At 37.7% G+C, this 60948-nt stretch overlaps 3 protein-coding genes and 1 pseudogene across 3 annotated transcripts; 3 read left to right on the forward strand and 1 right to left on the reverse strand.

Annotated features, from left to right (window-relative positions):
- Window positions 1–2614: 2614 nt before the first annotated feature.
- LOC136277207 (leucine-rich repeat neuronal protein 2-like) lies at window positions 2615–6584 on the forward strand. Its single transcript, XM_066158903.1, has 5 exons — window positions 2615–2875; window positions 4370–4441; window positions 5339–5410; window positions 6118–6189; window positions 6506–6584. Exons 1-5 carry the CDS (start codon window positions 2670–2672, stop codon window positions 6582–6584), a joined length of 501 nt encoding a protein of 166 aa, XP_066015000.1. The 5' UTR covers window positions 2615–2669.
- Window positions 6585–7058: 474 nt separating this feature from the next.
- Window positions 7059–11415, forward strand: LOC131788085 (G-protein coupled receptor GRL101-like; annotated as a pseudogene).
- A 2896-nt stretch (window positions 11416–14311) lies between these two features.
- On the reverse strand, window positions 14312–36638 carry LOC131788084 (non-lysosomal glucosylceramidase). The gene is made up of 35 exons (XM_059105156.2): window positions 36372–36638; window positions 35466–35559; window positions 34243–34383; window positions 33742–33848; window positions 33435–33511; window positions 32398–32503; window positions 31728–31825; window positions 31508–31594; window positions 30894–31036; window positions 30458–30524; window positions 29867–29915; window positions 29652–29728; window positions 28972–29090; window positions 28417–28479; window positions 28051–28088; window positions 25937–26036; window positions 24998–25128; window positions 24459–24508; window positions 23758–23775; window positions 23177–23231; window positions 22819–22896; window positions 22266–22395; window positions 21753–21849; window positions 21538–21628; window positions 20884–20920; window positions 20053–20142; window positions 19273–19312; window positions 19027–19161; window positions 18102–18205; window positions 17596–17671; window positions 17332–17456; window positions 16630–16785; window positions 16290–16409; window positions 16112–16193; window positions 14312–15811 (listed from the first exon to the last, which is right to left on the reverse strand). The coding sequence occupies exons 1-35, from the start codon at window positions 36470–36472 to the stop codon at window positions 15807–15809; spliced, it is 3087 nt and encodes a 1028-aa protein (XP_058961139.2). The 5' UTR covers window positions 36473–36638; the 3' UTR covers window positions 14312–15806.
- Window positions 36639–38496: 1858 nt separating this feature from the next.
- Window positions 38497–59283, forward strand: LOC131788032 (non-lysosomal glucosylceramidase-like). The gene is made up of 35 exons (XM_066159275.1): window positions 38497–38644; window positions 39726–39819; window positions 40885–41025; window positions 41420–41526; window positions 42531–42607; window positions 43235–43340; window positions 43750–43847; window positions 43986–44072; window positions 44554–44696; window positions 45483–45549; window positions 46329–46377; window positions 46598–46674; window positions 46832–46950; window positions 47526–47588; window positions 47900–47937; window positions 48253–48352; window positions 49172–49302; window positions 50076–50125; window positions 50808–50825; window positions 51313–51367; window positions 51641–51718; window positions 52109–52238; window positions 52639–52735; window positions 52860–52950; window positions 53784–53820; window positions 54549–54638; window positions 55324–55363; window positions 55475–55609; window positions 56073–56176; window positions 56517–56592; window positions 56734–56858; window positions 57471–57626; window positions 57835–57954; window positions 58049–58130; window positions 58426–59283. Exons 1-35 carry the CDS (start codon window positions 38544–38546, stop codon window positions 58428–58430), a joined length of 3087 nt encoding a protein of 1028 aa, XP_066015372.1. The 5' UTR covers window positions 38497–38543; the 3' UTR covers window positions 58431–59283.
- The last annotated feature ends 1665 nt before the right edge of the window (window positions 59284–60948 follow it).

Raw genomic sequence — 60948 nt, forward strand, 5'->3', positions numbered from 1 at the left:
GCGTCATAGCCCACTTGGAATGTTGAGAGAATACTGAAAATTTGTAAGACTTTAACCGCTTATTTTCACTGGATGGCAGAAGTTTTTAGGCCTGCCCCGAGTGTGCTCGGCAACTTTTGAGCAACTTTTAGCGTTTTGAACAACGGTTTGTTAGCCTATTTCATTCCTTATTTGATATTGCAATTAAAAATTGGCTAAAATGACATCAAATGAACCATGTGTTTTGTTCGTTTGACGTAAGAAGATCCTTAAATGTCGCCCATATTTGCAAGAAACTCTTTAAAGTTAATTTACAAGCTATTTTTTCGACCGTTGTTAGCAATTATTGTAAAGAACAAAAGATAAAGAAAAAAGATAAAGTTTATTAACGTTTACATAAAAATATCGAGATATTTAGGTAGCGACTTTTTAAATTTTTTTGCAATTTTTTTGCAACTTTTTGACATTCAAGTGAGCAGCACTCCAGCATTTTACGAGCACAATCCGGACACACCCTAACTGTAACTTTTTTTGCTTCATTAAGTCAAGTTAGTTTATGAATGGGGACTGAAGGGTAATACTGAACGACCCACACTTAAGCCTTTCTCAAGTGTTTCTCTTATCTTATTTAGAATTATTACCTTAGCGCAAAAAAATTAGTCGAGCACTCCTCGAAGGACTGGGACGAGACACAGTTGACTATTCCACACCACCCCATTCGTGAATCGCTTTTTCACTGAGTCAAGACTTAGCTTAAGAAAGAGGATAGTCAACTTTTTAATATGGTAAAGCAAAATGTAGAGAACACATGAGAGAACAGAAAAAGATGAAAGACTGGGACGAGTGAGTAACTCAAGAAAATGTCCTGTATGTAATACTTTCAATGTCAGGGCAAATTAACGTTATAGGCTCGCGATCGTTTTCCGACCGGCCAGCTTTGATTTGGGGTCAGAGTGGACGGTAGGGCTTGGGGCTGTTGGAGGACGAGAAGCATTATTTTTGACCGTCGATCCGGTCCGCTTTGTACAAATTTCTTTCTCTCCCCAGCCTTCCGCTTCGATTAAAATCAAAGATGGCGGCAATAATTTTCGCTAAGAAAATACTGAGCACTTGCTAGCCAAAATTTCGCATGCCAGATTCTCAAGTTACATAACACCATAAATAAAGAATAAAGCAAATTCCAACAGATTAAGAAAAAGTAACTTACTGAGAAATGAAAGACAGTTCCAACCACCTCATACTGCTAAAATTATGACGAGATTAAATTTAATGACTTGACTCATGGCCCCTGCCCTTCCCAATGATCAGCTTTCGCGTGCAAGGAGAACGCAAGGATAGAGCGAGGAGAGTGCAAGGAAAGGTTGAGAAGCAAGAAACGCACGAGAGGAAGTGTCCCTCTATTTTGTTTATACTGAACGAACGACTGTTTGAAATACAACGTACACGAACGATGGTACTTCGCAGTAGAGGGCAACAAATGGCTTCCAATCTTTGAAATGTGTCGGTTAATGAGAAAAAATCACAGTATGTATGAAATAAAAACATTATACCATGTCTCATTGCAATGCATCAAGAAACTCACTCCTTCGCTGCGCTCACTCGTTATTTTTTATAATACATCGCGACTCGTGAATAAAAATAGTGTGTGCGTACTTTCCATAGAATAATCTCTATTTTTCTACGCATGTCTAACTCTTTACATTCGTCTCGGCTTGCCAGAAAATCGCAGAACGAGGAAGCATTTCCCGTAGGCTACATTGGCTGCAATTTTTTAAAACCTTGTTGTTTTTCACTATTTTAACTTTATTAATCGAGAAAAACGTGTTAAATTTTTAGCTTTAGGGAGGTTTCATAAAACTAGTTAATTTTCGCTAGCGATAGATAAAATTACTTGTCCGCCTCATACACGTTATCATCGCTAACCTTCGTTTCTGTCATTTAAATGCAAGAGCATTGCAATCGAAAAAAAACACACTGATTGAGAAAGATCCAGAAAAGTCATGTAATCGGAAGCTCATATTTTATTCATAATACTGCATTGATAATATTTTTGATCTTAAAAGCTTCATTTCAGTGGTTTGGAAAATTCATTCTTTCAGTTGAAAATATTTAAGTCAATATGTTGGGTTAAATTAGTAAGACAATAGACAAACTTCATTTATTTTCACTTCAGAGCAAAAAAGAAAAAGAAACACTACAAGACTTTAAATCAAGGTAAAAAACGAAGGAAATTATTGTACAAAGGGATGAGAGCCATCACTGGTCACAATATTTGTTCGTTTTCCTTACAGTCACGTCCTTTCAACATTTTTAATTAACTACAACACCTTTAACTGTTTTCTAAAATGTTAACGAAAAATTTAAGCTAAATAAGGTTAGCTTCTAATAAGACAGTATTTATTTTTCTTCCCATTTCCGCCGAAAAAAAAGCCGTTTACATATTGAAACTTTTAAACGTCATCTGCTTGTGTCGATATCTAATGCATTTCTAAATAAACTCTGCGTTGTTACAATAATGACGTGGGACGAATAAATGATCAATTTTATCGATAATTCAGCAAATGCAAATTTAATATACAAAACACCTTTATGATATAAACTTTGGGATTCCCAATGCGTGCGCCAGAAGCAAAAACCTGCAACTGCGTTTTGATCTCCTAACTGGCGAAACGTGCCTTGACCTAAACAATATGATTTCGTGTCTGAAGAAAATCGTACTTCTCACACTGACTTTTATCCGAGCAGTAAGAGGTCCTGATATTTCTACACCATGCAGCGATAACTGTAAATGTTCAGTTTGTCCTTTCAGAGGACTTAAAAACCTGACTGAGGTGACTTGCAACGCAACACGCCTTCGAGAAATTGTCATTCCTTCACGAGTCAACATCTGCGCCTTGTAAGTAGATATCTTTCAGATGAATTTTGCGGTAGGACTGGCCGAGTACAAACTAGACTTTGTAACTGTCTGTCATTTAATTTGCCATTCTCTTTGAGAGGACGCTTTTTATTGACTTAGTGAATTCACAGCGAATGGACCTGTCTGTAGTGTTAAAGTCAATCAACGACTTTAGCTGCAGGAAAGGTGGCCTTTACCCAGTCAACAAACGACTAGATACCCCTATCCGCGTGAAATATTATTATCCATTTTTAATCAGGGAACTAATTGATAAAAATTACAATCGAAACCATTTCTCCTTCCGCGAAAACGGCTTGGAACACTTTGTTGGGACCGGACATCGAGTCTGTTCCCAAAAGGGACAAGAAATCTCCTTGATATCAACTTATTTATGGACTTAAAACAAATTCCATTTTTTCTTAAAACATCACATTTACAATTCAACAAATGTCGTTGGAAATTTTATTCATTTATAATCCAGTTAATGGCAGTTTATTCAACCTCATTTTTTTTTCTGGAAATCTCAGAGAAATAAGATGATGAAGGTCGCTCTCAAACTCCTTTTTTTTTTCTTTTTTTTTTTCACACGTCGATGTAAGAAAGCAAACCTAATATAGCTAGTTGATTTATCTCTTCACAAGGCCTGTATTCTCTTCACGGTTTTCAGTTTTGTTCCTTGAATGAAAAATATCCTCAATAAACTCGACGGATATCTAAGCTCTAGGGATTGTCAGTTGAGGATCATCTTTGAAATCGTTTTGACAGTGTTAAATATGTTAATCCTCTTGATTACGAGCGGATTTTAAACCTTTGTTTCAGTTTTCTAATTTTTAATTTTTTCCCCTTTTATCATGTCTTCGTGTGAACGTAACATGCTTCAAGATAACAACAACAATATAACGTGCGAATAGCTTGTGAATGGAGATCAAATGTGTTTTACTTTTCAATCGCAGAAGCAAGTAGTGTACAATATTCCAAGTCACTCAGCGTATCTCATTTTTAAGAAAACTGGGAACGGGTCGGTTAGAAATGCGTGTTACCTTCGTTTACGTTTTCACGAGGAGAAGATAATAATAATAATTATGATAATGATCCAATCGGGCTGATAGTAAGATTGAAATACCCCAAAGCCCTTGCAAACGAGGCAAGTTCTGCAAAACTGAGGAATCCACGACGGCTATTCAGAGCGCGGGAAAACATCAAAAGGGCCAGCCAGTCAGAACTCAAATTAAAAACACGCGAAATGTTTAGAGCGCGGGAAAACGCGAGTGGACAAGACGTGACTTGTTCAAGTTTTGAATTTGATTGGTTGAGAAGGTGGCACGATTTTTTCTGGACCAATTGCACAGCGATGTGAAGCAAAACCGAAGAAGTTCTGAATTACTTGAGACACCCTGAAAAAAAAATTGCTCGTCATGACAAATTACTGATGCCATAAGAAGCGCAATTTTTTATTTCATCGCCTATCACCTTCCTTTTTACTTTCTTCCATAGGGTGCTGTCAAGGAATGGAATTTCTTCTCTCGACAAAAAGTTTTTACGGCCGTTGGATGGAATTATTTCCTTGTAAGTAAAATTAAGTTAGATCGCCAATCTTGTAGTTTCCAAGAAAAAAAAACAACAAATAGTATACAGTAAGTGTGATGGCGCACGAGTTGTGGTGGTGGTTATTCAAGCCTCAGCGTATCTCCAATGGAGAGTTAAGATAGCTCAGTCTACTTAGTTTATCTAATCTAGAAAGTGTATCATCTTTTGCATGCAGTGTTGAAATCTGTATTAATTGTAGGCAGTGTAAATCTTATGAGTCCGCAACAAATTTTGACCACTAAGATAACGAATATCTTTGTCGATAAGAGTACAGACCACGTTAAATTACTAATATGGTGTTATCAACTAAGTTGAAGACGTAAATTGGCCACCGTAGAGTTTAAGTGCTGACGTTTCGAGCGTTTTTAGTCACTCGCTCTGACGAATGGCTAACACTCGAAACGTCAGCCTCTGGACTCTATAAGGTGGCTGATTTACGTTTTCAACTCAGTTGATAACACTAAATTACCCTGTTATACTCTCCCATCAACGCAGCACCACAGTTTCTTTAGAAACTTACCACCTTTACACGTTAAACTATCGTCGATTTTTTTAACATAATATCGACGTCAAGAACTGAAAACGATTCTTTCAGTGCGTGACCATTGTGTGGCACGTTGACGTGAGCAGCTTTGTCTGTATTCTTGTCAACAACGGCAAATTAGCCATTCAGGTTGTGAAATTACTTTCAATTGGGGTAAAAAGACTAAATCTAATTTAGTTCTCATTAGTTCTGTGTTCAGCAGTTCACAGTTCTGATTTGCTAGTGAGACTATTTAAGTTTTATTTCTAACGATGCTCAATTGAAACGTGTCTGACCCTTAGCTTGGTTGTTGTTGCTGCCTGCATGTGAAGTCCTTTCTATCCTATTTTCAGGGATTTGTCATATAATACGATAACCAAACTGCCAAAGAGAGCGTTTAGTAGTGTGCCTTCCTTGAAGAAATTGTAAGTTGTCTTAAATTTGCTTGTGAAACTTATCTGGATTACTCATCCCTGGTGATATTTTCCTATTACGCATTTTTAAAACGTGGAGCCTTTCACTTCCTGGCGTGACCAAAGGAGGGGCTCTTCTTAATTAAAATTCATTACATTTTGAAGCAGAAAGGTCCATTGGGGGAAGGAAAAATATCAATTAGCTGAAATGATTTCGTATAATGCAAATTTCTCAAAGCTAAAATTAATGTAAATGTAGGGGGGAATTGCGATCTTAATACTGTAGGGGTTCCCAGTTACAGCGGTGGAATCCCTCCTAACGCAACGAATGAACTCCGCAAATATCAGATTACTGTTTTGTTGCTGACGGAATCCCTGGGGGGCCGCATTACAATTAGGAGCTCATGTGCAAGTGATAACTTGCTAAAACCTTGAAATCGAGAGTTTTCCGTCTCAAAATCAGATTATACGAAATAAAACAAAATAATTTGGTTTTCTCAACTGAGTTAATTTATAATGTAAATTGGCCACTGTAAATAGTTTCAAAGCTGGCGTTTCGAATGTTAGCCCTTCTTCAGAGAGAATGGAGGAATTGCACACACACACACACCAAACCCACAATCAGATCTATCCGGGCTCAGATTCCAGTTTTAGAACTTTAGTTTCTCTATTTAATTTTGGAAAGACGCCGTTTGTATTCTTTTCATTTTTTTGAATAGGTATTTGCAACACAACAACATCACAACTTTGGACGACAGCACGTTCCTTGGGCTCCGCAATTTAAGAGATCTGTTAGTAGTTCTTTATCGCTGATATTTTTAGGTACACACAGGAGCTCTTTACTTATGGGCTCCTAGTGCACATCATAATACAAATTTTCTTCTTTTGATATTACAATCTTTTAACCTATACAAGACTTTGTTTTAGATGTTTACAGCATAATAACATAGCATCCATATCACTTAAAACGTTGGTGATTGTGTTACTCTATGTATTGACTTCTCGGTTTTGCAGATTTGAAGTTTGAAAAAATTCTCTATTTATTCCGCATGACAAAACGCGCACTACGTTAATGTTCCTACAACATTTAGTTGTTTTTTTTTTCAGATTTATCAGTCATAATAGGATAACAAGATTGCCGAGAAATGCGACTTTTAAAGGACTTCGTTCATTGATTGAATTGTAAGCTCTTGACAAGACTTTTCAGATGGTGCTCACTTTTACATTTCTAGTATCACTTTCGAAAACCAAACCCAACACAGAAGATGACTCTAAGATGTGGTTGACAAATTAGTATTTTAAAACGAAGATTCGTCATTGGTTACACTAGATAGCCATCACTCTGAATAGTATGGTATCATATCATCATAGGATAAACTGTGAAGAACGGCACATGCCTAAAACGTAAATTTCTCAACTTAGGGCATAAGAAAGGCATACATACAAAGCTCCACCCTCTTCCCCGCCCTCCCTGCAACTCCCCCCCCCCCCCCCCAGGCTATTACATCACATTGATAACAACCGATGTGAGTACAATGTATCCTCCCTTATCAACTCCTCAAGTTCTGGTGGAAAATGGGCCAAGTTCGACCTTTTTTTCATCTTACTTTGTTAGATCGCGTTGCGCTTTTCAATACCATATATTCTATCTCTCCCTTCTCCTTATCTGCCTCTTTTTCCTTGCCTTTAGAGATCTAAGTCACAATAGACTGGAAAATTTAACCTCTTCTTGTTTTCGAGGGATGATGAAGTTAACAGTATTGTAAGTATTGTATTAAATCATTTATAAACTTATTTAAACCACTAATGTTAGTGTTTTCATTGTGTGACATTTAAATCATTGACAGAGAAGAAGCTTGTGGCATCCTTTCTTTCAACTTAACTTGGTAGCCCTCCCAAAAGCCGAAGTTTTCATTTTTCTACATAATATTTCCTTGTTTCAGATACTTGCAGCACAACAACATTGCAACTGTGGAGCCTGGTGCATTCTTTGGGCTTAGCAAACTCAAAAAACTGTAAGTTTCTTTTTCCACGCACTTTTAAGGACTGCACGAGTGTCTTGTTGGTTTAGTGAACGACTAACTTCTTACGAAGAACTTGTCTTCTGACTTATGTTATGATTTGGTTTTATCATCTGAGTTGACTGTGAATATATGAAAATACATGAGTTGATACGTCAATTGACCTCCGTTAAGAGTTTCTAAAGCTGAAGTTTCGAGCGTTAGTCCTTCGTTAGTCCTTCGTCAGAGCGAACTCTTAATGGTGGCTACTTTATATTAACGACTCAGTTGATAAAACCAAATCATTACGTTACACCTCTCATAAACCGACGCACCACCACAACGAATCGGGGAGACGTTTTCCGGGAGTCTGGCACTAATAATGAGGTGCTATAGCGCTCGCCTCATACTTTCCCGCGGGCGAAGAAACACTCGTCCCGAAACGCTAACAATGAAGGCCTGGTCGCAGTGACTAAGTGACAAGATGAAAAGTTGTTAGATCGAAAGACCGACAAGTGAGCAACAAGTTCCCCTCCATATTACACAGTGGCTGACGTTCTTAACAAGAGACCTTCTATAACTTGTAAAAGGCATTTGGTAGACTAGATACAATTTGATTCTACCTTTTCAGGGATATGAGTTTTAACAAACTAGAAACTCTAACAGATGACGCGTTTCGGGTTCTGACACTGAAAAATCTGTAAGTGACGAATAAATTTCTTTGTTTGAATGTTCTCTAGGCAGTTCATTTGATTGACTGGCTCTTAAAATTTGCTGAGATCAGCGGTTGTTCCATAGATTGTGTTACTGACCAGTTACGTTTTTTGACTGATCTTGACTGACAATGTGATTGACCGACAGATTAAGTGAAGAACAGGCTGACAGACAAATAGTCAGACAGACGGACGGACGTTCTGATAAACAGACAGACTCTTACTGACCAAAACTGACTGACTAGCGGACTTGCTCCTTGACTTGTTGATTGACGGATTCTTTGACTGACCAGCTGACCGCCTGATGACTATTTTGCCGAATCATTGACTGAATAACTATCTTTCTGAGTGAGTTACGGACTGACTGACCGTATGGCTGGTTGACTGAATGACGGCCGACCAGATGATTAGCAGGTTGACTTGAAGACATGCAGCTTGCTGACAGAGTGACTGACTGACTGACTAATCGACTGACAGACTGATAACTGACTGACTGACAGACTGAGTGACTGATGACTGACTGACTACCTGACGGTGTCATGACTGACTGACGGACTACCTAGATCGCTGGCTAGCTGACTGCCTCACTGCTTAAATAAATAACTAACCAACCAATTGGCTGATTTCCCCTTATTTTATTGATGACGTCATGATCTAATAAACGTTCACAGCTTGGTATTATGTTTAATACATATACATGTACATGAAAGTCCTTTTCTGTTCAGTTCCTTGCAGCATAATGCGATCACAATCATACAACCTAAAGCTTTCGCCGGACTTCGAAATCTGGAATTTCTGTATGTTTAAACTTGAATATACCAGATTTACTTTGTCTCTTTGTCTAAGTTGGGTGAAATATTTTGACCCTTAAAGTTATGCATGTTAGACTAGAACGTTTCTTTTATATTTTGCAGCGATCTCAGATATAATAAAGTTGTGATTGTGTCTCTGGATGTGTTCAAGGGTCTTAGTAATATTAAAACCATGTAAGTGTTTTGCTAGACATGTTTTAATAAATTTTAAACCAGTAAAATTTAATCATGAGCTATCACTAAGAAAAATCATGTTATCTAGTAAACAAAATCATCGAAACTGTTTCTCTGTAGCAGAGATTTAGGACTGAAAATACTTGAAAGAATAAAGCTCGAATAACTCGAGTAAAGCGATAGGAACGTTTAAGCCATGAATTTAATTCATGACGAGATGGGCATGCTCAGAACCCTACTAGATGTAAGGGTGCCAGACTATTAACACAGATAACATGATGAATAGCCTGAAGTAGTTTTCAATTGTGTGTTGGCCGGGGAAATCCAGGATTTGATTCACCCTGGTTTACTGCACCTCAGAATTGATCTTAAGATTCGTACCACCTTTTCAACCAATCGTATTCAAAGCTGAGACCAATCGCAGTTTGGTAATTGGCATTCTCGCGCGCTTGAAGTTTTTTAAAAAATGAGTTTCGAGTTTACATCGGCTCCTTGGTATACTGACCTTCATTGTCTTTTAGTTGTGGTAATTCCTTAAGGTTTGGCTTTACGATACACAATCTAACCAGTCTTATCAAAGGTGGAGCAAGTTAACTTTGTTTCAGTTTTGGTGATATGATCATTCTCGTTTGCAAGATCTCTCTCCCTCGCTTTCCTGGTGGAAGAAAATCGCTGGGACCGAGATTGTACAATTTTCCTTATGTATTCTGTTTTTTTTTTTGTTATGTAACAAAGAAACCTGGACGGGAATAATATAACAAACCCATCTGCTGTTAACGAAACAGATAAGGCAAACAAGACACAAGGGAATCAAAGGAGGTCCTTCAATAGTGGTGGATGCTCCCGGATTCAACAAAAACAAGTTGTATTTCAGGTCTCGAGAAACAGGAAGGTGTGTTTCCAAAGACGAAACTGCACCCTGTCTCTTACTGTGGTAAATAAGACTAAAACTGTGCCAGATAGATTTGATATTTGTTGGGATTTAATAAAAAAACTTCGCCCTCTCTTGTTCATCTTGGGAACCATCGCAACTTTTACCAATATGCTGGTTATTATAACAGTTGTATTGACTAAAAGCCTTCGAAGACGTCCGCCATTTTTATTGGTTTCAGCGACGGCAGTATGCGACTTTTTGATTGGTATTTACTCGTTTGGAATGGCTTTCGGGCATGGCTATGACCTTCAGGAATTCAAAGCTTGGCAGGACATCTACTGTACCTACTTAAGGTACCTGTTTATCTTAGCAGAAGTTGATGGAGGACTGACGTCACTGTTGATGACTATTGAACGATATGTTGCCATCGTTTTCTGTATGAACCCTGACATAAGGCTAGGCTACAAAGCTTTACGAATAGCACTCCCGCTGACTTGGATTACGGGCGCCACATCAGCAACTTTAGCGCAAATTTTTGACATGAGACATAACGCGAAACCCGGGAGAATGTGTCTTTTTCACAGAAACTCCGATAGAATACCCTCCATTTTTATTAGCGATATAGTGCTGCTGTTTCTAGTATTTACCTATCTCCTCGTCGTATTTCTTTATTTGCATATTTTCGTCGTTGTGCGAAAATCTGCGCGCAGGGCAGGCACACGTAGAGAATCGCAATTAGCCAAGCGAATTAGTTTGATTGTTCTTACAAGTTTCGTGTTTTTCGCTGTGCCTAATTTTGCTCTGGCGTGGTTTATCATAAATGGAGGACATGTTTTCGAAGATGTTAGAATGAATCGTACTCTGCTGTGGTGGCTTCCTCCTGTTTGTTTGGTGGTGAATGCCTGTCTTAACCCTTTCATATTCGCGTTTAAAAATGACAAGTTCACTAGATCTCTTAAAAGACTGGCAGGCCGTCCTCTCAGAGGGCTTTTAATGAGTAAGAAAAAGAACAGAGGTGGTCAACCATTTGTGTTACAGTCTCCTGCTGTCTCTCAAGGAAGCCATAATCAAGGAATGGACTCTATCTCTGAAACTCGTTGCTGAAGCAACAGATGCAGCTTTGCGTTAATATCATGAAAAAAGAGAAAGAAAAGAGAGGTAGAATCAAATGATGAGAGAAGGAAAAAATGAATGGAAGGGGGAATGAAAGAAAATGAAAGAAAGAAATAAAGAAGAATGAAAGGAAGGAAGAGAGAATGTAAGAAAGCAGGAACGATATGCATGATCAACAAGATATTGCCTGATTTCGTATCAGTAGGATCATACACATATTTAATTTAACCGCTCACTTAACTGAACTAAAGAGAATGTATATGTCGTTCCTTACTCCAGCTCGCTACAATATCAAAAAGGCGTCGGAATGAAGTGAAGATAAGTGAAAATTTGTGACAGACACAATGAATAGATCATGTCAGCCTTTGAAATCAATAAAGTTCACTTACTATTCAACTCGATTCGAAGCAACTCGTAATGATAAAAAATTCAGTCAAGCGACGTTCCTTGTCAGAACATGGAGTTAAATCATCATTGTCGCTACAATTTACGGGCTTTTTGGCATATATTTTTTGGTTTCCTCACAGTATTCTCACGAATTCATAACACTATTAAGTACTATGTTCTAGTTTACGGCTGGTCTAAATCGGATCTCGAATCCTGGGTTGATACACGCGCATACGAAAGACACCACTGAAAGCAACATAAGGTCGTTCCTTCTTTTCCTATTCGTTGGGGCGTTCTTATATCGAATTCGAAGTGGCCAACTGAAATCATCGCATCAAGAAATTACCTCAGTATCGTTACGATCATAGCTTAAAGAATGGTCACAATTTTGAGACGTCTTCGTGTCAATTGAAATACCTCCAAAAAAAGTCGAATTTCATCATATAACAATAATTTTCGCTTTAAATCACAGCCACGTAACAAAATATACACAAAATAAGTTGTTTCTTACCAGTGTCTGTGGGTTTTGATTAATTATCGAGGGTTTTTGTCCAACCGGTCTTCCTAAAACGGTCTTGATCTTACTCTAAACTGAAATGCACTAATCACGTAGGCGTCGATCCAACTAAATAAAAACAATTTACTGCTCTATTAAACGGAAGCGGTTACGACAAAGGGTTGACGCTCGAAACATTAGCATCAGAAACTCTTTACGGTGGCCGGTAGACATAGTTAAACCAGACAATTACAGTCCGACTTGTAATAACCTTTTATACCCTAAGAGTGATAAGCATCTAATTTCTCCTTACAATATCACCCCTGAATCACACATTAAGGTCACAAGAATAAAGGAAATGATCACCAACTATAAAGCTCTTGATTGTTAAACAAATTTTCCTTGTCAGCACCTTAAGAAGTGTGTGATGAAACGCATGGAGAATATGCAGGCGGTCACCCACGCGGAATGGCGGGGTGGTTCATACGTCAGCTGAGCATTTATCGAGATATGAAACACCTAGAAAGTTTTTGAAGCACTCAAGAAGCTGCAGTTCCTTTTGGCTGCGCCTTGAGCAAGTTTTACGCATCTTTCGTGCTATCAAAACTTTCCGCAGGCAAATAACTAGGTTCACATAAGCATAGAGGGGGTAAGTTTCTAAAGAAACAGTGGTGCTGCGTCGGTGGAAGAGTATAACAGGGTAATTTATTATTATCAACTGAGTTGACAAAGTAAATTGGCCACCGTAAAGAGTTTCAAAGCTGAATCTCTGCCGTGGATAAATGCAGGGATACGAAAGATCATAAACAAAAAATACAAGCAGCTGCGAAAGGCACAAAAGTCAGGTAATCCAGGCGACTGGAAAAGATATAAGGAAGTGAGAAACAGCGTAAAACAAAGCTTTGAAAAGAGCGGAAGCAGACTGCTGGAAGAAGACGTTAGGTGAAGCGAAAGGAGAACCAAAGGATTTTTGGAAGATTGCGAGACAGTTGACAGGACAAGTGAAAGATGACAACAACACATCAATTCATGACGATCTTGTCAAATCGACAACCATGAACTCGTTTTTTGCCACAGTTGGCGAAAAGTTAGCATCCCATTTTCCTCCAACTACCGCTGATAAGTCTTACATCGCAAGAGTAACTCCAACGATATCTGAAGTTGTGCTTGATAGCGACGGGTTTTATAGTAAGCTGAGGAAAGTGAGCATTGAGAAAACTTAGGGATGTGATGGTATAACACCGAAGGAAATGAAAATCGTTGCCAAGGAGATCTGCTACAATGTTGCTCACAGAAGAAAAATGAGCAACGATGAAGGAAAATATCCAACTCAATGGAAAATTGGTAAAGTCAAACTCTTGCACAAGGGAAGTGATAACGGCGAGTGTGGTAACTACAGACCACTGACTATGTTGACCATCCCTAGTAAAATCACAGAATCTATCATTTGTGATACAATCGACCCTCATTTAAATGAGATTTTGCAGAAACACTAGTGGGGATACGGAAAGGGTCAGTCATCTGAGTCACTCCTGTACCTGACGGAATCTTGGAAACAGTCAATAGGTGAAGGGAAAGTTGTAGGAGCTATTTTTATGGATTTCAGAAAGGTTTTGGACTCAGTCAGTCACGACATTTTATACTATAAAAATGCATGCTTGCGGCCTGAATGGACAGTTGTCTTGCTGGTCGCAGAGCTATGTATCAAGTCGACAACAGTTTGTAGAGTTAAATGGCGTCCTATCTCCTCCACCAGAAGTGAGATATGGAGTTCCTCTGGGTTCACGTTAAGCCCCAGGACTTTTTTCCAGTTATGTAAACAATTTTTCTGATTGTATATCCCAAGGTGAAGCACACCTTTATGCGGATGATACAACAGCTTTCGTAATTGGAATTATAACATAGCCAGTAAATTTGTGTAATCAAATTCAATTGCGCGAGCGTGCTTCATATTCCTATTGTGCGCGCTCATGACGTCAGCGAACAAATCCCTCGAGAAAAAAATTTTTCCATCGGGTTGAAAATGTTATAAAACAATTGGTTCATACGTCAGCTGCACGTTCATCGAGATATGAAGCACTTGGGAAGTTTGGAGAGCACTCAAGAAGCTAGAGTTGCTCTTGGCTACGCCTCTAGCAACTCTTAACATCTTTAGTGCTCTTCAAACCTCCCAAGTGCTTCATATCTCAATGAAAGCACGCTGACGTATGAACCAATTGTTAAATAGCGCCAATGAGGTTGTAGTAAAGCTCAATCTGCTCTTTATAGAGATCCGCACTTGGTGTGAACTTAATAAACTTACCCTACATACTTGAAAAACTGAAATAACGATAATGCAAAAAGATGAATTTGTGGGACCTTTATTATCAGTTAGATGTGGCGATAAATTGCTAGAATATACCACCAAAACAAAACTATTAGGAGTTCTGACTGATAACCGACTGCTACGGAGAAAACATGTAGATAAAGCACTAAAAGCTTTTGATAACCAGCTATGTGTCTTGGGGAAGATGAGTTATCTTCCATAACATCTATTGGAAGAAATTTATTTTCAGACTGTAATACCTCGAGTGACTTAGTGTATCGGAGTCTGGGGTAGTTGATCTGTTGCTATCTTTACTGAAATGGAAAACTCGCACATCAAGGTAGGTACAAATATTCATAAAAATTCGAAGAACTATTTGGACCATGAAAACCTTGATCTTATCAAGTGGCAAGACTAAGGATACCTATATGAAAGAAGATTAGTAATTGAAGCAAAGTCAAGCAAGGCCTGAACAGCAGATTACTTCCGTTTGTCATTTTTACTGAATCGAAGCGCAAAGGCCCACTCCTTGAAATCAAACTTATAAAACAGATCTTGAGAGGAACAGTTTCTATTTCAGGACCCCGACTGTATGGAAATCTCTTCACAGTTTATCTAGGCTCTTAAATAAACTTGATAATTACAAAAAAAATAAGCTAAAATGCAACAAGACTCGGTTAAGAAAAGTGGCATTTGTTCCAGGATCCATTACTAATCTTAACAAAGATGTAGACAATTTCATTTATTATCAACTTATTAGGGGTATTTTAAAGTAATCTATTTTCTTACTTTGTAAAAACTTTTTTTTTGCTACGTTTAGTTAACAGTCTTGTATATATTTCCGTAAATTTTTTCTGTAAACATTTTTAACAGAAAGATTCAATTCATAATTTTGTATATTGTTGTATAAAAATTTCTATAAAAATGTTTTAGGTAGGTCCACATCAGCTTTTTAAGCTGCCACTTTTCGACCTACTTTAACAAATCATGTATGTATGTGTGTATGACGTTCGAGCGTTAGCCCTTCGTCATTCGCTATGACGAAGGGCTATCACTCGGAACGTCAGCTTTTAAACTCTCTATTGTGGCCAATTTACGTTATCAACACAGTCGATAATACTAAGTTACTCAGATTAGCATAATGCTGGCTTATGTCAAGTTCTAGTGCATAAACGTTTAAACCTTCGTTTCTGGTAATTTTATTATGAAGTTTTCAGAGTCGTTTTTATAGCATATCCGTCTCAAATGTCGTTTCTAGTACTTCTCTGTAATTTTTTAGGCCAGGCTATTCATTAAAGGCCTGGTTACAACCTCAAGTTTTTAGAAATAGAATTTGGACCAATCAGATGTTGATTAAAATGCTATTTTACTTGTCGGTGGTAGGGCAGGGGTAGGGGTTTTTTTTTATAATACCTTAACGTACATTTATAATTTAATTAGACGTCATCTTGGAGTGTGTCTACAGATCATTCGTTGGTAACGATGCAAAGCCACCCATGTCCTCTCTCGAGGACAGCCATAAAATGCAACAGGCTTAACCTGTTTGAAAGTAAAAAGTTAAAGACAGTAAGCGTGACCGAAATAGGCGTGAGTCCTTCAATTATGGTAGAAAAAATAAGATCTTTATTCCCTAACAAAATCGAATCGAAAGTAAATCAGTTCATTCTGTTTAAAACTTAGAAAAAAATACGACCGACCTCCCCAACGATATGTTCAACCGAGACCATTTCGGTGCACGCACGGATTACTGGGTTGAAGTCTTTGATGATTGATTTATATAACTGGCGCAACCACCGGAATAAATTTCGTCTCAATGGCAAGTACATAAAAAAAGCATACCTGAAAGTGTGACATGTAGACCCTCGCCAGCTTTGAGCAGAATTCCACAAGGATCGAAGTTGATTGAGAGCTGTTCAGCGTCCTAATCAAAAAGACACAAAATAAGTTCACAATAAACTTAATTCAACCGCATTGTACGGTCTTTAAAGTTTGTTTTCGCCAAAGAAAGATGTTGTACCTGAGCCACTGTTGTGACCAGCAACTCGTTACTACCTCCTGCCATGCGCGCTAAGGCAGATGAGGCACGTGACTTGAGAGTGAGCTGTGATAGGCGTAGTTCTCCATGATGAACACAAAGCTGGAAAACGAACAAAAAGAGTCTGAAAAATTTCAAATGCTAAAATTCTCTTGCACTGCAAACACAAGCGAATATCTAAGGTTCATGAACACCTGTTTGAGTTCTGTCGTGTGAAAACGAAACACAGTATCAGCGAAAAACTGTGTCTGTTTTAAACTTTGGCTATGTTCACCGGGGCAAAGAAAAAAACTTCGTACAAAAAAAAATCATAATATTTTACCTCAGCAGTTCCATCTCTCATTTCTTCATCTCCCTTCTGTTTAAACTGACCCCAAGCAGTGGCAGTGATAAAAAAGCCACAGAAGTCTGATGGATTAATTCGCGGTGCAAACTCAAGGCTGATCAAAGGATTCCCAACCTCGGACAACTTCCAATTCTGGTAAAAAAATAATTCAAAGAAAAGTGAAGACTTACGTTCAATCATCATTTCTTTGACCCTCTACACCCTAATCTCAGTATGCATATTCTCCATACAGTTCTCTACAGCTTTCCACAGGCATTGAAAAGGAGAATTTGTTTAACAATCAAAAAAGCTTCCTTAGTTGGTGATCATTTCCTTTATTCTCGTGACGTTACTGTTTGATTCAAGGCTTATATTGTATGGAGAAATTAGACGCAAGTCGCTCCAAGGAGTTAAAGATTTAAGAAGCCACATTTTCATCTTATTCTTATGAATTTGAGGTCGCAATAATCTCAGTTGGTTAGCTCAGCTCAGCTCAGGTGACGTCATTAAAGAAAGACACAATCCCCTTGAAAGACATCATTCTTTTTTTTTTTTTAATGAAAATCCCAGAGCAGATAGACGTGTCTCCGGAAAGAAAAGCGCACACAAAACCGCCGCGCATAAGAGCAAAACCTTACAACACAAGCACTGGATGTCAATATCATAATTAAGAGCTACTGATAGCGAAGTACTCCTTACCTGACCTGAGGCGAACTCAAAAAAGGTAAAAGCTGCCATTGGGCGAACATAATGGTCGCCACACTCAATTTCGTTCCAAGGACTGCGTCGAGTGCCGTCATACTTTTCACGGGTGTCGGTCAAAACTAAACCAGAAAAGGTGCAATGTGAACAAAAGAATCTTAAACAAAAGGAGATAGGAAGGGTGTAAAGTCAAACATCCTGAAATAAGACACCTTATGAATGAACAAACGCGCAAACACAAGACAAAATGACTGTCAATACCACTGAGTGCTGTGCTGACCATTGACTGATTCAAACACAATTGGGCATATTCGTACTCTAAACCAGTCCAGGCTCCCTAATTAAGCGAAAAAAGAAATATAAAATACATTAGATTTTAGCTGAAGACACACACTTCATCGTTTCAATCTTTGTGTATTCTAAGTTACGAATGCGTGAGCGTGACACAGGTAGAAACGTTTGTGAACAAGTCTTCACAGAATTTAGTCTCTTATGTGTAGGGTGCTTAAGATGGTAACCTGCATAGCTAAATCGTCCTTCTGCGAATAACTATTGCGTGACATGCCATGAGCATGTCCCAACGTTAACAGCCGCTTGACAGCCGACAGGAACACTCAAATCTGATATAAAACCTCATAACACATGCGTCATTCTTTCTTAACATTGCGTGACAAGAAGATAAAGCAGTTACATAAACGAAAGTTTATACACCTGCTGAAACTAACAGGCACGAATTGGACACAATTTGGATGAAATGCACTACTAACCTCACTACTGTGCCGGAAGGGGTCTTCTGGAGGCGACCCAGGCCACCGGCAAATGTAGAGTCCGGCGTCTCGCTGGTCAAAGAACTTCCGGGGATTCTGGTCCGCTAGTAGACATAATTCAAATATAAAGTTACTTAATCTGATATATAATGAAATATTTTCTGTTGTAATTTTTACTCTTGACTTGATAGTGACGTGAAGCAACGTCGAAACCTGGTCAAAATCTTTTAAAGTGTTTAGAAGTTTCTGTGTATTTCAATAAAGTTTAAGCGTTAAATTTTGCAATCAAATGTTTCTAAAAAATTCCTTCTTATACAAAAGAGTAAATTTAAAAAACCAAATAACGTAACAATCGAAAACTCGTCAAGGTCTGATTATGATGATACATTCTAATAGCTTTTGTATAACAATAATACGAGATTTGAGATGAGAAGTCTTACAAGGATATATATGGATACATAAGAATTAAAACCAAACTTGCGACAATTATCAGAGATGAAATTACGCGAAAAACCTTTTTAGATAAGGTAAACTTACACTAAACGTAAAGTTCGCGGCGGCATTACTTGGCAGGTTACGCCGAGTCACATTGCTTGGGTTTCCAACGTTTAAGCTCAAGATAAATTTTATTCTAACATTTGAATTAACAGTGAATTATTATAACTATTATTATCATTAATATTAGTATTAATATTAATACTTTCAGTATCATTGTTCACCTAACCAGAAGGATTCACCCGTCGTAGCCGTTCTCGAAAATGTCACGCAACACTCCTCTCAGCTCTTCTTCTAGCAGCGTTGCGTGACATTTCAAATGACAGCTGCAAAGACGACTACCTATGAAACTTAGCAGACACACGTCACGCTAGAAACAAAAGAAAACCTGCACGAGAGAACCATCTTCATCGACTACAATTTGCCATACCTGGATTAAACGAATCCACGTGATTTCTGGAGTAAATGTTCTCCAAAGTAGACATGACATGCTCCTTTGGTAAAATATCACCGAGCTGCAAAACATTTGCCCACCACTGGCCAAGCAAACAATCAATGAACGTTCCTAAAATTAAAAATATCTAAGACTCAAGCCCACTGCTTCTCTAATATTGTCACGCAATGCATTCTCCCTTCATCCGCCCCACTCAAAAATTACATTAGAACGTCACCCTACCGTCGGCAATTTCCTCTTTCGGATTCTCTGGATCTAGCACCTACACAACAATACAGATTACAATTAAGACATTAAAATGCAGAGGTTTAGTGGAAAGGGAGGAAGGGCTGTGATAAGGAAATTTTGTACGGGTTTACTTCGTCCGAAGGTGTAAATCTTTACCCCTTATAACAAAGGAGTCCTTTAATGATCCAAGATGTGAAACGATGCATTCACTCTCTACCATGAAAGATTCAGTAAAGGATGATTATGGGTAACCTCTAAAAATAATCAAATGGAGTCGTCGCTTGATCCTTTCGAACAACTTAAGAAAGTTTTCCCCTTTTCACATTCGCACTTACGGAAGCCGCGCCCGTTCATTCACCACACGCACGAAAAAGTATCCCCTTTCGGCTAGAGTATCCCTCTATAGTCCGGGATGGAAGAGGTGAAGACTTTCTCCCTTTTTCCTCTCTCCTCAATAATCATAGCGACTAGGATCAAAGACTCAGTCGTTGAAGCATTAATAGATGGGGTTCGTTCTTACAAACTGTAGCAAAAACGTAAACACGTACGTCGCCAACTAAAAAATTACAGTTCACGTATGACTCAGACATAATGAGTTGCAGAAAAAAGAAACAAAAGCAGATCAAAGAATTCAGATCAAATTCACTTGCATTCTTCAGAACAAATTCAAACGGATTGCTACCTCGTCCTGATAAAGAGGCTCTGAGCTATGCCACTCCTGGGTCACCATGAAGGGCATTGTACACCGAAAGGTTCTTTTGAGAAAGGGCTTACCTGTGTGTACCATTTTCCGTTTGTGTAACAGGCCTTATCGAGGTTGACACTTCCCAGTTTGAACCTGGCGGAGTACTCATCAGCAAGGTCCTAAAAGGCCCAAAAAATTAAAACATTCAAAGCTTTTCTAGTTAGCGATCTTATCTTAAACAATTGTAGACACCTTCCAAATGCATTAGCCTGCGAACAGGTCATTATCCTGATTAGCCATTCGGCTCGCGCGCGTCTTCGCCCGCGGGAAATTGAGAGGCCTAGAACAGCGAGAGCCGGCGAAAGGTCCACCAGAGGGGGGAGGGACGATAAACTTCCCGCTTCCCGACTCTTCTCAAACTTTACCCCCGTGAGAGAAACGCGCGTCCGGCAGCGCTAATAATAAAGACCTGCTCGCAAGCTGAGAAGCAAAGCTACGACTGGCAATAAGTGGGACACGATTCACTAAACTAGAATCTCCTGGCGATATGGAGGCAAATCAGGTTATTTCACCGTCAAAAATGATTAACTTTTCATTACAATCAGGAGTAACATGTACTCGAGAATTCCTAACACCCCCCGCACCCCTCCCTCCAGGTGTGTTGTTTTCACAGTTTTACCCCCAAGATCTAATTGTTAATTCTCCCCTCTAGCTGCGACACATTTCCTTGTAAAATAGTTACAAGAATTCGGTGTTAGCTCAAGACAACAACTTCTTCATGTTGAGTTTAGTATTCTCATTACCTGTTTGCTGGATAATATATGGATATTGTAGGGAAAAGCTGTATGTTTATCACCTCTGGGAGTTACAAGGTTAAACTATGGAAATACGGAAAAAGTTGGAAAAAACCTTTACTGTACCGATTCTTTTTGAAGTTTAGCCATCTCCTCCGCAGCTCTATAACACAATACGAGGAATAATGGATCAGTTTGAGACAAATCCATCTTTGTACAGTAGCAGTTCATTTGACACTAGGATGCGTCAAAGACACACCTCTATATAGCAAAGTACTTTCAATCGAAAACAGAAAATAGCTCAACAACTCATTCCGATACAAAAAGTTAAAATAATACTGGATGAATAAACAAATAAAGCTCACATTCTCCTGTATTTCTGAATTAATCCGACTAAAAACTCTCTAACATCTCATTTTAACTTAACAAATAACGATGCAAAACTTTCTCCCTAATGAGTGTACAAAGTAGTCTGTGACTGCCATGGGTTTGCTTTACTTTGCGCTGTGATTGGTCTAGAAATCTCGCGTCTTCCCCTCAGCTAATCACTTTGCATTGATTATATTTTTGCACCAAAAGCGACTTCGACACTGGCGTTTTCGCTCGCTGGAGGACGGGTACGCGTGTTTATTCTGAGTCTTCATTGGCTCCATCACAACTTCTTCTTTATTCTGACTGGCTGTAGTGATGATTTGGTTCCGTTTAATCGACAATCTGTCGTGAAAATTCTTAACGATGAACGGTTTTCACACCATAACTAAAACAATGGTGGCTACTAACCGTAATGCACAATGATAAAGACAGCACGTGAAAGTATTCACACCATAGAAACAGATGTCATAAGTGTTAGGCTGAGGAGTACGAATCAAACCTGTGAAGACGAAACATCGACAGAGTGAATAATGCAATTAAAGAAACGCCTGATATCTTTTAACGAAAAATTCTCAATGAGCCAAAAATACAACTACCGAGAGTATTTAAAAATATTTTTTTACCATCTCCCGAATCTAGTTCCTCCATCCATCGTGCCATGATTTTCTTAACCGCTGGCCATAAACCATTGAACCACTCTTGAGTAGCCCCCTGAAGAACCTGAAATGATGGACAAGAAGGGCCACAATTGCATTTCTCTCATGAGCCTTTAGTGATCTGAATTGAGAGATTTGCCAAATATATATTGGCTTGTAAATAGACTGGGAGTCGAAACACTAAAACCAAAGATATCCCAGCAACCAATCAGAACCAAGGTTTACATTGTCATTAGCCAATAAGAATTAAAAGTGAATTCAAGCAAATTGCTTAAAGCGCGGGAAAACGCGAGTGGTCAAGTCGCGTTTGTTTTTAACTTGCATCTGATTGGTTGAGAATATGACGCGAGTTTTCCTAAACCAATCACAGAGCAAAGTTTATCGAAACCAAAGCAATCCCGGATGACTTTCAACACTCAGTTGAGATAGCTCTGAGAAGAGAAGATCAGCAGAAGATCGTTTCATATGTGGCATATTTACCTCCCGGTAGGTTTTCAACACGGTTCCAATTTCGCCATCAACGCATATCGTAGTAGAGGCGGGGTCAACGTCAGTGTAGTTTGGCCAAAAGCTCCACCAGCGTCGAAGCTCAAGAGGCACAGTAGTGCGGCTAAAAATATTATGAAAACAACACTTTTCCAAACATATTCAATTACCAGTGAGTGTTTATGTCCTACCTAACCTCTGAACCGTACTTAAATAGCTTCACGCTTCGAAAAGAGTAGGACGGCATTTCTCGCAATTACAACCGCAAAAATGTACTTCTACTTTTTTGCTACGCAATTTTTTTTTGGCTAGCTCTCCTGCGTCTGGCAATGGGCTAAGTGTTTACCCGCGTCTGGGCGGCAAATTCTCCCGCGCTTGGTACCAACTCCAGGTTTTCCTGCACTTGGCAGCGGCTCCGTCTGCTTTTCCCGCGCTTCGCACCACTTGCAAGTCAAGTTACTGCGTCTAACACTTGCTGCACCTTCTTAACTCGATTAATTGGTGGTTCGCTACAATGATGATGTGCTCTATTTCAGGCAAACCGTACCTTGGTATGATGGCATTGGGAGCTATCTGCTCTTTCAGGTCAACCACTCGCATGGTTCTCTCCAAATCAGGGAAACACCTGATAAGAAACCATAAATTCTTAAGCACTGTCAGAGTACATTTGAATTAAGTCCATATAATCAGCACTTGTAATACACTAATCTTTTTCAGGCGTCATCTCTACTTAACATTCACATTGTGAAGACAAGTTACAGGTTACCATACTCTCAGAGAAGGTGAAAAGGTTGCGCAAAGAGAAGAGTACCATGAATCCCAATCGCGAAACTTCAAAAGGGATCGTTTCAAAAATGACCCAGACGTTCGCAAAAATTAGACAGTTATAGTGCCGCAGAACTTACTTTGCAATGGCCATTTCATAGTTGAACACGTGTGTGCAATTGAGCGGGCAACAACCTGACGACATGAAATATAAAATCAGTATCAAAGTTTCACAAATAGGCACCAACGCAGTTTAAACGACACCCTAATAATAGCGTCTTGGCTAAATAAATTCGCGCAAAGATGTTTGAACAGCGACAGTTTTAATAGGAAAATTAAAACTTCCAACTTCTCCTTTACAGGTGGCCAACAACTTAAAAAGTGCGTTTATGCTTGTGTTGGAGAAATGCAGTAAAATTTGATTGTGGAGTAAACATTCAACTAAGCGTCGATAGGCATCGGGAATTACTTTGGTTTTGCTTTACTTCGCTAAGTAATTGGTCAAGAAAACTCGTACCACCTTATAAACCAATCAGGACACACAAAATCAAGTCGCGATTTTGTCATGCTCGTTAACTCGTGCTTCGGAAAGGTTGCTTGTTTACACTTTAAGTACTCGTTCGTCCCTTACGATATTCTCCTCAGCTTTGATTCGCCATTCTGACTACTTTGAAGTTGGTTTTATAACACTCGATTAAAAAGCGCTTCAACACGAACTCACCTCCAACTTTACTACATCCTGGAAATGGAAGGAGAAAAAAAAAGACAACCAGAAACGTTAATATATACATTTAATCAAATATATACATTCAATCAAGTTCAAAGATTCAATCTCGTTACGTACTGGCAAACGCTTCGACCTCTCCAAAATTTAAATTCAATTTTTCATACTGTAAAAACTGAGCCGAGAGTTTCCAGAATCACTTCACCTAACAAGAACCTGGCTTGCGAGAAGGCCATTATAGTCATTTTAGCGCTGCAGGTCGCGCGTTTCTCCGCCCACGGGAATATATGAGGTGAGTCGGGGAGAGGTTTACCGGGGATCTGGTACTATCGGTGCCAGACCCCTAGCTGACCTATCACTGGCTCACGTTGCTCAAGGGCTGGTACTTTCCCGCGGGAAAAAAACGCTTGCGCTTAAGCTCTCATAATGGGGCCTTCTCACAGGCTAATAAGAACAACTACTGCATTTCACTCTGGCCACATGATAACATGATGGTTTTAAAACTTTATTCACCCCTCAAAACTTCAAGGGTATGATTAGTCTCTCTTATTCATAACCGCTTCACATCTCATAAAAAATTAGCTTAGCGAGTTTGGTTTTACACCCAAACTGAAACGTCTATTCTCATATTCTCATCACCAGCATACAGGATAATGTATCAGCGTTGTGTGAGGAAGTTAGATGTTAATCATTTGTACCTTCAAATCCATAAAGATTGCCATCAGCCAACCACATACACGTGGGGGATCTAACAGAAAATATTTTATCTCTCGTTAAATCTGATGAACGTGATGACTTTTAGTACATCAAGGGAGGGCGCTTATTCGAAACTTTTAAAAGTTTTAAGGGTCGAAACAGTGCTTATTTTAGTCTTTTTTGGAAGAAGCCGAATGTGTGAAACAAAGTATTACTGTTTATTTGAAAAGAATCAAGAAAACCGGAAAAAGGACTTGTTGTCCCTGGCTCCTTCCTGACTACAACGACCAACCAAGCAATTGTCACAAAATCTTAACACGTAATGATTGGTTTGACCAAATCATCACAGCACACCCTAAGATCAGTATCCATATTCTCCATACTGTTCTCTACATATTTCTTATGGTACTGACAAGGAGAATTTGTTTAATAATTAAGAGCAATAGTAGGTGATCGTTTCCAACTTCATACAGCCGTTGTTAAAACAGCTATAACCCTCCAAACTTTAATTGCGATCCACAAACTTTCAATTATAACCCACCTTACAACAGACAGCCTTCCAGCTGCACTGTCAATCATTTGCCACGGCAATGTGGAATCAAACATTGCATTCCTAAAGACCCTGGTCGACAATGTTAAGGGCTCCAAGTTAGCAGTTGTGTAGTACAAAACCTGAAATACAAACAGTAGAGGTCATCGTCAACATTTCTTCTTCAATTTCACTCACAAAGGCACCAAATTACAGTTTGGGTGAAAGAAATATAGGCTATGCTCTGTTCACTGAGGAAACAGTATTTCGGCAAGGTGAAACTTACGACATCATTCCATGAGGGCAGTTTTTTGTTTATTTTAAACAAAAGCACAAACTAAATAACAAAGATAAAATGAATGCCACGCTCAGTTCAAAAAGGAATTCGAATTGTCACAAGCTAATTTTTGTGAAGTTTTAAAGATCCAACATGAATATCAGTATAACTTTTTAACCTTAACAATAACAGTATAATTACTTTTTATCGTAATTTTGTTCACATTCAGGTTAACAAAATTTACCATGTTCTCCAAACACAAACAACTTTGAATATCATAAATTGTAAAGAACACTTTAGGTTTTTGATTCTCCATCCATGACTGAATTCCAAAAGACAGTAAGGGAGCATATAAATTCTGTAGCCCCAGGCAACAGTTGTTTGAAGGGTGGATAACGCTATCCCTTGAATAAATCTCTATCCTGTGGATAGCATATTACATTTTGTTAACACTTATTCACTGGATTGCGATGTATCCAATGGATAGTGCTATCCGCCCGTTTGACCAACTGGGCCCAGGTATACCACCTTATGGGTACCACAGCATAACCAACATTAATTGCCTTATGTTTATATGAATGCATACACGCCTGTGTTTGTCTGGCTGTCAGCAACAACCAGATGTAAGGTGCAGAGGATTAAACAAATGAAACATTGGGTGATAGTGCTCTCACCTCGTTAATGTTCTTCCAGAACTTGCAATACTGATTGCCAATGTAAAACTGTGTATTGGGATCGTTGATACCAAAATACCCCTGGCTCCAGTTTACATATCTGTCCAGAAGACAAGTAAAATTTTAACTTAAATGGAAGCAATAAAATTGCATAAATGTGAGGTTTGTCACTATGACTTAAATGACAGTGTCGCATCCCATGAATTGTACATTATGATAAAAAAATGAACTTTTTGGCCTTGCAACAAACTACATCAAAAATTTGAGCTGCAGTAATTTTGATCCCTAAATTTGCAGCAAATCTACCAACCAGTTTCAATTGTTAACCTTTGTTTAGCAATCACTTACAATGTCACAACCTTTGACAATTTAAATATTTCTTTTCTCTTTCAGTCAACTAAAAAATTTTTTCAAGCAACTAATCAATGATTGTAGTCCCCAACTGACAATTTTGGAAAATTTTGGACTTGGAGTCCTGTGCATACACTTGCACAGACTCCAACATGTACAGTGCACTGTACCCATCAGTCAGTCAATTAAGCAATCAATTGATCAATCAATCAGTCAATCAATCAACAGTCAATCAATGAATCAGTTGATATATCAATCAGTCAATCAATCAATCAGTCAATCAATCAATCAGTCAATCAATCAACAGTCAATCAATGAATCAGTTGATATATCAATCAGTCAATCAATCAATCAGTCAATCAATCAACAGTCAATCAATGAATCAGTTGATATATCAATCAGTCAATCAATCAGTCAATCAATCAATCAGTCAATCAATCAACAGTCAATCAATGAATCAGTTGATATATCAATCAGTCAATCAATCAATCAGTCAATCAATCAACAGTCAATCAATGAATCAGTTGATATATCAATCAGTCAATCAATCAATCAGTCAATCAATCAATCAGTCAATCAATCAACAGTCAATCAATGAATCAGTTGATATATCAATCAGTCAATCAATCAATCAGTCAATCAATCAACAGTCAATCAATGAATCAGTTGATATATCAATCAGTCAATCAATCAATCAGTCAATCAATCAGTCAATCAATCAGTCAATCAATCAATCAGTCAATCAATCAATCAGTCAATCAATCAATCAGTCAATCAATCAATCAGTTGATATATCAATCAGTCAATCAATCAATCAGTCAACTAATAAGTCCATCAAATAATTAATTAAATAAAAAATCAATCAATCAATATAAAGTATCAATCACTTGTTAATTTCAAAAACATCAAATGAATACCAATCCCTACTGTATCTATAAAACTGTGTAAAGTAGCCCTAACGCTCAAAACGTCAGCTTTTTTACCCTTTAAGGTGGCTAATTTACGTTTTCAACCCAGTTGTTAACACTAAATTACCTGCTATACTCTCCCACCGACGCAGCACCACAGTTTCTTTAGAAACTTACCCCTTTATTCCTTTTCCAACATATTTCATGATTTTGATGCCATGTCTTATTTCTGATTATGCTTACACCATTTCCAGCTTAATAAAATATACATGAAAAAAAAATGCACTTCTGATTGGCAGAAAGTGAGTGCTTTAGCGCAGGTAATAAAATGATTTCCACTGCAATTTAGTTGTAATAAGCACAAGTAAATTATTCAAATACAACAAAATTGGACAAGCCTGCAGGGCAAGTGCAATTTGTAGTCTTTGAAAAATTTACAAGTTCTTATTACACCAATCTGAACTTGAAATCATGTTGTTGCTTGTTAATGATGTACATGAAAAATCTTCACAGAAAGTAAAGACAGATAAATTTTGACAGTATGCGCTATTTGTAATTGCACTCATGTTACAACTTTGCACTCATGTTACATGAGAATACACCCATTTTCAGCCAGTCATGTACACTATTATTCATGAAACACACCTGTCTTGACTTTTTGTGATTTTTGTTTTTCATGTCAATTAATAATAAGTAATAACATGATTTCTCATGCAATTTGGTACAAATAAGCAATTGTACATTTTTCAAAGACAACAAATTGCACTCACCCGTTGTCTTTGCAAAATTTACTCCTGCTTATCGACACCAAATAGCACTTGACATCATGTTATTACCTATACCAATACAACATACCTGTGTGGAAAATGCCAAGCCAAGAGAAATGTGAAGGTCTGAAATACAAATAGGTTATGATTAATTGAATCATTACTGGGTTCGAATTCAACCCAGTTTGATCTTCTACTCATAAATAATAGTAATAATAAATAATAGTAATAATTGTAATAATAATAGTGGTGGTAATAATCAGGGGATTTAACAGTGGTACATCAGTGAATAAGCTCTTTGTCCAGTGTTTCCAAGTCCAACTGGAATTTGAAATTCAGCACATTGGCATTTCATCACAGTCATAAACAAGCTACTCCTAAGATAAAATTAAGACTAATCTGTTCCTAGCATTCTCTGTTGCCTATTTGGTATTTAAGAGAAATTAAAATTTACCTCTGAACTGTTAGGTGGGACTTCTCTCTCACAACAAACAGCTCCATTCCAAGTTTTACCCACCTGTAAAGAGACAATCATGGTAAACCTGCTCCTTATCTTTTAATTCAGAAAATACAAACAACTTAAAAACTTTAAGGTTTTGCACATAGAAAACCGCACAAGACACATCCATCTCTGTGGAAATGCATAAATGAAGGGTAGTGCAGAACAATCAAATCTTTCTGTAAGTTTCATAATGCTTCTTCTCCGCCTTTAATAAATCCATCTAAATCAAGAGACAAAAAATATACTGTGTATACAATTAATATTACAGTAAGTTACAAGACAAGACCCATTGGGAGGAAGGGGGGAGGGGGTTGGTTGCAGGTGCCAGTGACCAGTGATAGACTCAAATTCAGACCACTGATCAAGAGAAGTCACTATAATTATATTCCATTCCACTAAGTGCTTTGAAATAGAAGCTCTGGCTTGACAGCTCAATGGGCTCAAATGCTCAGTGCACCTTTACTTTACATAAGAATTAACCTGACCATTAATTTGTAAAGAACTTACTGGAGAGGGACCACACTTTCCTTGCCCAGGTAGTCCCGATAATGTAAAATATTGCCACATCTCTTTCACATCATCATATTGGAGCATTGTAGACAAACTATCACCTGGCTTTTTCACCACTGCAAAAATAATAATTTAAAAATTTAATTAATATAAAATAGACAATGAATTAATGAGCCGTTGTGATAACATCACAATTTGGGGTGCATAAATTTTAAAATTGGTTTTAAGCATAAAAATAATTTAATTTTAAGTTTATTGGGTTTGTCTATAATTGATATAGCTGCACAAGGTGTAGGCGATGTTGAAAAATATATGCACACCAACATTAAGGAAGGCAAGTAATTAATAATTTGATTAGATGCTTTTTCACAGATCACTGTCAGGATACAGGATAAATATTAGTTGCTTGTCTTTAAAGTGAGCAGTACAACCATGGTGAGTAAACTGATCCTTGCCAGTTATTAAAAGTGTAAAAACCTGCTACTAGTTGTACCTAGCTGTATCGGCACCTCTCTCTGCCTTTCAACTCCCAAGACAGTATCAAGTTATTTTCTTCAGCTAACTTTGTTTCACACTGTTAATGGGGAAAGGGGCACTTCTCAACCGAATAAGAACTTCTAAAATCAAAGGACTGGTTGTACAGCTATAGGCTGCCACAGAATCTCTATTTACAGTACCTGATATTGACACATGTCCATTTGATGCACTCCGCTCTTCCAAGGATGGGTTACTCATGTCAATACCAAACAGACAGCTAGATAAATTTCCACAAAAAGAAAATTAAAAACTAAGAAAAAACATTCATTTTATCAAATGATTCATTAAGAAAAATTATGTCTGCATTCCTGTTAACTGTCTGAAAACACTAACTAAACTCTATTCTCCAAGATACCTGGTCTCCAAAAGACTGTTAATGTTTCCACCATATCCATCACAGGCAACTACAATACAAAACAAATGTATCAAACATCTTCATTCATGTAGTATAAACAACAATATTTATTTTAAAATATCACTTTTATGAACTTTTATAATCTGTAAATTAATTTTACATGTCACAAGATCCACCACATGACTGCACTAAGTGCACCAATTCCATTTAACTACAAAAACTACAAACCAATTTTGCCAACTACATTGTGTGCAGAAATTGGACTTGAATCATTAACAAATTAATTCACAACAATCTTTCAGAATATATAGAAGAAATCTTTCATTGACAGCTTTTGATAAAATGCTAATTTGAAAGTAAAAACTATCTCAGTCTTTATCTGTTATTTATATAGTAACATTGGCCTGATAGTTTCTCTTAAGATAAAGGGTTACCATTGATTTACAGATAGAGAGAAAATCAAAGACAGAACTATATGAGTCACAGGATGCTCAGAGAGCATTTTTCCAACCTTTCAAGGTTGCTCACTTGCACACATGTCTTCTCAGAAAGCATTACAGGAGCAAAGTAAACAATCAAACAAATTCACACCTTCTGAAGTAATTGGAGCCAGTCCATTCCAGCCAGCAATGTTTTGGAGTGATCCCAGTAATGAAACCTACATGTAAAACACATTAAATACTAGTAAGAGAAACATGTTTTTTTGTCTTATCACAAGCCTGGTACAAAGAAAAAATTCTGAATCCCCACAAGGAATTGCACCTCAGACCTTTGGATCACACTCCCATGTTCTCTATCTCTTCACAAAACTCAAAACTTACCAGGCATCTTTCTTATTCTATAACATTAAAAACTGTTATCAATACACATGTGCATCACCACTAAAAGGTCCTCTGAACTCTGAGAAGCTCTCCTCGCCTTACCCTCTCTAGAGCCAGTAAGTGTAATGTACTGTAAGTCCTTGCTCAGTTGAGCAGCCTAAGCATAAGATATAATGAGAAAGTTTTGTCATCACAAAGTAATTCACCTTTGCAGCATCTTTTGATGAATTTGTCACAGTGTAGTTTAAGACAACCACTGGTATTCCACTGTTCTTGGAGTCCAGAGGGATGCAAGGATTGAATGCCTCTAAGTGCACTTGGACAGGCACCTCATCACTTAAAACGTCAACTGGAAAAGGTAAAGAAATCATGTGAATATTTTGTAGTATGATCCACAGACAAGGTAAAAGATATCCCCCATCATATAGGAGTGGTGGGTGGTTTGGGAGAATTGGAACAAGGAAGTCCAAATGGAGGCTGTGACGTACATGTAAGTCTATACTGTAAATGACTCAACCTTTCAGCAACAATCATTGACTCACCCCTCCCCCATAAAAACCAACTTAGATATTTTGCCCTCCCCGCTCAAAAAACAAAGTGTTTTGACCCTTCACATGTATTTTGCATCAGTTTGAAACACTAAATCTGGAGCACATCTCTGAATACTTATCAGAGAAGCTACAAAACTACAGTCATATGGCTATATTTTGCTTTCTGAAAGAAACCTACCAAGTTTATGAGTTAGGGTGAAAAGGTTCCTTGCCTTAAAATTTCAGTTACCAGTACTGATTGTTTAATAAATTATTATTGGGTGACAAACCTTCTGCAATGGGGTATTTTGCCGTGACTTCCAAAGTTTTAACTCCAGGTAGTTCACTGAGAAGCTCTTTAGATCCATCTGGTACAACTACAAAATAAAGTTGAGTTCAGATCAGTTAATCTCATTATAGATTTGAAATAGAAGGAGTGATATGTATTTTTACATTGTTCAAAAGGGCTGCAGATTTCTAATAATCTTATCTGAAAGATCTACCAATTACCATGGTCTGTGACATATGCTGCAGGAGTGAATCCTTCCTCATCGTACCATGTACTTGACTGAAGAATAACAGCATTACTGGTGCTTCCTTGCTCCACTCTAGGAAAAATAACAAGTATATCAATTATGAAATGGCTCAAATTTTGTTGATTTAACATTTTTCAAACCATCAATCTCAATCTCAAACAAAAGAAACATTAAAATAAGTAGTAAACATTTTACTGTGAAAATGTGAAAGACATTAACACTAAAAATATTTAATATGTATAAAAAGTGACTTGTGTAGCCAGGAAGGCTTATTTCATGTGGGGTTGTAATTTGCTTATATTTTCTGATCTCTTACAGGTTTCAGTAGCAAATCCACAGAAAGGGTGTGGGGAATCAAATCTGTAGGTTTTTTTCCCACTTTCCAGACACCAAAATTATTGTCAGTAATGACAGGACTGCATGTAAAATTAATTCTTTATAAAGTAACTTATATCTACTTGTCTTGCAATATTTCTTTACTTACATGTAATTTGGCTTAAGGCAAAAAATATATTTCTATGTTTTTTGCCTCCTATCAAAAATTCCTGGATCTGCCCCTATGATTGGTTTTACTCTGGTTTTCTTAGTTCATGCAACTCAACAAACTTGGGAAAGACTTCAACCAAAACAAATCATTTACAAACCGAATGGCAAAGAATGAATCTGGTACATGAGCTAAATGATTGACTGTGTTGGTAATCTGCCACTGGCGTAGACCCCCATCACCAGCTAATGCTATAGAGCCACCACCTGAAAAATCAAATAAAGTATCAAAAATAAATTATCATAAATTGTCAAATTTAAAAAATGATCAAATAAATAATTAAGATAAATTATCATAAATTACTAACTAAAAAAAATGAAAATAAAATTTATCAATCATCATGTCACAAACATTCTTAAATAGATCACCATATGTCAAATAATGCAAATCAAATATGCAAATCCAAAAAAGATTGGTAAGAAATTACTTTTATAAGTGAATTAATGCCAGAGGTCTAATCTTTTCTCTGAAAGCAGAGGGCATACAAAAGCATTGCTTAAGGCCCATTGTAAATAAAATGTAAGGTCAAGGTACTTCCACAAGATCAGTCTGAAAGGGAAACTAGCTAATCAGGACTGTTTTGGTCCAATGTCTATAAACCATCGCTTGGAAAAAGAGGCTAAGTGTAAAACCTTTGCTGTGAACATGGAGCCTCACACCACCCCTTTTGTGCTTTAAAAGAGTGGTTTTGTGCATCTCAGATATGGTCTCTTTTTTTTCAAGGTTGTGCTTTTTGATTCAAGCTTAATTAATCATATTAACTTTTTATTTTTTCCACTGCCTTGTAATTTTACCAAATATGATCATAAGAATGCACTGTAGAGCAGGGCAAAAATACAGAGAAACAAAATGTCCTGCACTGAATGATCTAAACTTTGATTTTGTTTTTTATTTTATTGGCTTTACTTTTAGTGGAATTAATATTATAGTCTTGGAACAACAGTGGTATCAATAAATCCCTAATTATAATGCTTTAACTTATGATACATTCTTTGCCCTGACAGGCTCAGAAAAAAACCACACAATGCGCAAAACATCCACACATATTATGTGTTAAACTACTGAAAATGGCGTACTTAATACAAAGTGTTTATAAGTAAAAAAATTTTTTATATATTATTTCTGTTTTTCACATACCTATTGGTCCAAGTGGCAAAGCAACAGCTCTCAGGGCATCACCACTGTACTTGTACTCGTGCAAACGTGGGTTGACCCTGACAACACAAAATGACACTTAACACCAGCATCTGATTTCTCCTTACAGTATCACCCCTGAATCACACTTTAAGCTCATGAGAGTAACAGAAATGATCACCAACTTCAAACTGATTGATGCATTACTGTTCTGGTTTTCATGGTATGTATACTTGCTTCATTCTGACCAGTATTGAACCAAAACATTTCAACATTCCTTTGCATATCCTACAAACATTCTTGGGCTTACTTTTTCTCTGGTGGGTCACTGACTACATCTGGGTTGGGAGGGAGTGGCCTCAAAAATTCACAGCAGGACAGTTTCGATTGTACTCCAGTACAACGACTTGTCGGCTTCTACAACAAATCACATCAATTATTCATGTATCCAGTAAGAGCATTATATCGGAATAGTTCCCAGTCTTAGGCAAGATCTGACAAAAAACTTTAACTCCTAGAAGTGATTAACATGTAACTTCTCCCTATCATATCCATTAATCATCCACAAAACAGGTATTGAGAATACCCAAGCTTATCAGGTAGAGGTTGTTCTCTTGATCTTACACGTAATTCTTGTAACTAATTTAAGGGAAATGTGTAGCAGCTTGAGCAGAGAATTAGCAATCAGACTTTGAGATTTAAGGGCTTTAATTGACAGCCATGTACTCAGTTCAGTTGCTGCATCTGTTCACTTATTTCCCTTTGCATTCTGCCTTCCACCTGACTGTATAAAGGATGATTGCCAACATACTTGTGCCTTCAATTCTTTACAACAGCTTGAAGTTTCAGCTTTTCCCAAAAGAAGAATATTGACAGAGATTGTAGATCCACGTCCATCTTTATTTTCATGTTTGTTTTCCAACACTTCCTTCCATTCTTGTTCCGTGTTTCCCTATATTATAAATATATTAATGACATGGAATGTACAAACAATTCTGTTACCTGTTCAAGTCTATAAAACGCTTTATGCAATTTGCTTTCTAAATAGCAAAAGCAGCAAGCCACTTCCCAGGTATAAAAGCCCTCACTTTCAAAACAAGGCCAAGTGAAGAACCTACAGTATCTTAATGTTACCAAAATTCAATTTTCTTCATGAGTGCTTCTTACAGAGCCATGCTTTACAGCAGAGGCCATGGATTTCTTATGAATGGCTTGTAAGTAATTCAGCTACCATGCTTAGCCCAGCTGTAATGAAATAGGGATGTCTTCAAATGAAAATGTTTTTATTTAATCTTACTCAATACTCAAATTCAACATCTATCACTATCAGAACAAAATTAAGTCTGCCCAATCAAGCCTGCGGTCCACACCCTTGTAACTAGTTCCAGTTTTCATAACATGAAGCCACTTGGAGTTAATTGCTTTAGATCACATACTCAATGGATTGCTTTTTGCATGCAGATTATTGTACAGCTGTAGCAATTTATCAGTTCTTCCTTTGTCTTACTATATACTACTGGGTGGTGAGAAGCAGTGTGTGCCAAAGTATCTTTCCAAAACACAAAACCCAATAATCAGTATGCATATTCTCCATACTGTTCTCTATACATGTCCTAAGTTACTGACAAGGAGAATTTGTTCAGCAATCAAGAGCTTCGTTATGTGGTGATCATTTCCTCAATTCTCATGACGTTAATGTGTGACTCAGGGGTGATATTGTAAGGAGAAATTAGGTGGTAGAGGTTAAAGGGTTAACTTTGCTTTGAACAACAGGACCAGAATCAAAGAGTAACTAACTCTTAAAAACCTTAACAATGACCAGTCACTGATTTCTGCTTTCATTAACACTGCTGAATCATTCCTTGAGTTCTTGAGAATAGATGAAGTGATCACCAAGATAAGAAGCTTTTATTGTTACACAAATTCTCCTTGTCAGTAACTAAGGAAATGTCAAGGGAAAAGTATAGAGAACATGGATACTGATGTTAAGTTGTAAATGGCTCATATATTATCATGTAAAACATGAACACTTACAAATATGAGATCACCCTCATCGTCAAAATAACTAAATGCTAGTGAGTAAGTGATTGACAGTTTGTCCTTCACCCACTGCACAACTTCTTTCCATCTGAAATTAGAAATTCAAAATGAGTTTTCTCTTTACAATATCAGTACACATTAAGAAGACTTGTGATGAGAATGAAGAAAAACATCAATTCAGGAATTATTAGTTGGTCCAGTGACAAATTCTCAGTACTGACATCATAAGAATTGTATGAGAGACAGTAAGGAGAATTACTAATTAGATCTTGAAGCAATGACGCATCACTACAGTATGTTCACCATGATCAGTCATCATTTATTCACTTCCAATAGAGATTGCGCTATTTCATGGAAAACTACTCCTCTTGTGAACTGGTTATAAGAAGCATTATGCTCCAATATGATTGGTTGATTCTCAATAGCAGTGACTTAACCAACCAATCCCAACAACAAGATTTCTTTTTCATGTGCATTAGTAAATTCACATTAAGATAAACAGCAAAACAAACTCCTAATGCAGTGAATTAATACAAGTAATAAATACAACTGAAGTTAACGCAGGAATAATGATTCTAGCAATTGAGGCTTGTTGATACAATTTTTAATAAGCAAATGACGTTATTATAAGTAAACGATTAAGTTGCAAACTAATTTATGGCGAATGGCTTGAAAGAAAGCGATCGAGGTAAACTAGAATCCATTCCATCAACACAATTGTCCTCCTGGAAAAAATACTTCGAAACGTTCTCTGAACTAACTAGTTTACGGATCGATTCCTAAAGCTAACATCAAAATGAACCAATGCAAAAAAAGCGGAAGTTGAACTACTGGATATGGATGTGAAATTAAATTTCAAATTTCTGAAAGTTGCTCTAACTCCACCGTTTTTCGACATACCTGACTGTGTACGTTGTCTGATAGAGAAGTGACCTTCCATCGGTTAATTCACACCCATTTTCATCGACAACATTTAGTTTTAGGTTTAATTTTCCTTCCATGGCAGTTCCGAGTTATGACATAACAGATCCTAATGTTGTGTCTGCGGGTAATCTGCTGACAATCACATGACTCAGCTTCTTCAAACCCAAGAGCACTCGATATTTGATGTCGTGACTTGTCATAACATACGAATGCTGTGTTCATCGAGATATCAAAAGGGTCACGCATATTTTACTCGAAAATTTAAGCGTAATTCCTGAAAATATGGCATTATACCGGAAGTTTTGTTCGTGATTTTGTATTATGCTTTATTTTGTAACTCAATTCAAGAGCGTTTAAGAGCCCCACACCCCCTCCCCCACCTCTTCCACCTCTCTGCCCTGCCACCGACAGGTAACCAGGCCTTTAATGAAGTAAGCGGGGGGGGGGGAGGGGGGGGGTAAGTTTCTAAAGAAACTGTGGGTAATCAAATGATGAGATATTAGATTAACCGCTCACTTAAACTAATAAAGAAAACTTATATGTCCTTTCTTACTCCAGCTCGCTAAATACCAAAAAGGCATCGGAATAACGTGAAGTAAAGTGAAGTTTTGTAGCAGATACAATGAATAGATCATGTCAGCCTTTGAAATAAATAAAGTTCACTTATTATTCAACTCGATTCGAAGCACCTCGTAATGGTAAAAAATTCAGTCAAGCGACGTTCCTTGTCAGAACGCTCAGTTGATAATACTAAAGTACTTAGATACGCATAATGCCGGTGGTGTCCGGGCGGATTTGGACCTCCCTCCGCGGATTTGGACCTCCCTCCGCGGATTTGGACCCCACAACAAAATTGAGTGAAAACATCATCTTTAACGTTTTAGTAGAAAAAGATAATACTTTACGTTCCAGTGCGTACCAAAGTATTTTTTTAATTTAAAATATGCGTATCGCCAAAGCATACGAACTGGCAGCTAGAAATGACCCGTCGGATGTTTCTTTTGACTAAGGGAAAATGCACAAGCATTATTGAGTTTAATGTTTGGAGAGAGGTCGTTTTTGAACCTTTTCCACGATAGTCGAACACCGCTAGATTCAATAAGAGACAAGCTTGTGACACTAATTTATTTGTGAATTGTTCAATGCCCGAGTGTTGGGACGACATGGTACAGTGCGAGTTATGCGAGGAATAGTTACACATGAGCTGCGAGCAATCTAAGAATCTAAAACCGCCAGACTCTAGAAGTCTTCGTAATTGTTAAGGTTTTATTTCGGATCCCTCAACTGTCACCAATCGTTAAAATTAGAAAATAAGATTGAGTTCGATGTAATAGTCTCTACTGTTGTTAAGACAAAGACATCAATGTTGATTTGCATTTGAAAATAAGCTGAGAGTTCCAATAGTTAAGGATGGAAACATTTTTACTTATCATAGGCTTCACGAACGACTTGTAGGAAGAGTAGTTACTTCACTCTTGTTCAGAAACTGTTTGATGTTATTTAATTAGAAAATCAGACTGAGTTATTTTTGTGACTTGATGCAACAGTCTCCACAATTGTTATGACGTTTCGTATCAATGTTGATACGAAATGGGGGGGTCACCAGGGGGTCTAAATCCGCTGTGACCGGTATGTCTAAAGTTCTAGTGCATAAACATTTAAACCTGCGTTTCTAGTAATTTTATTATGATGTTTTCGGGATATCCGTCTCAAATGTCGTTTCTAGTACTTTTCTGTAATTTTTTATGCTAAGCTACTTCATTAAAGGTAATGTAATGTTAACAACTGAGTTGAAAACGTAAATTGGCTACCTAAAGAGTTTAAAGACTGACATTTCCTCCGCAGAGCAGAAAAGTGGAGGAGGTGGGAGGGAGGGGGGCGTGGGGCTCTTAACGCTCTTGAATTTGAGTTACAAAATAAAGCATAATACAAAATCACGCGCAAACTTCGGGTATAATGCTACATTTTCAGGAACTACGCTCAAATTTTCGAGTGGAAAATGCGTGACCTCTTTTATATCACGATGAACCGATGAACACAGCAGTCGTATGAGTGCTCCTGGGTTCGAAGAAGCTGAGTCATGTGATAGTCAGCAGATTGCCTTTAAAAACAACATTGTCATCTTTCTGGGCATAATTCGAAACGGCCATGGAAGGAAAACTTGACCTTAAACTAAATGTTGTTGATGAAAATGGATGTGAATTAACCGATAAAAAGCCATATCTCTATCAGACAACAGACACAGTCAGGTATGTCACAAAACAGTTGAGTTAGAACAACTTTCAGCGATAGCGAAAGATGTTCGAACAACTTTTATCAATTTGATTAAAGATCCATATCCAGTAGTTCAACTTCCACTTTTGTTGTAGTGGTTTATTTTGATGTTAGCTTTAGGAACCGATCTGTGAACTAGTTGGGTCAGAGAACATTTCGAAGTGTTTTTCCCAGGAGGGCAATTAGTGTTGATGGAATGGATTCCAGTTTACCTCGATCTCTTTCTTTCATGCCATTCGCTATGAATTAAAGTTTGCAACTTAATCGTTTTCTTAATAACGTCATTTGCTAATCAAAAATTGTATTACCAAGCCTTAATTGCTAGAACAATCATTTCTGTGCAGTCCAATCGTATTTATTACGTGTACTAATTCACTGCATAAGGAGTTTGTTTTGCTGTTTATCTTGATATGAATTTACGCGCACATGAAGAAGAAATCTTGTTGTTGGGATTAAGTCACTGCTGTTGAAAATCAACCAATCATATTGGATTGCATAATGCTTGTTAAGGTAGTTTGTAACCAGTTCACGAGAGGAGTAGTTTGCCCTGGAAATAGCACAATCTCCATTGGAAGTGAATAAATTATGGGACAGACATGATGACTGATCATGGTAAACATACTTTGATGCATCATTACTTCAAGATCTCATTAGTAATTCTCCTTACTGTCTCTCCTACAATTCTCATGATGTCAGTATTGAGAATTTGTTTCTGGACCTACTAATAATTCCTGAATTGATGTTTTTCTACATTCTCATCACAAGTCTTCTTAATATGTATTGATATTGTAAAGAGAAGTTCTGTCTCAGTCACACATTAGAGTTAAAGGATTAAAAACCAGCTAATCATAATGGAGCATAATGCTTGTTAAGATGATGTGCAACAATGTAAACATAATATGATGCATTATTAGTAATTTTATGTGAATTCTTCCTAGGAATTTAGTATATGTTCTTGAAGATAGCAAAAGAGGGGTCCTGATCCAGTTTGACACACAAATTTTTAGAAAAATTCACACATTTAGCAAACAACTCATTTTGAATTTCCAATTTCAGATGGAAAGAAGTTGCACAATGGGTGAAGGACAAGCTGTCAATCACTTATTCACTCGCATTTAGTTATTTTGACGATGAGGGTGATCTCATATTTGTAAGTGTTCATTTTTCAAGTGATGATTAACCCTTTACAACTTAACATCAGTATCCATGTTCTCTATACTTTTCCCTTGACATTTTCTTAGGTACTGCAAGGAGAATTTGTGTAACAATCAAAGCTTCTTAGCTTGGTGATCACTTCCTTTATTCTCATGAACTTAATGAATGATCCAGCAGTGTTACTGAAAGCAGAAATCAGCAGCTGGTCATTGTTAAGGTTTTAAGATTTAATTACTGCCTAATTCTGGGCCCTGTTGTTCAAAGCAAAGTTAACCAGCCTAAAAGTATCATCCCCAAATCACACATTAAGGTCAAGAGAATTGAGGAAATGATCACCACATAAAGAAGCTCTTGATTGTTAAACAAATTCTCCTTGTTAGCACCTGACAAAATGCATAGAGAACAGTATGGAGAATATGCATACTGATTTTGAGGTGTAAAGGGTTACCAGTAAGTTAGCCTGCTGGACCTAATATTTAGGGGTTATCCTTCAAGTCCTACCCTGGTTATTGGGTTTTGTGCTCAGGAAAGACACTTTTGGCACACACTGCTTCTCTCCACCCAGTAGTATAGTAATCTGCATGCAAAAAGTAGGCAATACTCCAACAGGCTTCATGTTATGAAAACTGGGATTAGTTAAGTGGGTGTGGACCATAGACTTGACTCGGCAGATTACTTTGTTCTGATAGTGATAGATATTGAATTTGAGTATTGAGCAAGATTAAATAAAAGCATTTTCATTTGATTACATCCCTATTTCATAACAGCTGGGCCAAGCATGATAGCTGAATTACTTACAAGCCATTCCTAAGAAATCCCTGGCCTCTGCTGTAAAGCATAGCTCTGTAAGAAGCACTCATGAAGAAAATTTAATTTTGGTAACATTAAGATACTGTAGGTTCTTCACTTGGCCTGCTTTTGAAAGTGAAGGCTTTTATAACTGGGAAGTGGCTTGCTGCTTTTGCTATTTAGAAAGCAAATTGCATACAGCGTTTTAGAGACTTGATCAGGTGACAGATTTGTTTGTACATTCCATGTCATTAATATATTTATAATATAGGGAAACACAGAACAAGAATGGAAGGAAGTGTTGGAAAACAAACATGAAAATAAAGATGGACATGGATATACAATCTCTGTCAATATCCTTCTTTTGGGAAAAGCTGAAACTTCAAGCTGTTGTAAAGAAGTGAAGGAACAAGTATGTTGGCAATCATCCTTTATACAGTCAGGTGGAAGGCAGAATGCAAAGGGAAATAAGTGGACAGATGCGGCAGCTGATCTGAGTACATGGCTGTCAATTAAAGCACCTTAATCCAAAAGTCTGATTGTTAATTCTCTCCTCAAGCTGCTACACATTTCTTTTAAATTAGTTACAAGAATTTGGTGTTAGATCAAGAGAACAACCTCTACCTGATAAGTTTGAGTAATCTCAATGCCTGTTTTGAGGATGATGTATGGATATTATAGGGAGAATATACATGTTAATCACTTCTGGGAGTTGAAGTTTTTGTCAGATCTCACCTAAGACTGGAAACTATTCTGATATAATGCCCCCACTAGATAAATGAATTTATGTGATTTTTTTTTTATAGAAGCCGACAAGTTGTTGTACTGGAGTGCAATCTACACTGTCCTGCTGTGAATTTTTGAGGCCACTCCCTCCTGACCCAGATGTAAGCAGTGGCCCACTAGAGAAAAAGTAAGCCAACAATGTTTGTGGAAAATGCAAAGGAATGTTCAAATGTTCTGGTTTAATACTGTTCATAATGAACCAAGTACATACCATGAAAACCAGAACAGTAATGTGTCGATCAATATGAAGATTCAACATCTCCACCCCTCCCCACCAGGGCATTTGAATATTTGAAGATTGGTTTGTTTAATACCCTGCCCTAGAGGGCAAAATTGTGTTGAAATACCCCACCCAAGTGCTGGATTTGATGGTCACTTTTAAGCCAAAATCAGACCTTGAAGAACTTTTTTCTGGGCTATTTGCTTGCAAAAGTGAGCTTTATGCCTTTTAACCCTTTAACTCCCATGAGTGACCAAGACAGAATTTCTCTTAACAATATTGATACAAAATCAAGAAGACAAGTGATGAGAACCAAGAAAAGTATATATTAGGTTGTTATTAGTTGATCCAATACCAAATTCTCAGACATAAGGTCTACAAGTTACTTTTAGTAATGATGTCGATTATTGTGAAATTGCAAGAAAAGCAGGATTCCAAGTTTTTATCATTTTCCTCCTCATCACAACATGTATTATTACTCTGCTTTCCATAAATTTAACATGTACACCCATTATTTCTCATTCTTCATGTATCTTGTATCTTCTGCCTTTCCTTTATCTGCCTCTCTCCATTCACCCCTTATTGTGAACTGCACAATGTGTTTGGAAAAGCCAAATGCAAGAGACATACCTTAACCACATCAATTTAAAAAAACTTTTTCACAATGCAAAGACTGAATTAAAAGGGGTTAATACTTAAACCTCTACACCCTAACATCAGTGTGCATATTCTTATTACTGTTCTCTATACATTTCCTGAGGTGCTGACAAGGAGAATTTGTTTAACAATCAAGAGTTTCTTTTAGTTGGTGATCATTTCTGTTATTATCATGACCTTAAAGTTTGATTCAGGGGTGATAATTTGTAAGGACATATTAGATGGCATTGTTAAGTGTCATTTTGTGTTGTCAGGGTCAACCCACGTTTGCACGAGTACAAGTACAGTGGTGATGCCCTGAGAGCTGTTGCTTTGCCACTTGGACCAATTGGTATGTGAAAAACAGAAATATTATATGAAAAATGTTTTTAGTTATAAACACTTTGTATTAAGTACACCTTTTGTGATGGTTTAACACATAATATGTGTGGATATTTTATGTATTGTGTGGTATTTTTCCAAGCCAGAAGGGACAAAGAAAAATATGAGCAGTGAGCAAAATGTCTACTTGTATCCAAAGTTAAACCACTTAACCCTTTAACTCCCAAGATCTGATTGTTAATTCTCCCCTGTAGCTACTACACATTTGCTTTTAAATTAGTTATGAGAGCTTGGTGCTAGATCAAGGTAGCAGCTTCTACCTGATAAGTTTGAATATTCTCATTAACTGTTTGCTGAAGAATGTATGGATATTGTAGGGAGAAGTTTTATGTTAATCACTTCTGGGAGTTAAAGGGTTAAAAGTAATATCTTACCAACCTTTTCTGGACTTGCAAATTTGATTTGCATTATTAGACATAAAGTGATTTATTTTTATTTGACAAATAATTATGATTAGAAAATTCTTTTTTTCAATTTTTTGTTATTAATTTATGATAATTTATTTTAATTATATATTTGATCATTTTATTTAATAATTTATGATAATTTATTTTAAACATTTTATTTGATTTTTCAGGTGGTGGCTCTATAGCATTAGCTGGTGATGGGGGTCTACGCCAGTGGCAGATTACCAACACGGTCAATCATTTAGCTCATGTACCAGATTCATTCTTCGCCATTCGGTTTGTAAATGATTTGTTTTGGTTCAAGTGTTTCCCAGTTTGTTGTTGAACTCAGAAAACCATAGTATAAACCAATCATAGGGGCAGATCCAAGAATTTTTTATTGGAGGCAAAAAACACAGAAATAAATTTAAATGTCCCTCAAGCCAACTTACTTAAATAATAAAGAAATATTGCAAGACAAGTAATATATTAGGTTACTTTATAAAGAATTAATTTTTCATGCAATCCTGTCATTGCAAGTCACTTTACAAAAATATTTTTAGTGTTAATGGCTTTCACATTTTCACAGTAAAATATTTGCAACCTATTTGAATGTTTCTTTTGTTTGAGATTGATGGTTTGAAAAATGTTAAATCAACAAAATTTAAGCCATTTCATAATTGATTTATTTTTTTATTTTTCCTAGAGTGGAGCAAGGAAGCACCAGTAATGCTGTTATTCTTCAGTCAAATACGTGGTACGATGAGGAAGGATTCACTCCTGCAGCATATGTCACAGACCATGGTAATTGGAAGATCTTTCAGATACAAATATTAGAAATCTGCAGCCCTTTTGAACAGTATACAAATATTATATCATTCCTTCTACATGTATTTCAAATCTAATGAGATTAACTGATCTGAACTCAACTTTATTTTGTAGTTGTACCAGATGGATCTAAAGAGCTTCTCAGTGAACTACCTGGAGTTAAAACTTTGGAAGTAACAGCAAAATACCCCATTGCAGAAGGTTTGTCATCCAATAATAATTTATTAAACAATCAGTACTGGTAACTGAAATTTTAAGGCAAGGAACCTTTGTACCCTGACACATAAACTTGTAAGCTAAATTTCTTTTAGAAAGCAAAATACAGCCATATGACTTTTACAGTATTTCTGTAGCTTTTCTGGTAAGTATTCAGAGATGTGCTCCAGATTTAGTGTTACAAACTGATGTGAAATACATGTGAAGGGTCAAAACACTTCAATTTTGAGGGAGGGGAGGGCAAAATATCTGAGATGGTTTTTATGGGGGAAGGGGTGGGTCAATGACTGTAGCTGAAAGGCTGAGTCCTCTATAATAGATGTATATGTATGTCACAGCCCCCATTTGGACTTCCTTGTTGCAATTCTCCCAAACCACCCACCGTTCCCATATGATGGGGAATATCTTTCACCTTATCTGTGGATCATTCTACAAAATATTCACATGATTTCTTTGCCTTTTCTAGTTGATGTTTTGAGTGATGAGGTGCCTGTCCAAGTGCACTTAGAGGCATTCAACCCCTGTGTCCCTCTGGACTCCAAGAACAGTGGAATACCAGTGGTTGTCTTGAACTACACTGTGACAAATTCATCAAAAGATGCTGCAAAGGTGAATTACTTTGTAATGATAAAACATCCTCATAAGTCTGGAGTTAGATCTGTCATCACACACCTTGGAATTTGAGTGGTCATGAGGAGGTTATACTGCTTAGTAACATACACCTGAGAAAGCCATTATGTCTCACTAACTTTGACTACATACTTGGGCGTGGATTTCTGTTAGTTTATACCCAGGATATCTTGAACTCAGGCAATATGTCTGGTTACAAACTTGTGTTGTGCAGCAAAGGGAGATTTCAAAACTAGGCTGTGTCTGGTATTGTTAGTGTTTGGAGTTGTAGTATTCAAATCCTTCAATTCCATCTTATAGTTTGGCTAAACATCTTGGCAGAAACTTGTGTTTACATAGTGAATCACTGTTAATTTGACCAAAGACATCTCATATGAAGGCTGTGACCCTGAACTTGAAATTTTGTCAGAGAATCACTGAAAGTTTGATGGGGATATCTTATGCTTAGGCTGCTCAACTGGGAAAGGACTTGCAATACATTACACTCACCGGCTCTAGAGAGGGTAAAGAGAGGATAGCTTCTCAGAGTTCATTGGACCTTTTAGTGATGATGCACATTTGTATTGATAACAGTTTTTTATGTATTAAATAGAATAAGAAAGATGGAAAGTTTTAAGCTCTGTGAAGAAATTGAGAACATCAGAGTGTGGAATCCAAAGGTCTGATGTTCAATTCCTCATGGGGATTCAGAATTTTTTCTTTGTCCCACGCTTGTGGCAAGATGAAAAACATCTTTCTCTTGTATTTAATGTATTTTACATGTAGGTTTCATTACTGGGATCACTCCAAAATATTGCTGGCTGGAATGGACAGACTCAAATTACTTCAGAAGGTGTGAATTTGTTGGATTGTTTACTTTGCTCCTGTAATGCTTTCTGAGTGTACATGTATGCAAGTGAGCAACCTTGAAAGGTTGGAAAAATGCTCTCTGAGCATCCTGTGACTCATAGTTCTGTCTTTGATTTTCTCTTTATTTGTAAATCAATGGTAACCCTTTATCTTCCTGAAGAGAAATTATAAGGCCAGTCTTTCTACAGATAACAGATAAAAATATAGTTTTACATTAACCCTTTAATTACCATAAGTGACCAGGACAGAATTTCTCCTAACAATATCATTACAATACCAAGCAGACAAATGATGAGAATAAAGAAAAATATCACTTAGGGGATTGTAAATAGATCCAATAACAAATTCTCCTAACCAACATCACTAGAACTATATGGCAGACAATAAGGAGAATTACTAATGTGATCTTGGGAGTCAAAGGGTTAAGAACTGTCAATGAAGGATTTCTTCTAGATGTAATCTGTGTGACTTTTTTAATGATTCAAGTGCAGTTGCTGCACACAATGCAGTTGCTGCACACAATGCAGTTGCTACACACAATGCAGTTGCTGCACGCAATGCGGTTGCTGCACACAATGCAGTTGGCGAAATTGGTCTGCAGTTTGTGTAGTTGATGGAATTGGTGCACTTAGTGCAGTTGTGACATGTAAAATTAATTTTATTACAGATTAATAAAAGTTCATAAAGATGATATTTTTACATAGATATTGTTTTTTGCACTTCATGAATGAAGATGTTAGATGCATTTGTTTTGTATTGCAGTTGCCTGTGATGGATATGGTGGAAATATTAACAGTCTTTTGCAGACCAGGTATCATTGAGAATGGTGTTTAATTTGTGCTTTCAGATGGTTAAGAGGAATGCTCAGACATAATTTTTCTTTCAATAATGGCCTTGGCAATTTTTCCATCAATCTCTGATACCTCTAGTAACAAGATGTGTACCAAATTTATTTTCATATTAATGAATCATTTGATAAAATGAATTTTTTTAGTTAGTTTTTAATTTTCTTTTTGCGGAAATTCATCTAGTTGTCTGTTTGGTATTGACATGAGTAACCCATCCTTGGAAGAGAGGAGTGCACCAAATGGACATGTGTCCATCTCAGGTACTGTAAACAGAGGTTCTGTGGCAGCCTATTGCTGTACAATCATTCCTTTGATTTCAGAAGTTCTCATTTGGTTGAGAAATTGTGATGTTATCACAACCACTTGTCAATTCATTGTCTATTTCATAATTTAATTTTAAAATTATTATTTTTGCAGTGGTGAAAAAGCCAGCGGATAATTTGTCTACAATGCTCCAGTATGATGATGTGAAAGAGATGTGGCAATATTTTACATTATCAGGACTACCTGGGCAAGGAAAGTGTGGTCCCTCTCCAGTAAGTTCTTTACTATGTAATGGTCAGGTTAATTCACATGTAAAGTAAAGGTGCACTGAGCTTTTGAGCCCAATGAGCTGTCCAGCCAGAGCTTTTACTTCAAAGCACCAAGTGGAATGGAGTGTAGTGGCTTCACTTAGTCAGAATTCGAGTCTATGCCCCTGTTACTTGCACCTGCCCCCCTTCCTCCTCCCTCACTATGGGTCTTGTCCTGTAACTTACTGTTATCTTAATTGTATATACAGTGTAATTTTTGTCTCTTGATTTAGATGGATTTAATTATATACTATTAGAAGAGGTGCATGAAAAAAGTAATCTTAAGGGACTTTCTGACAGACTCTCAGATTCTACTTCGAGATTTTTCAAATATTCCCTTGCGAAACAGGCAGAGAAGAAGATGTTGTATTGAAAGTCACATTAAGATTTAATTTAATTCTGCACCACCCTTCATTTATGCATTTTCACAAAGATGGAGATGTCTCGTATGGTTTTTTATGTGCAAAACCTTTTTAAGTTGTTTGAATCATCAGAATTAAAAGATCAGGAGCAGGTTTACCATGATTGTCTCTTTACAGGTGGGTAAAACTTGGAATGGAGCTGTTTGTTGTGAGAGAGAAGTCCCACCTAACAGTTCAGAGGTAAATTTTAATTTCTCTTAAATACTAAATAGGCAACAGAGAATGTGAGCAACAGATTAGTGGTAATTTCATTTTAGGAGCAGCTTGTTTATGACTGTGATGAAGGGCCAATGTGCTGAATTTCAAATTCCAATTGGACTTGGAAACACTGGACAAAGAGCTTATTCATTAATGTACTATAAATTGTTAAATCCTGATGATTACCATTACCATTATTATCATTATTACTATTATTCATGAGTAGAAGATCAAAGTGGGTTGAATTCAAACCCAGTAATGATTCGATTAATCATAACATATTTCTATTTCAGACCTTCACATTTCTCTTGGCTTGGCATTTTCCTCACAAGTATGTTGTATTAGTATAGGTAATAACATGATGTCGAGTGCAATTTGGTATTGATAAGCATGAGTAAATTTTTTAAAGACAACAGGCAAGTGTAGTTTGTTGTCTTTGAAAAAATGTACAATTGCTTAATTATTTACTACAAATTGCATGGAAACCGTGTTATTACTTATTAACAATTTACATCTGTGAAAATTTCATAATATGCAATTCATGGGATGTGACATTGTCATTAAAGTCATCGTGATTGACCTCACATTTTTGCAATTTGATGATTTCTTCCATTTAAGTTAAAATTTTTACTTTTCTTCTGGACAGATATGTAAACTGGAGCCAGGGGTATTTTGGTATCAACGATCCCAATACACAGTTTTACATTGGCAATCAGTATAGCAAGTTCTGGAAGAACATTAACGAGGTGAGAGCACTATCACGTAATGTTTCATTTGTTTAATCCTCTGCACCTTACATCTGGCTGTTGCTGACAGCCAGACAAACACAGGCGTGTATATATTCTTATAAACATTAGGCAATAAATTGTTGGTTATGCTGTGGTGCCCATAAGGTGGTACACCTAGGTCCGTTTGATCAGAGGGGTGGATAGCGCTATTCATCAGATACATCGCTATCCAGTGGGTAAGTGTTAATAAAGTGTAATGTGCTATCCAACGGATAAAGATTTATGCAGAGGAAAGCCTTATCCACCCTGTGAACAACTGGTACCTGGGGTTAGAGAATTTACGTGCTCCCTTACTGTCTTTTGAACTGATTTAGTCATACAGGTGGAGAATCAAGGCCCTTAAGTGTTTTTTATAATTTATGATCTTCAAAGCTAAGTTGTTTGTGTTTGGAGGACATGGTAAATTTTGTTAACCTAAATTTGGGCATAATTATCGTAAAAAGTAATTACACTGTAATGGTCGAGGCTAAAAAGTTATATTGATTTTCATTTTGGATCTTAAAAACTTCACAAAAATTAGCTTGTGACAATTCGAATTCCTTTTAGAACCGAGCTTGGCATACATTGTATCTCTGTTATTTAGTTTGTGCTTTTGTTTAAAATGAAAGAAAAAACTGCCCTCATGCAGTGATCTCGTAAATTTCACCCTGCTGAAAACTGTTCCCTCAGTGAACAGAGCGTAGCCTATATTTCTTTCACCCAATCTGTAATTTGATGCCACTGTGAGTGAAATTGAAGAAGAAATGTTGACGATGGCCTCCACTGTTTGTATTTCAGGTTTTGTACTACACAGCTGCTAACTTGGAGTCCTTAACATTGTCGACCAGGGTCTTTAGGAATGCAATGTTTGATTCCACATTGCCGTGGCAAATGATTGACAGTGCAGCTGGAAGGCTGTCTGTTGTAAGGTGGGTTATAATTGAAAGTTTGTGGATCGCAGTTAAAGTTTGGAGGCCTATAGTTATTTTAACAACGGCTGTATGAAATTGGAAATGATCGCCTACTACTGCTCTCGATTATTAAACAAATTCTCCTTGTCGTTACCGTAGGAAATATGTAGAGAGCAGTGTCGAGAATATGGCTACTGATGTTAGGATGTAAAGGGTTAACAAGGATCAACTAAGTCCATGCCGTAATGATTTGTTGAAGCTCCCTCCTTCCAATGAGCGCTTCCTCTCTAATAAGCGCCTCCTTGAATTTGGTTTTTGCGAATAAGCGCCCTTATTGAGTAAGCACGCACAAACCAATAGGCGCCCCCATTGAGTAAGCACGCACATACCAATAAGCGCCCCTATTGAGTAAGCACACACATACCAACAAGCGCCCCTATTGAGTAAGCACGCACGTACCAATAAGCGCCACTTTTCCAACAACCGCCCCTAAACCCTCATTACAAAAACAGTGATCTTCGTCTTAGTCTCAACTGACGATTGCTTGGTCGGTCGTTGTAACCAGGAAGGATCCAGGGACAACAAGTCCTTCTCCCTGTCTTTATTCTTTTCCATTAAACATGAAAACTTTGTTTCGCACATTCGGCTGTTTCTCAAGAAAGACTGAAATAAGCACCCTTTTCCGTACAAGTGCCCTCCCTTGATGTACCAAAAGTGAATAAGCGCCCGGGCGCTGAATCGAGTCATTACGTTCATCAGATTTAACGAGAGATGAAATATTTTTCTGTTAGATCCCCCACGTGTATGTGGTTGGCTGATGGCAATCTTTATGGATTTGAAGGTACAAATGATTAACATCTAACTTCCTCATACAACGCTGATACATTATCCTGCATTCTGGTGATGAGAATATGGGATTAAACGTTTCAGTTTGGGTGTAAAACCAAACTCGCTAAGCTAATTTTTTATGAGATGTAAAGCAATAATGAAGAAGAAAGACTTATCAGACACTTGAAGTTTTAAGGGGTGAATACAGTTTTAAAACTATCATGTTATCACGTGGCCAGGGTGAAAATGCAATAATGGTTCTTGTTGGCCCGCGAGCAGGCCTCATCATGAGAGCTTGGGCGCGAGCCTCCCTCTACCCGTGGAAAAGTGACAGGCCTTGAACAACGCGAGCCGGCGACAGGTCTGTAAGGGGTCTGGCACTGATAATAGTAACAGACCCCCGGTAAACCTCTCCTCGACTCGTCTCATATATTCCTGTGGATGGAGGAACGCGCGTCCTGCAACGCTAAAATAACTATGGCCTTCTCGCAAGCTAGGTTCTTGTTAGGGGAAGTGATTCTGGAAACTCTCAGCTCCGTTTTACAGTATGCAAAATTGAATTTAAATTTTGGAGAGGTCGAAGCGTTTGCCAGTACATTACGAGATTGAATCTTTGAACTTGATTGAATGTATATATTGAATTAAATCTATATATTAACGTTTCTGGTTGTCTTTTTTTTCCCTTCCATTTTTAGGATGTAGTAAGGTTGGAGGTGAGTTCTTGTTGAAGCGCTTTGTAATCGAGTGTTGTTAAACCAACTTCAAAATAATCAGAATGACAAATCAAAGCTGAGGGGAAAATCATAAGGGACGAACGAGTACAAGCAACCTTTCCGAAGCACGGATTACCGAGCGTGACAAAATTGCGACTTGATTTAGTGTGTCCCTGATTGGTTTATAAGGTGGCGCGAGTTTTCTGGACCAATCACGGAGCGAAGTAAAGCGAAACCAAAGTAATTCCCGAATACCATCGACGCTTAGTTGAATGTTTACTCCTTAATTGAATTTTACTGCACTTCTCCAACACAAAAATAAACGCACTTTCTAAGTTGTTGGCCACCTGTGAAGGAGAAAGTTGGAAATTTTTCATTTTCCTTTGAAAATTGTCTCTGCCAAGACGCTATTACTAAGGTGTCATTTGAACTGCGTTAGTGCTTATTTGAGGAACTTTGATACTAATTTCATATTTCATGTCGTCAGGTTGTTGCCCGCTCAATTGCACACACGTGTTCAACTACGAAATGGCCATTGCAAAGTAAGTTCTGCGGCACTAGAACTGTCTACTTTTTGCGAACGTCGGGGTCATTTTTGAAACGATCCCTTTTGAAGTTTCGCGGTTGGGATTCATGGCGCTCTTCTCTTTGCGCAACCTTTTCACCTTCACTGAGAGTATGGTAACCTGTTATTTGTCTTCACAATGTTTAGTAGAGATGACGCCTCAAAAAGATTAGTGTATTCCAGGTGCCAATGATATTAACTTTAATCAAATGTATCTAACAGTGCTCGTGAATTTTTTATTTCTTATCAGGTGTTTCCCTGATTTGGAGAGAACCATGAGAGTCGTTGATCTGAAAGAGCAGATAGCTCCCAATGCCATCATACCAAGGTACGGTTTGCCTAAAATAAAGCACATCATCGTTGTAGCGAACCATCAATTAATCGAGTTGAGAAGGTGCAGTGAGTGTCAGACGCAGTAACTTGACTTGCAACTGGTTGAAGTGCAGGAAAACCTGGAGTTGGTACCAAGCGCGGGAGAATTTGCAGCCGAGACGCGGGTAAACACTTAGCCCATTGTCAGACGCAGGAGAGCTGGCCAATAAGAAAATTTGCGTAACAAAAATGTAGAAATAAATTTTTGCGGTTGTAATTGCGAGAAATACCGTCCTACTCTTTTGGAAGCGTGAATCGATTTAAGTGCGGTTCAGAGGTTAGGTAGGACATAAACGCTCACTGGTAATTTAAATATGTTTAAGTGTTGTTTTTATAATTTTTTTAGCCGCACTACTGTGCCTCTTGAGCTTCGACGCTGGTGGAGCTTTTGGCCAAACTACACTGACGTTGACCCCGCCTCTACTACGATATGCGTTGATGGCGAAATTGGAACCGTGTTGAAAACCTACAGGGAGGTAAATATACCACATACGAAACGATCTTCTCTAAAGTAAGATAAACTGAGTGTCGAAAATCATCCGGGGTTGCTTATGTTCAGTAAACTTTGCTCTGTGATTGGTTTAGAAAAACTCGCGCTGTCTTCTCAACCAATCAGATGCAAGTTCCAAATAAATCGCGACCTGGCCACCCGGGTTTCCTGCGCTTCAAGCAGTTTGCTTGAATTCACTTTGAGTTCTTATTGGTTAATGACAATGGAAACCTTTGTTCTGATTGGTCACTGGGATATCTTTGATTTTATTGTCTCGACTTTCAGTCTATTTATAAGCCAATATATATTTGGCAAATCTCTAAAATCAGATCACTAAAGGCTCATGAGAGAAATGCAACCGTGGCCCTTCTTGTCCATCATTTCAGGTTCTTCAGGGGGCTCCTCAAAAGTGGTTTGATGGTTTATGGCCAGCGGTTAAGAAAATCATGGCACGATGGATGGGGGAACTAGATTCGGGAGATGGTAAAGAATATTTTTAAACGCTGTCAGTAGTTGTATTTTTTGGCTTATTGAGAATTTTTCGTTAAAAGTTGTCATGCGTTTCTTTATTGACAATATTCACTCTGTCGATGTTTCGTCTTCATAGGTTTGATTCGTGCCCCCCAGCCCAATACTTATGACACCTGTTTCTATGGTGTGAATACTTTCACGTGCTGTCTTTATCATTGTGCATTACGGTAAGTAGCCACCATTGTTTTAGTGATGGTGTGAAAACCTTAAATAGTTAAGAATTTTCACAACTGACTGTCGATTAACCGGAACCAAAATCATCGCTACAGAAGAGGTTGTGAAGGAGCCAATGAAAACTCAGTATAAACACGCGTACCCGTCCTATAGAGCGGGAAAACGCGGGTGTGTAAGTCGCTGTTGGTTGCATTTTTTTGCTTCTGATTGGTTAGAAAGTTGGTGCCAAAGCCAATGCAAAGTGATTGGCTGAGAGGAACACGCAAGATTTCTAGACCAGTCACAGTGCAAAGTAAAGCAAACCCATGGCAATCACAGACTACTTTGCACACTCATTAGTGAGAAACGTTTGCATTATTATAATTAGTTAAGTTAAAATGAGATTTTCGAGAGTTTTCAGTCGGAATAATTCAGTAATACAGGAGAATTTGTAGTCTTTTATTTATTTTTGTCTCGAAATGAAATGTTGAGCTATTTTTCTGTTTCGAGAGAAAGGACTTAGCTATATATAGGTGTGTCTCTATCGCATCCTGTTGAATGAACTGATACTCTACAAAGCTGCTCGGTAGATTTGTGCCAAACTGATCCATTATTCACCGTAAAGAGTTTAAAAGCTGACGTTTCGAGCAGTAGCCCTTCGTCAATCGCTCTGACGAAGGGCTAGCGCTCGAAACGTCAGCTTTTAAACTCTTTACGGTGGCCAATTTATGTTATCAACTCAAATGATAATACTAAATTACCCTGTCATACTTTCCCACCGACGCAGCATCACAGTTTCCTTAGAAACTTACCTCCTTGATCCATTATTCCTCTTATTGTATTATAGAGCTGCGGAGGAGATGGCTAAACTTCAAAAAGAATCGGTACAGTAAAGTTTTTTTTTCCCATTTTGCCATATTTCCAGTTTTAACCCTGTGACTCCCAGAGGTGATTAACATGTAGTTTCTCCCTACCGTGTCCATATATTATCCAGCAAACAGGTAATGAAAATACTAAAACTTAATACGAAGAAGTTATCTTGATTTAACACCAAATTCTCTTAACTATTTTAAAAGGAAATGTGTCGCAGCTAGAAGGGAGAATTAACTATCAGATCTTGGGGGTAAAAGTGTAAAAACAACGCAAGGTTGGAAAGGGAGGCATTGGGAATCCTCGAGTACATGTTACTCCTGATTGTCATGAAAATTTAATCATTTTGATCGTGAAATTACCTGATTTGCCTCCATATCGCCAGGAGATTCTAGTTTAGTGAATCTTGTCCCACTTATTGCCAGTCCTGGCTTTGCTTCTCAGCTTGCGAGCAGGTCTTTATTATTAGCGCTGCTGGACGCGCGTTTCTCTTCCCGCGAGAAAGTTTTAGAAGAGTCGGGAGGCGAGAAGTTTATCGCCTCCCTCCCTTGTGGAACTTTCGCCGGCTCTCGTTTCTCAAGGCCTCTTAATTTCCCGCGGGCAAAGACACACACGTCGAAGCGCTAATCAGGATAATGGCTTGTTCGCAAGCTAATGCATTTGAAAGGTGTCGACAATCGTTTAAGATAAGATCACTTACTGGGACAGCTTTAAACGTTTCTATTTATTTTGGGCCTTTTAGGACCTTGCTGATGAGTACTCCGCCAGGTTCAAACTGGGAAGTGCCAACCTCGATAAGGCCTGTTACACAAACGGAAAATGGTACACACAGGTGAGCCCTTTCTCCAGAAGAACTTTTGAGTGTGCAATGCCCTTAATGTGACCCAAGAATGACATAGCTCAGAGCCTCTTTATCAGGACTAGTGGCAACCCATTTGGATTTGTTCTAAAGAATGCTAATGAATTTGATCTGAATTATTTGATCTTCTTTTATTTCTTTTTTTCTGTAACTCATTATGTCTAAGTCATACGCGAACTGTACTTTTTTGTTGGCGACGTACGCGTCACCGTTTTGCTACGGTTTGGAAGAACGAACCCCGTCTATTAACGCTTCTATGACTGAGTCTTTGATCCTAGTCCCTCTGATCTGGATTATACATGGATACTCCAGCCAAAAGGAGATCCTTTTTTTCATGCGCGTGATGAATGAACGGGCGCGGCCTCCATAAGTGCGAATGTGAAAAGGGGAAAACTTTCTTAAGTTGTTTGAAAGGATCAAGCGACGACTCCATATGATTATTTTTAGGTTACCCATAATCATCCTTTACTGAATCTGTCATATTAGAGAGTGAATGCATCGTTTCACATCTGGGGTTCTTAAAGGACTCCTTTGTGAAAAGGGGAAAGATTTACACCTTCGGACGAAGTGAGCCCGTACAAAATTTATTGATCACAGCCATTCCTCCCTTTCCACTAAACCTCATGTGTTAATTGTATCCGGTATTGTTTTTTTGTAGGTGCTGGATCCAAAGAATCCGAAAGCGGAAATTGCTGACGGTAGGGTGACTTTCCAGTGTAATTTTTGAGTGAGGCGGATGAAGTGAGAAAGTATTGCGTGACAATATTACAGAAGTAATGGGCTTGACGCTTAAATATTTTTATTTTTAGGAACGTTCATTGATTGTTTGCTTGGCCAGTGGTGGGCAAATGTTTTGCAGCTCGGTGATATTTTACCAAAGGAGCATGTCATGTCTACATTGGAGTACATTTACTCTAGCAATCACGTGGATTCGTTTAATCCAGGTATGGCAAATTGTAGTCGATGAAGATGGTTCTCTCGTGCAGGTTTTCTTTTGTTTCTAGCGCGACTCGCGTCTGCTAAAATCCATGGGCAGTCTTCCTAATAACCGTTCTTTGAAATGTCACGCAACGCTGCCAAAAGAAGAGCTGAGGGGAGTGTTGCGTGACATTTTTAAGAACGGCTACAAAGGATGAATCCTTCTGGTCAGGTGAACAGTGGTACTGATAAAATCAATATTAATACTAATAATAATGGTAGTAATGGTCATAATAATTAACGGTTAATTCAAATATTAGAATAAAATTTATCCTGGCTTAAGGTATAGAACCCTAAAAACTGTAAAATATTTTGAAGACGTTTTGACGTGGTTTCACGTCAATATAAAGTCAAGAGTAAAAATGACAAATGAAAATATTTCGTTTTATGTCAGATTAAGTAACGTTATATTTTAATTATGTCTATCAGCGGACCAGAATCCCCGGAAGTTCTTCGATCAGCGAGACGCCGGACTCTACATTTGTCGATGGCCTGGATCGCCTCCAGAAAATCCCTTCCGGTACAGTAGTGAGGTTAGTGGTGCATTTCATCCAAATTATGTCCAATTCATGCTTGTCAGTTTCAATGGGTGTAGAAACTTTCGTTTATATAACTGCTTTATCTTCTTGTCACGCAATGAGCTGTTGGCGTTGGGAACATGCTCACTCGCAGAGGGTCGATTAGCTATGCAGGCTACCATCTTCAGCACTCTTCACATTAGAGACTAATATCTGTGAAGACTTGTTCACAAACGTTTCTACCTGTGTCACGCTAACGCATTCGTAACTAAGAATACACAAAGATTGAAACGATGAAGTGTTTGTCCTCAGATGAAATCTAATGTATTTTATATTTCTTTTTTTGCTTTATAAGGGAGCCTGGACTAGTTTGGAGTACGAATTTGCCCAGTTGTGTTTGAATCAGTTAATGGTCAGCACAGCACTCGATGGTATTGACAGTCTCTCTGTCTTTTTTATTTGTGCGTTTGTTCATCCATAGGGTGTCTTATTTCAGGATGTTTGACTTTACATTCCTCCCATCTCCTTTTGTTTAAGATTCTTTTGTTCACATTACACCTTTTCTGGTTTAGTTTTGACCGACACCCGTGAAAAGTATGACGGCACTCGGCGCAGTCCTTGGAACGAGATTGAGTGTGGTGACCATTATATTCGCCCGATGGCAGCTTTTACCTTTTTTGAGTTCGCTTCAGGTCAGGTAAGGAGCACTTCGCTATCAAGCCTTTCATGGAGCGTGCAGCGGTGAAGCATTGATTTTGAGACAATGGGCGAGGTTTAATTAATGTTTTAACTTTGCAGTGGGAACATTTACAAGGGAAGCACATGCAATTTGAATTCTAAATCGCTTTGTTCCTGCTTGATGATTGTTAAAATAAGTTTTTGAGTACTCTAGGGGGACACTTCTAACTGCTCTGGGATTTTCCATAAAAAACAGTGAGGACGTCACGACTCGACGTCACCTGAGCTGAGCTGAGCTAACCAAGATTATTGCGACCTCAAATTGATAAGAATAAGATGATATGGATTGAAAATGTGGCTTCCTAAACCTTTAACTCCTAAGAGCGACTAGCGTCTAATTTCTCCATACAATATCAGCCTTGAATCATTCAGTAACGTCACGAGAATAAAGGAAATGATCACCAACTAAGGAAGCTTTTTTGATTGTTAAACAAATTCTCCTTGTCAATGCCTGTGGAAAGCTGTAGAGAACTGTATGGAGAATATGCATACTGAGATTAGGGTGTGAAGGGTTAAAAAATCACGATTGAACGTAAGTCTTCACTTTTTCTTGAATTATTTTTTTTACCAGACTTGGAAGTTGTCCGAGGTTGGGAATCCTTTGATCAGCCTTGGGTTTGCACCGCGAATCAATCCGTCAGACTTCTGTGGCTTTTTTATCACTGCCACTGCTTGGGGTCAGTTTAAACAAAAGGGAGATGAAGAAATGAGAGATGGAACTGCTGAGGTAAAATATTATGATTTTTTTGGTGTGAAGTTTTTTTCTTTGCCTTACTGAACATAAAGAAGGGTTGAAATAGACACAGTTTTGCGCCGATGTTGTGTTTCGTATTCACGCTACAGAATACAAACATCGTTTGTGTTTTCAATGCCAGTGAATTTTAGCCTTCAGTATCCACTTTGAAATATTTCAGACTCTTTTGTTTGTTTTCCAGCTTTGTGTTCATCATGGAGAACTAAGCCTATCACAGTTCACTCTCAAGTCACGTGCCTCCTCTGCCTTAGCGCGCATGGCAGGAGGAAGTGACGAGTTGCTGGTCACAACAGTGGCTCAGGTACAACATCTTTCTTTTGCGAAAACAAACTCTCAAGACCGTAAAACGTTACAGGACTGTTGAATTAAGTTTATTGTGAATTTTGTTTTATTAGGACGCTAAACAGCTTTCAATTACCTTCGATTCTTGTGGAATTTTGCTCAAAGCTGGCGAGAGCCTGCATGTAACACTTTCAGGTATGCTTTTTTTGTATTTACTTCGCCATTTAGACGGTGTTTGGGTCGTTCATATTAATCAATCAGCAAAGACTTCAACCCAGTAATCCGTGCGTGCATCGAAATGGTCTCGGTTTAATAAATTGTCAGGAGGGTCGGTCGTATTTTTTTCAAACTTTTCAAAAGAATGGACTGATGTGGTTTTGGTTCAATTTTGTCAGCGAACATAGGTTTTATTATTTTTTTCTACCATAATTGAAGGGCTCACGCCTATTTCGATCACGCTTACTGTCTTTAACTTTTTACTTTCAAACAGGATAAGCATGTTGCATTTTATGGCTGTCCTTGAGACAGGTCAAGGATGGTTTTGCATCATTACCAACGAATGATCCGTAGACACACCCCAAGATGGCGTCTAATAAAATTGTAAATGTACGTTAAAGTATTATGATATCAGTGTCGGTTGGCAGATATACATTTCAAGTCAAAAACTTTTAGTGATAAATAACTTTTAACGTCTCCTCACAACTTCAATTCATCACTTTTCAAACAGGTGACTTCTCAGCATCTTGAGAGTAACTGCCGACTTTTTTACAGAGGGTGACAAATGGTGGTCCCCTATCCTAAAAAATATCTAGTACTTAAAATGCTTGTGATATGTTCACAGTAGGTTATGAAACTGAATATTTAACCGCTAAAATATGAAGAAGAAACAAGGTTAATATATTTCTACATCTTGTTTCAGGTATTGTAGAGTTAAAAATAGATATGAAGATAGGGTTTAGGAAAAAATTCAGTTCCGCAGACGGAGAATGATTTGTATCAACATGTATAACTAAACAACATTAAAATAAGTGCAAACTCTATGTAAAATTATTTCTTTTAGTTTATTGGTTCTTAGAGAGTTGCATTAAATGTTTACTCTTTATTCCGTCGTATATCGTAGAATTTTTTAACATTAAAATTTGCCACTTTCCATTTGAGTTTCTATAATAAACTGAATGACTTGGCCACAAGAACATGCTGCGTTGTCTCTAGCAGAGGATGGTGTATTTCTTCCTCAACAGGACCAAGGGGAATAACAATTTCCTCTCCTTGTACGTTCAACTTGATCTGAAACAGATCAAAGGATGTATTACTAAACAGTATTGAGAAGGAATTTTACAAGTTAAAACCCGTTTTGTGCACTCATTCCATACGCTCAAATGAGAAGTTTAGATCAAGTTCTTATAAATTAACTGTTAACAATCCTACAAGGAGTTGAGATTTCAGATACCGTTGTCACCCGTGTGTGGGAGAAACCGGAATCCAAATAGGAAAATCCGAAAACCACATTGAAAACCAAATCCGAAGCCCATAAGACCGAAAACCATATGCTAAAGAACGGAAAATCCGCAATCCGTAATAAACGCCCAATCCGAAAAACCAAAATTCTTTGGCACAAAAACAGATCTTAAAAAAATATCGAAAATCCCAATGCCCCCCTCAAGGATGAATCGGTCAGTTCAGTCCACAAATCACACAAGTGATGACACAACAAACATTATTATTACTGAAACCTCAACGAAAACTTTTTTATCGTTATTATTTTCCAATCAGAAACATGCTGCAAAACAACTTTAGTCACGCGATATTTTTCAGGGAAGGTATCTGACTTCACGCAATTGAATTATTCATCGACTACGAACATCGATGCTTAACAGCTTGTAATTGCACTGCTGCAGCCTTACGGAATCTTATTTTGAAATTATAGATTTGTATTTTATGGCTAAATGGCGCAGTCCTTCCCTTACATACAGTAAAGGATTTGATCTCTTCGAGAATACAGTGAAGATTCAGCAAAGAACATCATGGAGATGTTCATGTTTTCAGTTCGTTTCGTTTCGTTTATCAAATCGCAGTAGGCCCTAAAAAATTCCAGAGATATGGTCGATTCTAGTTTTACAATAGAGACTAAATGCATTGCAAGACATCAGATCTTTGAAAGACAGACGCAAAGAACAGTGTTACAAACGTTAACTCTTTGACTCAGTTGTATCCAATTCTGCGCATAAATTCCATCATCTGCTAGCACTCAAGTAAATTCAATTTAGAAACCAGTGTAATTTTAAGTTTGGGAAAATGTGCACGACCACATTTATTCCATTTAAGTCCAATCGGTAGAACTTTTAAACATAGTTTTTTTTTCTATGGGGTCATTTTATATTACATGAAATTGTTTTTGAATAACAGCGTATAAAACTTCAAATAACGTTTTGCAAATTTCATGCTGCGAATTTGAATATTTTTCAATAAACAAACGATATAGCTACGACAGCGCAACGAAGGAAGTAAATCGCAGAACGAGCGGGCGCGAATCAAGGGCGCATTCATTCATGGAAATATCGACATCCAAAACAGAGTACGTACCCCTGAGAAGTGTTCTCCGCAGATCTAATTGCCATTTTCGAAGCAATCTATTAGGGAAACTGCACGTGGTTCAACCGCCCTCGTCTGACAGCTCCTTTCATTTGGTTCCGCGATTTCCAATTAGATTATGGTTATCTTATGACCTATTGTTTTTCTCAGAAAACTAGCGGAAGAGAAATAGCAGGAGTCTGGAAGCTAGCTAGGTTGGTGACCGCTGACTGAAGTACATGAGATTTTCAAAGATGGCGCGAAATGTTGGAGAGTGATGTGACCACATCACTAAACTAAAATGGTTTGTTAGTCATTTTAGTTCTCAGCGGCAGAATTTCGCCAAAATTTTTATTTATTGCCATACATGCTAAAATTTCCTTTGTCATGAATCTTTTATTTAGCACATGGTAAGTAATTTTACATGTTTTAACCAAGAGTT

Source organism: Pocillopora verrucosa, chromosome 12 (assembly GCF_036669915.1).
Source record: "Pocillopora verrucosa isolate sample1 chromosome 12, ASM3666991v2, whole genome shotgun sequence".
NCBI classification, from domain to species: domain Eukaryota; kingdom Metazoa; phylum Cnidaria; class Anthozoa; order Scleractinia; family Pocilloporidae; genus Pocillopora; species Pocillopora verrucosa.

Bases quoted from the DNA above. Each gene is read 5' to 3' on its own strand.
- LOC136277207 (XM_066158903.1), top strand. From the start codon at position 2,670: ATGATTTCGTGTCTGAAGAAAATCGTACTTCTCACACTGACTTTTATC. The intron at 4,442-5,338 runs GTAAGTAAAATT...TCCTATTTTCAG, and splicing joins TTGGATGGAATTATTTCCTT to GGATTTGTCATATAATACGA. The intron at 5,411-6,117 runs GTAAGTTGTCTT...TTTTTTGAATAG, and splicing joins GTGCCTTCCTTGAAGAAATT to GTATTTGCAACACAACAACA.
- LOC131788084 (XM_059105156.2), bottom strand. From the start codon at position 36,472: ATGGAAGGAAAATTAAACCTAAAACTAAATGTTGTCGATGAAAATGGG. The intron at 33,512-33,741 runs GTAAGCCCAAGA...TTGTGTTGTCAG, and splicing joins AGTGACCCACCAGAGAAAAA to GGTCAACCCACGTTTGCACG. The intron at 16,786-17,331 runs GTAAGGAGTACT...TTTTTTTACCAG, and splicing joins TTGAGTTCGCCTCAGGTCAG to AATTGGAAGTTGTCCGAGGT.
- LOC131788032 (XM_066159275.1), top strand. From the start codon at position 38,544: ATGGAAGGAAAACTTGACCTTAAACTAAATGTTGTTGATGAAAATGGA. The intron at 43,341-43,749 runs GTTTGTAAATGA...TATTTTTCCTAG, and splicing joins GATTCATTCTTCGCCATTCG to AGTGGAGCAAGGAAGCACCA. The intron at 52,736-52,859 runs GTAAAGAATATT...TCGTCTTCATAG, and splicing joins GGAACTAGATTCGGGAGATG to GTTTGATTCGTGCCCCCCAG.